Genomic DNA, 72089 nt, shown 5'->3' with positions numbered 1-72089 from the left:
AGTAAAAAAAATAAAATTAAAATAATATACTTGAGGAATTATTGCCAACATATGGTCAATTCCACGAGAATTGCTATCACGACTGAAAACACAAAAACCCTTGAAACTATTTTTCAAGATGATTTGAATAGAAGAAAATGATAAAATGTTACTATGTGGAAGTATTTAGATCATATTGCAACATTTTAAAGACAAAAAATAATAGTTTAAACTGATTATATTTAATTTTTTAATGTTTTAGGTATGTTTTAGGCTAAAATTGCGACATAAGCTAGGCTCCCAATTAGCTTGTAGTGTGAAATGAATTTGACTCTGATTGTTTTTTTGCTTTTGACAAATTGTTTACTGAAACTGAAAGTATATTTTCTATTCACTTTTTTAGTTTTTGTATACATATATTTACAGAATATATATTGTTTTATTATAAGATAAAAATCTGTCACGTACGGTATGTCACGTACGATATTTAATTTTATTTATTATAAAATCATCCAAAGATTATTTTTATTTAAATATGACGGATTGTAAAGGAAACATATTTCGTTTAGTGTAAGAAGTTAAAAGAAAACAACGCCTCTCACGATTCAAAAATTTCGTGTCCGTTTTATGTCACGTACGATATTCTCTTATTTCGCTCGATATTTTGGACAACAATGATTCGAAAGAACTTGTTATTATGTTAAATAATAGTACCGTCTGAATGGAACATAAAGACCAAATTATTTTTCAGATACTCTTATTTCTGCAAAATCTATTCCACTCTATAGGCGTACAAATGTCACATACGATGATATGGAATTGCCCATATGTAACTGTTTCATAAAACATAAAAACCATGATTTACATGCAAATGCGGGACATCACATATGTATGTGCCAACTTAACTGTTCGAAATTTTGAACTGGCTTTTCTGGGAAAACGAAAAATCGCATAATTAGCCTAAAAAGGTTTTTTTTTGTTAACCTTCGCTTTACCAATACCCACCACATCGATTTTATTGATTTAATTTTTTTTTTGATTTTGTTTCGATTTAAATGAAATTTGTAATCACTGAACAAATTCTAGAGTACTATAGAATTTAATAGAACCATTTTAAACTTTTTATAAGGTTTTTTAAATTTTTTAAAATTTCGTTCGTCGCATATATTTATAGAAGTGTAGTGTCACCCGGGTGGGTATTGGTAAACCATGTACATAAAAAACCTTTGGTAAAGCGAAGGTTAAAAAATAAATAAAAATTGTATCTAGGAGCGAAATGGGTTAAAAAAATACTTTGTAGCATATTTTCTAGTATTTGAGGTCAGATTGGTTCTATGAATTACAAATTTTGTTATTTTAAATTTCTAGAATTGTTCAAGAAATCAAAGACATAAAAATTAGCAATACATGACGTTTCTTTTGAACGCGGTTTTTGTTTTTAGTAAATTTTATGTAATTTTGAATTTATTTATTCTCACTCAGTTATTTATTATTAAAGTGTAAACAACCACTTTTTGTTCTGCTTCCAAAATGTCGAATTTTGTACACACAAAGCGTCATATGACGGAAGTTTTGCTTTACTTGTTTAATTTGAAAAAAGTGCTGCCGATTGCTCACCAAAGCTTATGGTGAATGTGTTCTATCAGTTTCAACTTGCGAGAGCTGGTTTGTGCGGCTCAAAAGTGGTCATTTTGACACGGAAGGCAATGATCGCCCAGGCCAGCCAAACAATTTTGAAGACTAAGAATTGGATACATTATTCCATGAAGATTGTTGTAAAATGCCACAAGAGCTTGTAAAATCATTCGGAGCTACGCAATCTGCAATTTCAAAACGTTTGCAAGTAGCAGTATTCATCCAAAAGGAGGCAAAATAGGCTACCATGCGAAAGTAAGCTGAGAGACCTGGAAATATGATTTTGTGTGTCTGAAATAAAATAATATATTACGATAACCCGAAGCGTATGAGCTTGTATGTGAAGACAAACTTTGTTTGCAAAAGCCAGTAGCTTAGTTGAATATCATCTGATTTTAAGTTTCTCAGCGGATTTAGAAACATGAAACTACAACTGACATCTGATTATAATGTCTTAGTGAAGTCCAAATAAACAATATACAATTAGGCCTCCATTTACGTGGTTTGTTGGGCCCAAAAAAATAGCGTGTAAATCAAATTCGCGTAAAACGAGGTTCGTTCTAATTTAGAACGAAATGCTTTTGTGGGGCCAATAATTTTTTATTTCGCGTAAAACAATACAGCAGTTACATAACAAAAAAGAAATTGGGACCTAAAAATCGCGTTAAATAGAAAACACAAATGTACATACAAACATATCGTCACCTTAAATGAAAGTGGACGTAACTACACAATAATGTGAAATCTGTTAGTCGCTTGTGTTTTTTTTTCATTTATTGCTGTTTGTTGCCGCATTATATAAAAATCGTGTAAAAAAAGTCTCGTATTTGAAAAAATGGTTGCTAATTTAAGTTCGTGTTATATCGAATTCGCTTAAATAAAGTACCGCGTAAATGGAGGCTTACCTGTATAATTTATTTAATAGTTATAGTCAAATAGAGTGCCAAAATGTATCTTAAACAAATTTTTGAAAATGAAAAATTTGGGATTTGAATTATGTAGGAAATTTTATGATTTTTTTGGTGTCATGTTGTAATGGCTTATCAAAGTTATAAAATTATTATATTTATACCCTACATCACCATACTAGGGAGGGTATAATGCGTTTGTGCCGATGTTTGTAACTCCCAAAAATATTAACACTTTCTGAGTCGATTAAGCGATGTCCGTCCGTCCGTATGGCTGGCTGTCCATATAAACTACAGGTCGCGATTTCGATGATATTTAGTATATAAATTTTCCCAAATACGAAGCCTATTGTTAATGGCCGAAATTGCTGCATTATTTCACCAATCCCCCATACAAATGTCCTCCCGAAATTTGACTTTGTGGGATTTTTGTTAAAATTTTCAGCATTTGATTTTTAGATGACGTAGAACAATGTTAGACCTTGGAAGCATTGAATAACGCAAAATTGTAAACTAAGAACCACTCTACTGCTCATCCTTCATATTTGCATTACAGTGTTTAAGGACACATTATTATTGCAGAAGTTCTAAATTTATCTTGTGTGTAATTGTGTGCATATAGATATTTATGAGATTTATTTATATGTATGAGATTGTGCACACAAGTTTATTTCAGAAAATGCTCTTGTATTTGCAAGACCCTACAGGCAGGAAGTAATTGTTGCAGTTGTTCCATGCAAAAAATATACATAAAAACAAAAGAAAACGGTTAAACTAAGAGCTTAAAGTTTATTAAAGTATAAAATATAAAAGATACTCTTCATCATATACATATGTACAGTAATACCAGCAAGAGCTAGGTTTTAAGGGATCGAATTTTAGAATGGTTAAAATTTAATTTAATTGTAGTACTTATAAACAATTTGGTAGGTGCTCTATTAAAAATTGTACACAAATATTTAGACGCTTCATCAAGAGTAGAAAGGATATATATGCGTTTGTCACTCCGTTTGTAATTTCATTTGTGACCCCATATATTCACGTTATAGTCGTTATAGATAACGGTGCCGATATAGTTCTGTCCAACTGCCTATTGAAATTAACTTTCCGAAGCCTCAAAATAACATACAAACACGATTGATACATCAATATATCGGGTATAGGTAGTCTTGGTTAGGTTTGCTATTTGATATCGAAAAAATCGTCAAATATCATAATTATAAATTTAAAAGTTGTTTTATGGCCACAAAATATACGAAGATGCAACATTTTCTCAATTTCCAAATTAAAAATCGATTACAAAACTTTTAGAGGCTTTTTAAACCACTACACAATTTTGATGTAGATAGTGTGGTTTCAGTAGTACAAATATGGTCCAAATTTTAAATTCTATGGAGAGGTTTTTTTAAAAAAAATCTAAGTAAAATTGTGAATTTTTTTTAGACGTTTCTCCACATAATTAATAATTGCTCAAAAACGGTTAGTCCCATATTATTAAAGTAAATTTATAAAAATTTAAATTTACATAGCCTTTAATCCTTTTATTTATTGTTCAGTAGTTTCAGTGTTATAATATCCAATTCAAGGCAAAAAATTTATTTTTAAGGTGAAAATAGGAAATTTTTTGTTTTATAAAACTCATGAAAAATAGAAAACGGCAGGAATTGCTCAGCTTTATTGCATTATAGCAACGCTATGTAATAGGAACAAAATGAGATATCGATCATAAAAATCGATGGATTATTTTCGAATTTATTCAAAATTAAGTGAATTCGCTTATTTTCATAAAATTTTAGTTTTTTTTTTTTGATATACATAAAATTGAGTAGTTAGTAAATTTTATTCTTTCGATTGATTGAAATTTGAAAACATTTTCCCCATGCTGTGTACAAGTTTTCATATACATATATATATTAAATTTCAACCGGCTCAGTAGTTTCGGAGTTATAATAACAAATTGAAGCAAAAAAATATATATTTTACGTGAAAATATATTTTTTTTTTCTTTTATAAAAATCACGAAAAATCGAAAACGGTAGAAATTGTTCAGATTTATTACTTTGTACAAAGTCACATGTAATAAGAACAAAATGAGATATCGTTCATAAAAATCGATGGATCTTTTTCGAATTTATTCACAACTAGCTGACCCGACAGTCGTTGTCCTGTCCAAGTTAAAAAAATGCTTGTGTTCTATTTGTGACTTTGTGAAAAGCGGTTTGAAAAGGGTAAAAATGGTTAAAAAGAACAAAAAAAACCTATTAATGAATGATAATTTTTATTCATATAGGCCATGGAATAAAATATACATAGAAGCGCTACTGAGAGACAAAGAACCTAAGTTTGTTGTCAAAAACCTAAGTCTTGCAACAACAGAATACATATAAATCAATGTACATATTTTGAGTCTTTATATAAGTAATCGAATTTTGGTCAGAAATATGAATGATCGCTTATTGGCCAAGTTATTAGCGAATTTAGATATTTTGAGTTTTTATATAAAAAATCGATTTTTGGTCAGAAATATGAGTGATCACAGATGGAGCTGCTTTTCTTGAATAAACGCTTATTGGCCAAGTTATTATCGATTTAAGCTATTGTGAGTTTTTATATAAGTAATCGAATTTTGGTCTGAAATATGATTGATCACAGACCGATGTATTTTGCATATGTATTTAATAAGTGGGCGTATTAGTGGAAGTGGACAATTTTTATTTATGTAAAAACTTTTGCGGACTATTGCGAATATTAAAAAAAATTAGTTAAATCGTTAGATATATCGAAAAAAAAAATTGGCGTTGTCAATTTTTCTTTCAGCAAAAACTTAAATTGTATTACTATGATCATGCAAACAAAAAATTTTCCAAATCGATGTAGCCGTTTTCCGATTTTAGATAAATCGAAAAATGTGGGCGTGGTATATTTTTCATTCCGTATAAACCTAACCTAAACCAACATTTAAAAAAAATTTGTCTAAATCGTTCCGGCCGTTCTCTACTGATGCAATTACCAACTAACGACATTTGATTTTTATTTAAATAGATAGATAGATTAAAGATTAATTGTATTCGCTCATTTTCATAAAATTGTATGTGCTTACAAGCGTGTACTTTGATTGTAAATATAAAAAAATTACTTCAAGCTAGGGTATCTGAAAAAAGTTGTTCATTGTTATTCTAATAACAGATCCTATTGTAAGAAAACGTGGCTATGGAAAACATACATTGCAAATATCATCAAATTCATAGCAGTAAATCTAAATATCTCTATAGAAATATGGATATAAATATGGATATATTTGAATTAAAATTTTGATTTAATTTTAATATTTCTCAAAATATGTTAATTTTTTCCCTTATTTCTTGTTCTAGTGTTCTGAGACATGTTTATTTATTCTGAAGAATTGATAAATAAAATAAAAAAAGTCCGGATTTATTATCCTGATGCACACTTAACTGTTAACGCAAATTTTATACAAAGTTTGCAGGGAGTCACTACTTACAACGTATTTTTGAATTTCTGCAACTTCAAAATCCATTTCAGAACTATGGTTTCTAGGGCAAAGTAGCTTCGAATTCTTTGTTGAATAATTTCAACCCCTAAGACTTTTTTTTGGCATCTATACAAATCGAATACCCTAATGAACATATTTTGGTCGACTTAAAAAAAATGTTGTTTGCAAAACACTTGCAGCCATGTGTTACACTACATGTTCTCTTGCATATTTTGCATGTATTCACGCAACATTCTTGTAATAAAAATACTTTACATGTGGAATGAATATTTTAAACTTTTGAACTACAAAAATTTCAACTTCTACTATTACTAGAGGAATTTTAAATAAAATGCATACGTTTTTTACACGACATAAAAACTAATTATTAGCTAGCAGTTATTTTTATAAATAAAAAGCCGCAATACAGTAAATTAGTAAATGAGAATGGTTGCTTGAGTTAATAAGGTATAATTATGTTATGGCTGTTTATTTTGAAATTCGTTCTTAAAAAAAATCTTTCAAATTTATAATTTGAAAATGTTTCCTTTCGAATCGATTACACAATCCCCCAGTTGTGTAATATGAAACTATAGCGGCCATTTAGCCTAAAATGTTTTTAGAAATGTGTACCCTCTTTATAGCTTACAACACCATAATGGGGGCCTAAATTATTAGCCTAGAGTCAGATTCGATTTAATTGGCTGGTTGTTCATATAAACTATAGTTGAGCATTTTTACCATAACCATTTCAACATGTTTTTTTTTAACAATATTATGGTCAATGTAATTATGTATATGATTACGGTAACTTGTTTAAATTATATGTTTAAGTTATGATTCACATTACTGTATCAATCATATATATGATTGAAGTAATTAAGTATGTGTTTGTGGCAACCATTTTTAAATTATAGTTGTATTAAGTTAAATAAAACTTAAACCGTTCAATACAAACATTCTCAAAAATACGTAAATTTATTAAAATTAAAATATTGGCATATTATTCGGTATTTATAAATTTATACACTTTTTCCGGATATCCTCCCTTTAAAGATTTTATAGTTGCTTAATGCTCTTACGCTTAAGAGCATTATTATTTGAATACCACTCAAGGGTCTTTTTTCCATAGTGGCATGATGCCAAACTTGTCCAGAAATATGAAGACGCTTTGTGCTTCTTTAAGAAATAAATATATATTTCTGCGCCTGATAATTCAACTAAGTGGCTTCTTTTGCCACAACTGTGAAATGGCTAGATAAACAAGAAACTTCTTGGGGATTTTTGTTTGTTATTTTGTCCGATATATATCTTGAGCATTACTAGAGCTACATACGAATCTTGACTGGCAAGTTGTGAAAAGTCTACCAGTACATAACACACTGGTCGATCCCATAGGCCAAAAATAAAAAAACAAAGTGAAAACTTTGTCACCAAATGTATCATCACTATTTCTTATAAAAACAAGGTTTTAATATTTATAGTTTTATTTGTTTTATTCCAACTATACTCTTCAAGAATAGCTTCAAAAGTGGAAAACTAAGCTCAACTTTAAATTAATTAAAAGCATATAAAAAAATGTTTTTTTGAAATAAATCAAAATGAATATTGAATTGGAAGGTATTAACTTAATTTTAAGATAATTACAATGTGTTTAGCTTCTTGTGTATTTTTTATAAAATTAATATTTGCCCAGTGTAATTTTTAGTATTCGTTCGTCCATATATTTCAATTTCAACTATAGTTTTAGTTGTGTTCCCCCCTGAAGTCTCCAATGGGATTTTTTCTGGTTTATTAGTTAATATTCCAAGATTCTAAAATTAGAAATTTCAGCTGCATCCTTTTGCATCTCTTTGATTTATCTCCCATACACCAAAGCGGCCTCGTTGTTTTTGATGTCCAACTTTGAATTTTTGTGAGGTGTTTTGTTAGTTTATGTTCGCGTTGCTTTGTTATTGTTATGCATGTAAAGAATTGTGTTTGTTTTTTTTTTCTTTTCCACGGACTTTTAATATTTTTACTTTATGAATTTGGTCCTTATTATAAATTGTTTTTGCAATAGTCACATCTTATAATTGCAAACTTTCGCGCTCACATATTTTTGATATTTGGTGCTTAGAATGCTAAAAAAGCTCAAAAAGTGAAGGATTTCGTGAAAAACTATATTAAAAATGAGGGCTACACATTTAAAGAAAGTCATTTAGAAACACGCTTAAATTATAATTGCAAAAAAATTTAAAAATTTTGGCAAAAATGCAATCGTATAAAAACAAAAGTTTAAAATACATATTCTGATTGGCTTGCCTAAAAGGAGTCGATTTTATTAAACTCACATGAGCGAGCGGACCACGCAAAGATTTAGTTTGCAATTTTTTTAGTAACAATTCTTATTGATTTTTAATTTTTTATCAATTTTAAAAAGTTTATAGTTTCACTTATATGGGGAGTGGGTGTGGCAGTCGTCCAATTACGCCCATTTTTGAAAAAAATGTGTGTAATATCCTTATTATATATTGTACCAAAAATTATAAATGTACTATTATTTATTACCGAGATATGGAATTTTGATTAACTAGAATGTCATAACCTCGCACTGCGCGTTGGGGTGAATTTGGTTGCTAAGGTATGGTAGGGGGAGGGTATGAGTCATCAACCACTCCCATTTTATCATTAAATAGTTCTGACATATTTATAAAGCCGTGACCGAAATTACAAGTTGATACCTACACTGGAAGTATTTTTAGCCGCCGACTCCATACAGCACCGACCACTGTACATAAGTTTCATCATCAATCACACAACAGGGGATCGATTCTGGTTCTGTGAAGTTCATAAGAACTTCTCATATTATCATTTCACAATTACACAAATTGCGATTCCCGTTCTTCAATTTGTTTTATTCAACTTTTTCTTTACATATGAAAATATGTACTTGAATATATTTATCATTTTTTCACTAAACGAGAATCAGAAACTCTATGAAAATATGAAAAAACTGTTCATTTCATTTTCCCAGGTGTAATTTTTTTAGCCGAAATAATATCTGACATATTTTCAAAAGCTAACGTTATTCAAAAAAAAATATTGTTGAACCAAGGATAAATTTTGGCTGTAATAGAGTTTATAAGTTTTATTAACTCACTCTATATGATATAACATGAACACGATTGCCACGGCCTAAATACAAAGCCTATTGAAATTAGTTATAATCGGTGCATTATTTAGTCTACCCCTCATAAAAATGTCCTCCCGAATTAGGATCCCACCTAAAAATAATTCTCATTCGGATGCAATAGAAATGAACGGAAGAAAGGAAATACAGCTACTCGCTGTAAAAACTTACAGAAATGTAAGAAGCAGTAATGTAAGGGAGACTTTTGCGTTTTTAATTTAAGATGCTAGATTTATTGCTTTTAAGCGGCTCATCTAGAACAAAAATTATGCCTTATAAATGCGCAGCAGAAATGATTTTATTCATTGCTACTGTTTCACTTTTATTGCTTCAAAAATAGAATTTCAAAAGGCTCCCTTAAATTACTGCTTCTTTGCTACATTTCTGTAAGCTTTTACTGTTAGTAGATATAATTTCGGCTATGGTTTTGCTTTCCTAGGATGCTCGATTTCATGCTGAGATTTAATTGGTCATAAATGTTTCATTTATATAAAAATTTCACACGAAGTAAATTTTATACTTATGAATGGATGTGATATGTCGTCCATAATTTGCGCACATAATTGGTTTGTTATTATTATCCACTTATCAAATAATTACACACAAAAGATACATTAAACATAAATTAGTTGTATAAATTTTCATAAAATTTTGCATACTAAAAATTGTAAATGATTCAACTCTACTGACATTCCATCAACAAATTTTCATAAGTTACATTTCATACAGAGTGATTTCATGTGTAAAAACCACCAACAAAGTGTCATTAGAATTTTAATTAAAAATTATATTTGCGAAATTCTTAGAAACAAATTTTAATTAAAGCAATTTCCTTTGTGCCTGATAAAGTTTTGTGTGAAATTTACACACTAAAATGCACAAATACATAAGCTGTTGGTCAATTAAGTTTTCAAAATTGATTTTGTAACGCTACATGAAATTCATAGTACAATGAAATAACTGAAATATATAGGAGGATTTAATAAGCAAAAATTAAGAAAAAGTTTTTAAGTAAAGTTGGCTATGTTATTCGCATAGTTTTGAAAATTCTCACATTAAAATAATTTCCTTTAAATTTTATGAAATTTTTACACATATTATATCTTAAATTTCAAAGGAATGTATAGAAGATGAAAATATCAATTGATGGTAATTAGATTTTTTATATAAAACTCAAAAACTAATAACTTGGTCAATAAGCGTTTAATCAAGAAAAGGACCTCGATCTATGATCACTCATATTTCTGACCAAAAATCGATTTTTTATATAAAAACTCACAATAAATAAATTCGATAATAACTTGGCCAATAAGCGTTTAATCATGAAAAGGAGCTCGATCTGTTTTGACTCATATTTCTGACCAAAAATCGATTTTTTATATAAAAACTCAAAATATCTAAATTCGCTAATAACTTGGCCAATAAGCGTTTAATCAAGAAAAAGAGCTCGAACTGTGATCACTAGGGTTTGGGGTTCGGGAATCCCGACCGGGAAATCCTGGAAATTCCCAAAAATTATTTTCGGGAATTCCCGGGAAATTTAAATTGTTTTCCCGGGAAAAACGGGAAATTTAAAATTAATTAAAAACAAACTATTATAGATTTAAACATACATCTTTGTTTGATGAAGGGCTTGTTCCAAATTTTTAAATATTAGTAGTAGTTTTAAACCTCATTAAGGATACAGTAGGCTTAATGCTGAAATGAAACCATTTTGCGGATAGGTGATGCTAAAATGAACACTGTTTATGAATCAAATAAAATGTAAAGTTAATAAACGATATAACAGCAGACTTATGTCATTGATAAATTTACCTAAAAACTTCATAACATAAATTATAGCATAAGAAGAACAATGTTAAAAATTTATGGAAAACGAATGCCTATTTGGCCATAATGTTCCCTCATCTGTTCAAAGCGATCATGATGATGTTTCCGTAATACAAATGAAGACAAATTTTAAAAACTAATTAGAATAATCAATCAATAATGAAAAAGAAGACCCTAAACATTTAAAATCAAATGCAGAAAGTCATTTTAAGTGGGAATTAGCTTCATTTGAAAGAAGTAGCACTTGGAGAAAAAAATTTAATTGTCTTTATACGCTGACTGAAAACTTTGCCATTAAAATAATAAATCGAATTTCAAATGTCATTAGTTATTTTGTAGTAACAAATTATATCCAAATATAACACTTTTTTTTTTTTGCTTTATGTTAGTACAATTAAATTGTAATGTATTGCTTTTCTTTGTTTTTTAATGAAATGACTCAATTTTATAAAATAATTTTCCTTTTTACGTATTTTTATAGTTGTAAAAAAATTCCCGGGATTCCCGCGAATTTTTCATTCCCGTTTCCCGGGAAACTCCAAACCCTAGTGATCACTAGTATTTATTAGTAATTAATATAATATTCTATTGTCAAACGTCCCTGCATCCTGCAAAAAACTTTTCCCTCTAAATGTTTTTTAGCTCATGAATTCTGGAATAAAGTACTACATGACACCTAAAAATAGGCTGAAACATGCTCTAAAATTAAAATAATTAATTGTTAAAATCAAAATTGACACAAAAATGTTCTTTATTGCTATACCAATTAAATATTAAATACCTTTAAATATTTTCAAAATTGTTAAAGAATTAGTTTAAATAATGTCCACAGTTTCCAATAAAAGCATTCTAAATATTTTTTAAACTCACTTCAAATGACCTTGTCCCCAACCTGTCTTTACAAACAAATTACAATTGACGTTAATTCAAATTGCCGCTCAATCCTTTTACGAAACTAAAGGGAACACGTGCATAACAGTAGAACGTTACACAATAAATAACGAAAAATATTGGGCAATGTAGAATTTTGCATATCCTACAAAGGTGGGAAAACGTGTAAAATAATAAGTACCTTTTGTTCTAAATTAATGTCTATCATTGGTTCTAAAGCGACAACATTTGCGTTGTAGTTAGCCTTTAAAAAAGTGAGTAAACACCAGTAAATTATTTGATTTTTATTTCGATCTATATTTCAGAATATCATCGTCAACGGCGAGCGCTACAGGTTGATGATTACTAACTTCTTTGTTCTGAATTGGACGATATGAGCACCGACGACATGTGGTTTCAACCGGACGGCGTTACGAACATCTCACATAGAGGTGATGTGAACTAGCCACTGTGATCATGCAATTTGACCCTGTTAGACTTTTTCTTGCGGGTCTTTCTTAAGTCGTGAATAAGCCACAAACCACAGCGGCTCACAAAGTCAACAAAAGCCATGCTATCAGTGAAATTCCCCTTAAGTCGTGATTAAGCCACACACCACAGCAACAGTCAAAGCCATTAAAACACATGCCATCAGTCAAATTCACCCTGATTTATGCGTCTAGACTCTAGAGTCATGGAAAATCTTAAATGTTGGATGCGTCCCACTCAGAGAAAAAAAAGTTTTAAAAATTTTAAGGTAAACAAAAATTAAAAAAAAAATTGTGTTTTTTTAAAAATTGTATTTTAATTTTAATTTTTTTTTTAATTTATTAGTGAAAAAAATAATGAAAAAAATTTTTTTTTGTTGAAAAAAAAATTTGGGTTAAAAATATTTTTCCTGATTTTGACCTAAAAATTTTTAAAATTTTTATTTTAAAGTAGAGTAACTTCGGGTAATGTGGACTACCGTTTGTTTTTTCTAAATTTTGGCCACAATATATATGGATATTAAAAAAGTTGTGAAGCAATAAATGAGCTAATGTATTCTCTAATTGTTTTTGCGGTTGAAAATTTTTTCCGTCAATGGATAAAAGCTTTATGTGAAAATATTGTAAGGAAACCAAAAACCAGCATTAAAAAATTAGAGGGTAATATGGACCACTATATGAGGGTAATGTGGACTAGTATTTAATACATAAAATTCATGAACCAGCTAATTATGAATGATTAAAAAATTTAATTTCAATATATTTTTATTAATACAAACTAAAAAGTCGTGTTCTTGGCTTAGATAGATTGCTTACAAAGTACATAGTTATTGTCGGGTAATATGGACCAGTAGTACATAATCAAGTAATTTAAGTGGTCCACATTACACGAACTTGGGTTACAGTGGTAAAAAGTTATTTTTACCTAATAATCTAAATGTGCTTAAATTCTTACCAAATATATGCAAAACTACGTGTCCACTTTCACTATATAAAACAACCAAACATTAAATTCTACCAAGTAACTGTACCAAATTTTGTTTCTTACTTGAGCCGAAAAAAATGTTGAGCACGCGCATTAATTTCAATACTAGAAAAAAAGCCAACATATCAATTACTCATGAAAGCAAATGTGCAATAGTCGTTTCAAACAAATTGTAAAATGTACGACAAATCAGTTTTATCATACCTTCAATAGTTTCTGAAAAAAGACTCTGGTCCACATTAGACGCATAGTCCACAATACCCGAAGTTACTCTATAATTTGGTGGAGCTCTCTTACTTGTTATATACATCGTTGCAATGAACTTTGAAATATCTATCATTAAATATCCATATTATATATATTAATGACATAGAAATCCAGATAAAGATCAAAAATATGCCAAACATCGAGGTTGTTCCGGTTTTTTCCTTTTATCTCAGCCATTTGTGGGTCGATTTTCTCGATAGCAACCGAGCCGGAAGAATTCTCGATTCATTGATGTATTAAACATTGTAAGCATTTGTAAGTTATTTGGGGCTACGGAAAGTTGATTTCAACATACAGACGGACATGGCTATATCGACTCCGCTATCTATAACGATCCAGAATATATATACTTTATGGGGTCGCAAATGAAAAATGTAGACATTACAAATGGAATGACAAACTTATATATACCCTTGCCACTCATGGTAAAGGGTTATAAAAATACCGTCATGTTTAAATCTCGTGCCGCACTCAACAATATCATCCAAGAACTCTTTTACCATGTTATCGCAATATTAAGCTTAAGTAACAGTCACTGATTGACCAGTCCTATTTTCGAAGAAATATAATCCAATATTGACGCCAGGCTAGACATGTTGTGGATGCATTTGTTTTTCTCAATCGTGAATTCTCTGCATCCCTAATGAGGAAATTACGGCGATTAACAAGCCACCAAGGTGAAAAAGTGATTCATTTAGCTCGAAAAGTCAGTCATTCAAAGAACTCTCTTCAATTAAACTTTGTAAGCATGCATGCATGGAGACGTAGTTCCAATCTCCCTGAATTAATAGTGAGATTCTGAAACTTTCCATTAGTTAGTCACTTTGATACAGTGGGTTTACAAATGGTTAGGACCTGGGTCCTTCCATACAAAGTAAATAGTTATGATCGAATAACTGAATAACTAAGGACTTCGAGAAAATTTAAATCGACTATTTCCTTAACACACCTTAGTTCTTTTTAGTGATGCAAATGAATATTGTGGATATTACAAACGTATTGACAAAGCAATACATACTACCCTCATCATCATGATGAAGGGTATTAAAAGAAACTGTGAAGTACACCACCAGCCCCGTTAACAACATTTAATTGACTTGGCAAACGCGCTTAATTGGCATCACAATCCAATTGTAATATTCTTTTAGTACGTAGTAGTAGTTCCTGTTACAACATCAAGTCAATGTTAAAATAGAAAATTCTACTCCATTGAATAGAGACTCAGTGAATGAATCAATGGTTGACAATTGTATACACTGACAGTGATTTTTATTTCTGTCATCGTCATCAGCATCAACATCAACCTTTTTTATACCCTTCTCCATGAACGGTACGGTATATACATATAAGTTTGTCATTGCATTTGTAATTTCTACATTTTTCATAAAGTATATGTATATATTCTGGATCGTTATAGAAAGCGGATTCTATATAGCCATTTCAATATGTCCGTCTATCCGTCTGTCTGTCTGTCTGTTGAAATCAATTTTCCCAAGCCCCAAATAATTTACAAACATGATAGATATTCGTACATCAATATATCCGCAATAGTCCAACTTATTTTGCTATTTCGAATCGGAAAAATTTTCAACATTTTTTTTTAACAAAAATTTTTTTTTACAAAAACTTGTTTTTAATATTTATCTTCAAATATACTTTGGTGAAGGGTATAAAAGATTCGGCACAGCCGCATATGCCACTCGTACTTGTTGTTATTTTAATTTATTTGAATTCAAACTGTTACAACAATGTGATTTTGTTTTTGTATGTATTTGCATGTCAGAGAGAGAAACTTTTATGAAAAATTTCTAGATCTACATATCGTCACCAAAAATGCAAAATAACGTAACATCACTTTGGTCATACATACCCAATCGTTGGAACGAATGCAATGTGACTTTCATCCCGAAGGGTGGAAAGGCTTCACATACCAAGGCAAGGGACTTCAGGCCTATCATCCTTTTTGCTTAAGACACTGGAAAGAATTAATGACACTCATATTAGAATGTTAGCTGACCAGAGATCTGCCACTCAACATGCCTATACAAAGGGAAAATCAGTTCAGACAGCACTTCACTCACTACACGCAGAGAAAATATATAATTGGGCATGGTTACTGTAACCATTTAAATATTGTTACAAGATTTTTAACAATAGTATAGTCACAGTAACTATTTACATGATTGTGGTAACCATAATATGGTTAATTTATGATTCACATGATTGTATCAACCATATATGTATATGGTTACAGTAAACAAATATATGTTTGTGGCAACCATATTTATGATGAATAATTTTATAATAATATGTTGTTCTCAGATTATGATAAGCCTTAAGCCGAGAGCAACATAATATGATAAGTCCTTCATCATATGAATGGTTGTCACAAACATATATTTGTTTACTGTAACCAAATATATGGTTGATACAATCATGTGAATCGTAAATTAACCATATTATGGTTACCACAATCATGTAAATGGTTACTGTGACTATAATATAGTTAAAAAACTTGTAACAATATTGAAATGGTTACAGTAACCATGCCCAACTATATTTTTTCTCTGCGTGTAGTAGGGTATATCGAAAAATCCATCGAATTCCGCAATTTAAAAAAATTTAAAGCGATGTGTCTTACGTTTTTTTTGAATTGTTGTTTTCTAAAACCAAAATAACGTATCATCAATATAAATTTGTATGAACAAATATTTTTTTTTATTTTTAATAAAAACAGTTTTTTTTAATTTTAATTACTAACAGCTACTTATTTAAACTAAAAAAGTTACTTCATTAAATTTTCATAAAGACTACAAAAAACATTCAATTGCAACAAATTTATAAAAAAACAAGTAAGAAAGTATGGTCGGTCAAGCCCGACCATATAATACCCTACTAAGTAAAAGAGCAAAAACAGTTTTCTTTTAACATTTCAATAATTTATATTTTTGAGCGATTTTCGGAAGTGGTTACGGAACCAGTTACGGAAAGATCACCATGAAATTAGGTCGCGTGATTTATGTCTATATGAAAGGTAACTATGTTGAATTTTGTGTGTATACCAACATTTTTAGGAGATTAATGCATGTTAAAGTGATTTTCGGAAGTGGGTTTTATATGGGAGCTATGACCAATTATGGACCGATCATAATAAAATTTTGTGACATGAATTCTATATATATAAAACTTATTTGGAGCAAAATTTGTGAAGATACCTATTTAAATTTAACATTTATGATCGATAAAGTTCAATTTCGGGAGGACATTTGTGGCCAGGTGAAATAATGGACCGATTACAGCCATTTTCAATAGGCTTGGTTATATGTACCAAATTTTATCGAAATATCTTCAAAATTGCGACGTGTACTTTGCGCACAAGGTTAACATGGACAGAACCAGCCAGTCAGCCGGACGGCCATCGTTTAATCGACTCAGTGTTTCTAAATCGATCGGTATACTTTAAGTGTTAGACTAATATTTATGGGCGTTTCAAACATCTGCACAAACGCATTATACCCTCCCCACTATGGTGGTGTAGGGTATAAATATTAGGAAACTACCTAAAATAAGGTAAAATACTATTATTTTAATTAATAACGCTGACCCGACAGAAGTTGTTCTGTCCAAGTTAAAAAAATGCTTATGTCGATTTGTGAATTTGTGAGAAACGGTTTGAAAAGGGTAAAAATAGTTAAAAAGGAAAAAAAAACGTATTATTGAGTGATAATTTTTATTCATATAGGGCATGGAATAAAATATAGATAGAAGCGCTACTGAGAGACAAAGAACCTAAGTTTGTTGTCAAAAACCTAAGTCTTGCAACAACAGAATACATGTAGTATTGGCCAAGTTCTTAGCGAATTTAGATATTTTGAGTTTTTATATAAAAAATCGGGAGCCGATAGTCTTTGTAGCTAGTGATCTATAATATATTTATAATTTATATTTATAATTTAAAATTATAATCTAATAAAGAATAATAATAATAATAATAAATATAAAAAATCGAATTTTGGTCAGAAATATGAGTGATCACAGATCGAGCTCCTTTTCTTGATTGAACGCTTATTGGCCAAGTTATTAGCGAATGTAGATATTTTGAGTTTTTATATAGAAAATCAAATTTTGGTCAGAAATATGAGTGATCACAGATCGAGGTCCTTTTCTTGATTCAACGCTTATTGAATTTTGAGTTTTTATATAAAAAAAACGATTTTTGGACAGAAGTATGAGTGATCACAGATCGAGGTCCTTTTCTTGATTCAACGCTTATTGGCCAAGTTATTAGCGAATTTAGATATTTTGAGTTTTTATATAAAAAATCGAATTTTGGTTTGAAATATGATTGATCACAGATCGAGGTCCTTTTCTTGATTAAACGCTTATTGGCCAAGTATTTATCGAAAAAAAATTGGAGTGGACAATTTTTCTTTCAGTAAAAACTTAAATAGTATTAATATGATCATTTACTGCCAGTTCCACGATGTAGAAAGAAAAATGAGTCGAAAAAATTGATATGAAAAACACTCAGTTTTTAAAATTCTAAATAGTTTTCATACAAATGTGTTCGATTCATTTTTCTTTCGACATCGTGAAACATGCCTTTAAACAAAAAAATAGCCAAATCGATTTAGATAAATTTTAGATAAATCGAAAAAAGTGGGCGTAAAAGTGGGCATGGTCAATTTTTCATTCCGTAAAAACCTAAGTATGGCTATTTGTCTAAATTGGTCCGGCCGTTCTCTACTGATGCAATTACCAACGAACGACATTTGATTTTTATTTATATAGATTACTCAAAACGTATACGTTATTTTGTTAAAAAAAAACGTGCACTTGATGATACGTTGTTTTAAATTTTGGTTATAATTTGGTTATTTTTGATAGTAATAGTTTAAAATTTTGTACATATATATAATAATATCAATTACGTTGTTTTGCATTTTAGGTGACGATATGTTGAAATGGTTGTATGTTTTTGCACATCTATAACAGATTTTGATTGATTTTATTGCTTGAACGTGAGTACAAGGCATTTGTTTTATTAGTTACGTTCGTCCTGATGATGGTACTACTCCTTTAACACTTTTTAATGCAACAAATTAAATTGTTATGTTTACAGTGTAGAGTTTTGATTTCCGACCTTTGCATGGACAAATTTGTGAAAATATGTAAATTTAATCAACTTTGTTCTACATATTTGTACCCCCTACCATTATAAAGGGGGTATATTGAGTTGTTAATTATGATAAAGCACGTATAAAATAAATTTGAGTTAATTTTTGCCTAAATATTCTTGTAGTATTGATTATTATTCTACGAAAACTTAAATTTTCTAACACATATTTAGTTTTTTTATTTAAATTGTTACTATAAAACCGTCAGTTAGGGTTACATTTAGTTCAGTACATAACAAGCCAACTTGTTTAATTTTAACATGTTTTCTCTATTGTTTGGCTATTCCTTTTTCGTATTTTGCCAGTTGGTTGGTAATTCTGTTTTACATTTGTTTAAACAAAGTTTTATGAAAAAATCACAAACAAAGTATGTTATGGAATGTGTAGACTTCAGTTAATTGTAAACGAAGAAATATTTAAATTTTATTTGGAAGGATGATGAGTGCATGTTGCATTTAATTAAATTTTTTTGGTATTTTTTTAATTGTAAACTCTTTGATTTTTTTTTTTTTTAAATTGGAATGATTTGAATTGTATTTAAATTTTTTATTTATTAAAGGTTTATGAAACAGATTTTGTATGGAAATTTTGTTTTATAAACCTTTGATAAATTTATAAACTGTTTATGCATATCGGGGAAAGATTACAGAAATTCAGTAGAAATTTTTTTTTCTAAATATCGAATTTACCAAAAAATTTAAAAATAAAATAGTTTTTTTTTAATCTTATTTCATTGTTGTCTATATTCTAGCAAATTGTTTTCCTTAGAATGCTTAAGAGTATCGTTGACACTACAACAGATAATAAGCTGAAACTAACTTAATATAACCTGTCGATAGCAATGGCGATCTATTGATACTGATCTACAGACAGTTCGACAACATATTGAGAAGTTATCGCTAACTTTATCGATATATTAAGTTATCAATTTCTAACCTCTTAAAGTTGAATCATTTAAAAAAACAAGCTTTTTACTCACAGTTTTTAACATACAGATTCCATTCAAAATAAATTAAAGCCGCTTTATTTGACAGGAAAAAGTAAGATCGGTCATCCATATCTAAGAAGTGCTGGGGGTTTATTATGTAATTCGATTCCAAACTAAAAATAATGTAAAAAAATGTATAAAGATTACAAATTCGAACGAATTTCTTTTCGAAATGAGTTACATAATAAGCCTCCTGCATAGGTATTTGTGGTACAATGAGAACCTCTTCGACAATGACAATTCCAGGCACCCTTTCAATACCACTGAGTTATTTAAGGTTTTGCAGCTGACAATTTAGGGTTAGTAAAAATGAAGCATTACATGCTAGAACAAAGCAAATTGAATGGAATGGAAAAAATGGATGCCGATTTTACGAGCAACATCATATTGAGCGATGAAGCACATTTTCACCTAGAGTGCCCCGATAGACTAGACGATAATGTGCAGGACTTGTAAACTAAGGGTTGCGGGTTCGATTCCCACAGAAACTCTGGGAGTATCTGCAGACAAGCCAAAACACTTTGCAGTTTGTATTGGTATTGATGTGAAAGATATGTAGTTTCAACAGGACATGAAGTTTCACATGCAACACAGCACATAAAACAATTCAATTAATGGCCGTGTACTCCAGAGAAATTCTGGCATATTTATGCAAGTATCGACAATTTTTCCATTTTCCATTTTTCTTTAATTTAGCTTTGACAATAGCCCAATATTTTTCAATTGGCCGAAGTTGGGGACAATTGGATGATTCATATGTTTTGGTATTACATCGACTTTGCTGCTTCGATACTAATCCTTGGCAGGAGGCCAAATCGGTCCAAAACTTTACTGAAGAATGGTTTTGTCTAATAAAAGGTAACAAATGTTTTTGAAGATATTCTTTGTAAATATTCGAAGTCATAGTTGTAGAGGTTACAAATGGAGCAATCTTAAGACTGCAATTGCAAATAGCTTGCCACAACATTACCTTATTACCAAATTTATCCATTTTTGTTTATTTATATTTTTGATGGACATTCCCGCGGCTCTCTGCAACATAAAATTTACATCCTGGTAGCTGTTGAAGGTCCATTTTCACATACGTTTCAACGTCCATGACATGGCAGTTATCCATTAGTTTTTTGTAAAAAGCTTCTACAGTGCGACCGGATTTGATGTGAACAATGCTTTATCTTAATTATAAACATATTAAAACCAAATCAGCACAAATTAGTTTTATATAAGCTGAACTCGTACTACCAAATTTAGTAGCGATCGGTACACAATGTTCCATAGCTTCCATATAAGCACCATTCTCGAAAATTTCATTAATGTGCATAAATCTCTGAAATATGTTAGTATCGAAATACAATTCAACACAATATATGTTTCATATATACGCAAATCATTCCACCAAATATTGTGATGATCGGTCTATAATTAGTCATAGCTCCCACTTCCGAAAATCTTTTTATCGATCATAAATACATACAGTGACCGACAAAAGTCTACATACGACCATTATTTTCGTAACTCGCGGACTTCTAAAACATAATAAGTAAAAGTAATGATGCAGTTTTATTTCAAATGCATTTTTAATAATATAACAAAAAAATATCGCTAAATTTATAATTAATTTAACTTTTATTCACAAAAAATTAAAAAAAAATGTTGACAAAAGTCTGCGATCTGTACACTAAATAAACATTTTTCAGGGAATACAAATTTTCATTAAATTCAATATCAACGGATGCTCTCAAATGTTGTTCCAAAATGGATTTATACTGATAACGATCCAGATTATCCTCAATATACACTAACTTTCCCACTCCAGAAGCAGCGACAGTACCCGAAACCATCACACTACCAACACCATGCTTAACTGTAGCGAGTACGTTTTTCAGATCCATTGCTGTATTTGTTTTGCGCCATACTTTATCTCTCCCATCACTTCCAAATATGTTATACTTCAACTCATCAGTGTACAAAACTCGCTTCCAGAATTCCATGTCCTTTTCAAAGTGCTTTTGGGCGAATTCCAAACGATCCGTTTGCTAATTTACGAGGAGTTCTGTTTTAATTACCATTATTATTTAAGGTTCTTTGAATTGTTCGTGGATGAACAATAACTTCTGATCTTGTTGCGAGTTCTTTGGCCAATTTTGTAGTATTTACTTTTGAGTTTTTTTTTTGACTTCTTTTAAAATGAAGATAACATCTTTACGATGTAGTTTCTTTGGGCGACCACTTCGCTGCTTGTTTTTAACTCTACCAGTGTTTTCAAAGTTACTGAATATTGTTTGAACTGTAGACTTAATAAATTGCATGCTTATCTGTTAGTATTCAAAAAAAACAGGACATGCTGTGGTCGTATGTAGACTTTTGTCAATGTTTTTTTTTATTGTTTTTTATGAATAATTTTGTAAGTTTACATTGCAACAAAATTTTTTTGGTGCATAGCATTAAAAATAGATTTCAAACAAAACTGCATTATTTTTTTTTTTTTATTTACCGGGTTTTCTCTAATAAAGTGGCAAAAATTGTGGTCATACGCAGACTTATGTCGACAAGATTTAATACAAATAAGTTTTATTGCGAATATTGTCCTGTTTATTATCCACAATTTAAATGATTTCATATTCATTTTGTTTTCTTATTTTTTTCATTTTTGAAATTTTTTAATTTAAATTATTTTACAGTTTGAAGTTTTTTTCAGATGTTTGTCGTTTTTTTATTTATTTTATTGGAAACAAAATATTTTAAAACGATATTTTGATAACATAGTTTGCAATAATAAAATTTGATATGAAAATCTTCCCATTAAAATACCGTTTTTACTATTATATCGTTTTCTGATTAATTTTGGACGTCTAACTGTTCGAATAATTTAAAATTGCCGATTTTCAAATAACAAATAAACCGATTAATTTGTGTCGATTAACCGAAATTCCTTTTTTTTGCACTTTAACATATTTTTTGTATATATTTTTCCGTTTCAATTCAAATACAAATTAAAATTACATATTTTTTCGAACATCCAAGAATCATGTTTAGTGAGTATAACAACTGACATCTTTAATTTACATGCTTTGAAACTTTGTTTGTATTTACATGTACAGACGAAACTTTTTTTGAAATGAGTCTTTTATCAGAACTTAACGAAATTATTAAAAGTAAAAGGACTCCAATGGTATACAAAGGATATTATATGCTTAGAAAAAACTCGTTTAAAAGAAAAACATTTAAATTATATTCTTTTTTAAAAGACTATATCAGAAGATCTCAAGAACACCCTAAAACAACTCAGATGTGTATACAAAAAGGATCTCAAATACCATATTTGCTATTATATTTTGGTTGAATTGTTATGTTTTGTTTATTTTTTATGTTTTTGTACACGTGGTTGTATTTTCAATTTAAAATTAAAATAGAAATTATTTGGTTAATCGAATTCTAAATTAACCGAATAAATCTAAACGCCGATTAATTATTTGCTCGATTAACCGATTAAACCAGAAACCCGATTAATTGAATACTCTATTAAATACCCACTACTCATACCTAACCTGTTCTATTACCACTTAATCACACTAATGCATCTCTCATCTATTCATGCAACATTCTGAGAAATTTTTGTCAAACGAAATTCTGAAACAAAACCAAATCATTATCGTTGGCACTCTTTCACTTTTAAGATCTCAAAGAAAATTCCAATATAGTATCTCTAAAAAAGAAATTCTCTTTAATAGTGTGCATTCTGTTCAAACAAAATTTTTTTGTAAAATTTTACACAATTGTTAGTTCATTGCAAATAATGAAAGTGTACGGCTAAAACAAAAAAATAAGCTAAAAATTAAAAAATGTGTAAAGTTTTAACCAAACGGCAAAAAAATAAATTGTAGAAATAAAAATAAATATTGAACAAAAAGAAAATTGAATAAAAAATCTATTATTTTCGTTTGAAAAACATAACAATATACATAAGTAATATAGCAGCAACATGAAAATAAATAAATTTAACAATTTGCAAATATTTTTTATATCTCTATGGTTTATATTTGCAAATCTGATTAAACACATTCAGGCAGAACGAACAAATATTGGTATGTTGGCAATTATTTACGGTAGAAAGGAAAAAATATATGTACTATATTTGGAATAAAATAAAAATATGCAAAGTACTACACACTACAAATTAAATAAATCTATTTATTTGCAAAATCAAGTGAAGATTTATTTAAAATGTACAATTTTATTTCTATTTGCATAGCATTTTAAATGGTTACGTAAAATATGAATTTGCATTTTTAGTTCTCGTATGCAGCTACATTTAACTCTGCTGACTTACTATGCACCTGTTTGTTGTATCAACTACTTTTTTATGGCATTTTTTTATCTAAATAATAGATAGTATGTGTGTGCAGTAAGTGTGGCATATAAAGTTTTTCATCCATAAATTTGTTTTAAATTCATATTTCATTCTTATAAAATGTACGATTGTATAGATAGATATTCATACATACTAGTATGTATGGATATATTTAAGTGTATGTACAATATGTTTATGCATTCATATGATTCAGTGCATCTACATATACATCTGTTTATGCAGTTGAGGACATAATACTAGGGTTGCTTCTATATTTGTGTTTATTCTATGACTTCGTATGGGATACCAAAGCCAGTAGCCATTAAAGCATTTACGAGCCTACAGCCTGCCTCTCGAAAAAGTCTGCTCTGGTTTGTATTGACAGAGTAATGAATTTGTTGGACTGCCTAAGATCAAATAAGTTCCCCATTTTTGGGCAATTTCTCATTCTCCAATAACTCATTTCTTCTAGGGTTCCTAATTTCCCGGACTTTTTTCTTTCCAGGGAGGAAATTAAAAAATCTTTTCTTTTCTATATCATACCATACACCACCATAGTGTATGCGATTGTGCAAATGTTTGCAACGCCCAAAAATATTGGTCTAACACCCACTTTAAAGTATACCGATCGACTTAGAATCACTTTCTGAGTCGATTAAACTATGTCCGTCCCTCCGTCTGGCTGGTTGGCTGCAGAGTACAGGTCGCAATTTTTAAGATATATCAAATTTGGTACATATAATTTTTTCGGCCCAAGGATCAAGCCTATTGAAACTGGCTGAAATCGGTCCATTATTTCACCTAGCCCCCATACAAATGTCCTCCCGAAATTGAAATTTATCGGTCATAAATGCTTAATTTATATATGTATCTCCACAAATTTTGCTCCAAATAAGTTTTATATATACGTGTCACCAAATTTTGTTACGATCGGTCCATAATTAGTCATAGCTCCCATATAGACCCGCTTCCAAAAATCACTTTAATGTACATAAATCTCTTAAAAATGTTGGTATACACAAAAAATTCAACATATTTAACATTCATATAGACATAAATCACATGACATAATTTCATGATGATCGGTCCATAATTGGTCATAGCTCCCATATAAGGCCCACTTCCGAAAATCAGTCACGGATATTATTTATTGATATTTTAAAAGAAAAATGGTCGGGCTTGACCGACAATACAATCTTACTTGTTTAATACTAAATTAAACCAAAAACCGATCGAATAATTTGTCTTATAATTATATAATGTTGATCCAGCATTATATAATTTGGCATTTGATCGATATTGTCGTAGTTTTAATCAGTATAAAATCAATAAATTCTTTGTTTAATTAAAAAACTTAAGAATTTTGACTATGTTAAATCTACAAAACGTACGAAGTTAGTTTCGAAAGAGAAAATTTTCAAATCAGATTGTAGATAAACTAATTTAAACCACTATTATTGTTATTATTTTCTGTAAATATGAATATTCCTAAAAGTTTTAACGTTAGACACCTTAGCAATTCCTTTATGAACATAAACTTTAAATTTGATTCTCTCTTAATAACCGAATTTTTCTACTTTAGCTTGAGTTAAGCGACATAATTCTGTTATTTCAACCATAAGCTTCTTTGCCAACTGAATATCTGTTGTTAGAACCGAAAAAAATCTATGGATGTAATACAATAATTCAATTAGTAAAAAATTTGGCCAGCGAAACGAATCTGAATATTGTAACTTTTAGAAGAAAAATATTCCCGAAAATTTTCAAAAAAATATTCCCGGGAAATTTTTCCCGCGTAGGAACTCTAATTTCTTCCCTAGTATCGCAAAAATTGTATGTAATTTTTAAAACTAGAATTTTATTGATATATTTACATTTTAAACATTTTTAAAGAAACTGAAGATTTTGCGTTGCTTGTTTGGCAAATTATTTTTTAAAATAACAGCTGAATCACGTAGTTCATATAGTGCTGTTGTCGGCTTATCATTTTCCAAAGCCCATTGTATGCATATGTTTATCGATGTTATACAATCGTCCAATCGTATTAATCCTCCGATTCCGTATCTGATAACTCCATTTACTCCTCATTACTTTCCAAATGAAATTCTTCTTGAATCCAGTTGTTTATGTCAGTATTCGTGGAAAGATGTTCCATACCAATTTCAGTTACAAGTGTACCAATAGTTGAAAGATCTTCGCTTTCTTCCTGAATTATATTTTGTAAAATATTTAAGGGCATGTTATGCTCCTCACTTCATTCAGTACCGAATTCGAGCAAGGCGTTCCAGGGTTTTCGGATATTGGACATTTATATTTTATACCAGGACGTAGCTAGAATCTGAACTGCATTTTTGAGATTAAAGTTTTTTAGTTTGAGCTCCTAATTTGTTCCCTTCTCGTCAAGTAAGTGGGTGAGCAGTTGTTTTTTATAATTTAATTTTGTCCAAGTTGATAACGTTTTGATATAACGGTCGAATAAACAACTGTCATCACTTTTTAGTTCTTCAACTGGGTGACACTGGGCGTTATCTAAAAGCAAAACTGCTTTCTGCGGCTGACCTTTTGAGCCAAACATTCTCGGACCTAAAAAATGTTTACTTATGAACAACTTAGTTTTATTAATTGGTGAAAATTAACTTACGTGGGCTACAAATTTGTGATGAATCCAGTCCTTGAATATGAATGATGTCATCAAGGCGTTAATACTGGAGTTTTATATTACAGGATCATTGAAAAAGCATTTAAAGGCGCGTGGGTTTTTCGATTTTCCAACAAGCAACAATTTCAATTTTTCGCATTTGAACCGGGCTAAAATTTTATTCGCTCCTTACATATGTATTTTTCTTCTCATTACATGTGACAATATTGTGATTTGGAAGCATTCTATATTACAAACCGGATTCGTTTGGTGAATAGTCAACCCATGCTCACCAACGTAATCCTTAAACTCTTTCACAAATGGATCAATAAGATGATGTTTCGAAGACGGTTAAATTTATTCATCCATCCTTCACTGGCATTGAAACCTGAATTTGTTTGAGAAATTTTGGAATACGAATGATTGGCTTTTGATTGTAAAATCGCTGCTGATATTGAAAAATGTTTTCGCTTTGTTTTACAAACCATTATATAGAATTTTTTCCATTCTTGGGTATTCAGCTTTCTTTAAGATGCAACGTTTGCCATGGCCACTTTCTGTTGTACGTACGAACTTTTTTAATGAATTTTCTTGCTTTATAATGAGGTACAACTTGTAATTCAAGCAAATTGTATATTCTTTTTCTACTTTTAACCCTTAAATATATGATTTTTACATTTATTTTTCTATAAAGTATCAAATATTTATTGTATTTCCTATAGCTTTAGTTTGATTTAGAATTTCTTTAGCTGAAACTTATCATATTCCATTTGATTTACCTGAAGGAGAATCTGAATTAGTATCAAGCTTATGTTCGTCTATAATTAAGTGAAACTGGAGTGTAGACAATTGGCAACAATATGCATTTAAGGGTTAAATTTGTTTTTGAGAAATCGTTGGCTTTAAAATATGAATAAACTGACAAAATTCAAGATCCAAATCATCCAAGCAGGTTAATATACCAAAAGACGGGGATTTTCCTTTTTTGGCTATAGACATTGTTATCAAATTTGCAGATGAGAGAAGAGGAGATAAGAAAGAATTTCTTCAATTTCTTTCTCACCCTTCTATAAATTCAAGACTTGCTCAAGTAAACTTGACGTGTGTGAGCCAGCACTATTAGTTTGAATATTATTACTACTCCGTGGTAGGTCCATAAGACAGACTTGAGAATTATCTTGTTATCAAATATTTGAGTTATCATGGACTTTTCTGAAAATTACTGTCATAAATTCGAATCACAAAAATAATTTGTGTTCTGGAATGGACAATGGCTATTTTTGTACCCTACACCACCATAGTGCGGAGGGTGTAATGCGTTTGTGCAGATGTTTGTAACGCCCAAAAATATTAGTCCAACACCCACCTTAAAGTATACCATTCGACTCAGAATCACTTTCTGAGTCGATTAAGCAATGTCCGTCCGTCAATTACAATCCGTCAACATACAATTTTTTTTCACCCAAGGACAGTTTCAATAGGCTTCCTATTGAAACTGGCTGAAATCGGTCCATTATATCACCTAGGCCCCATACAAATGTCCTCCCGAAATTGGACTTTATCGGTCATAAATGTTTAATTTATATAGGTATCTACACAAATTTCGCTCCAAATAAGTTTTATATATACAGAATTCGTGTCACATAATTTTCCTATAATACCCGATTCCGAAAAGCACTTTAACGTGCATAAATTTCCTAAAAATGTTGGTATACACATAAAATTCAAAATAAATAACTTATATGAAAGTGAAAGACATAAACTACACGACCTAATTTCATGGAGATCGGTCCATAATTGGTCATAGCTTCCATATAAGGCCACTTCCAAAAATCACTCATGAATATAAATTATTGAAATTTTAAAAGAAAATTTAATTGTGAAAGATCATTCGAAGAGACTGATATCAATTTACTACTGACCAGTGGTCAACGATTGCAGGAATAATTCACTACTAAGAATATCCCACTAAGTCAAATATAACCTGAAAATATTTTACCTAATTCGAGGAATCAATCGATTAGTCATTCAAAGGCGTCTTGATGTGTTTTAGAACTCTACGACATAGAAATGGCACATTGAATACCATTACTGAAAAACTCAAAAAACCGCTAGTGAAATAATCCAAATTGCGTAACCGTTACCATTCCAAATCTTTAAAATCTAAGGAGGCGTGTTCGCCAAAGTACGTTTTTTATATGGTTTCTATAAAGTGTCTAGTAGTTTGTTTGCAACTGTAAACACATGCATCTGCGGGAGTATTTGTTGTTGTCGTATAATTTATATAAACCAGCAGTTCTGTGTGACTGTCCCGAACTAGTTATTTTTTTATCTATCATTTGGGGTCACCTCTAGTTACATAAATACCAACGTGACTAGTTATTTTAAGATGTACATATCTTAATTCCACATAAATTGCAAACAGACTGTCTGATTGCTGGTTCAAAGTAGTCAACGCATGGCATTATCATACGGATTAGTGGTTACTTGATTAGCTACAAGTACTTAACTAGCTATTTCAACATGATAGGCTAAGCGACAATTAACTCTCCAATAGATTACTTCTGTTAGGTGAAATAACTATTTTCTTAAGAGCAGTACAACAAAAAAAACGTTTAAAGTGGCTACACTCTGGATTACTTAGAGACACTAAAGTGACAATTGACTTCACACTATATTACCTGGGATGTATAAATTAACCAATTGACTTTTCTATTTTCTACATAAATACATAAATTGAAGTCAGAAATTGATACTAAGTGATACTTTGTCTAATTGTAAAACTGCTAGGTTATATGTGTTTATATATGTTCATATGTATCTAATAAATCGTACAAGTGCAAGTTTATGTTGCTTTAAAAAATAGGTCAATTTAAATTAAACAGTGTTTGTGTACTTGCATATATTGCACCCTGAAATCAGAGAAAATAAAGACTGAATTGTTTAAATTTTACTAATTACTTCACATTTCTTTATTACAAGATTAGAATTGGAATTTTACAGTGAAACATGCATATTTGAAACTGAATTTGCTGCCGATTTAGTTTTACCCATACACATTTGTACCTAAACTTACGTATTCAATTACTATTATTCAGTATTATAAATTTCCATCATATTCAAATGAATTTTCAGAATTATTTCCACTACACTCAAGCAGTCTCGTAGTTTAAATATTTAGTCTTTCTTGAGCCGTGTGTCCACTACCAAGTTTTCTTGCGGAAGTTGCTTCCAGAAGTGACTTTCAGAAGTTTTTGACGTGTAAACACATATTAAAAGTCGACTTCCAGAAGTCACAGCTTGCAGAAATTACTTGCAGCAATTATGGGGAAACACGTGTTGGTTACTTGCTGGAAGTAACTTGAACGAATTGCTGTGAACTGCAAGTGTCGGTTAAACGGTTTGTGGTATTATCTTCTGTTTTCAGTTTAGTTTTGTGTTTTTTTGAGTTATTTTCCAAATTTATAAAAATGGACAAAAATAAATTTGTTTTGAGTAGTGAAAATCACAATTGGTAATGGAAAAACAATCCAAATGAAACACATACCCAAAATACTGAGCATAAAATTAAAAAACAAAACGTTTTATAATGACATGAAATCTTTTATTTATTTTTTTTTTATTTATAAAAATAAAAATAAAAAAATAATGACATGAAATCATCATTAGACATTCTCAGGAAATGTATCAGCTGCATTGAATCTTCGATTCAAAAAAAAAAGTTTCCACACAATGCGAGCATTGTGTGGAAACTTTTTTTTCTGCAATTTCTTGCAGCAAGTTCATCGTAATAACTTCTACAAACTACTTCTGGAAGCAGACCTCCGAAAGTTTTGATTTGAATGGAAGTTCTTCCGCAGATGACTTGCTAGTAGACATACGGCTTTATACTGTGGTTCTAAATTCATATTTAGGAGTAACAAATTATTTGCTGGCTTATGTATATTGGTTTAAAATCTCTGTATTTCATATTTTTCGAGTTACAGTTGGTTCGAAATATAAAAAAATTCAAATTTAAAAAATATATTTTTTTCAGACAAGATTTTTAAAATTAAATTCAAAATTGAGTGTTTTTCAAAGAAAATTTTAAAAATATTTTGTCTTCAGCATTTTTGAATCAGGTGGAAAACATATACATAACTTTATTATTATTTTATATCTTTTTTTAAAAACAGTTTATCCTTGGAAATTTTTCTGACCCGATCACAAAAACTTCAATTTTTTCCTTTGTTGACTAAAATGTATTTAGTTTAAAAAAAAAAACAGACAGTAAAGACAGGAGCGGAATTCCCGCATTTGTGATCCAAAAATGATTTCGATATCGAAATTATAATAAAACTTACTTTTAAATGAGAAAATTACAATAAATTTTACTTGATATCGAATGCGATAATTTGGCTCCTGTTCATTGCATTATTTTGCATATGCTTACAATCAGTGTTGCCGTTTGGGTTATTTATAACCAAAATTGGTTATTTTTTTTTTCATTTTGGTTACTTTTTTCAAAACATTTAGTTGTAGACAGATTTTTCAATATTTAATGGTGGTGTACTATCAAAAAATTGTTTCGACATCAGTTTGTGTTAATCCTTGCTGTAGGTTTATAATTTTACATGAGAGTTTTCATAAACAAATTATATCTATCGTGATTGGCAATTGATTCCAAAACATAAATAGTAATTGTTTTAAAAGATATTTTTGTGATTTAGGGATATAAATGCGTTCCCAATATTGGTTTAATTACACCAGTGGTGCCGGAAATTTCAATTACATTTTGTACGAGTTGATGAACTCTCAGTACTACGTTAAATTTGTTTTTTTCAGTCAGCGAGTATAATAGTTCTGGTGGATGTTTCTTTTAGCATTATTGAGGATAAATAAAATGTTGTATTCCGAAAATTCAGTTTATTTTTATACCCTACACCACCATAGTCTAACATCCACCTTAAAGTATACCGATCGACTTAGAATTACTTTCTGAGTCGATTAAACGATGTCCGTCCGGCTGGTCTGCTGGCTGGCTGTCCATGTAAACCTTGTGCGCAGAGTACAGGTCGCAATTTTTAAGATATTTTGATACATATTATTGGTACTTGGCTCAAGGACCAAGCCTATTGAAACTGGCTGAAATCGGTCCATTATTTCACCTAGCCCCCATACAAATGTACTTCCGAAATTGGACTTTATCGGTCATAAATGTTTAATTTATGTATGTATCTCCACAAATTCCGTTCCAAATAAGTTTTATATATAAAAAATTCATGTCACCAAATTTTGTTAGGATCGGTCCATAATTAGTCATAGTTCCCATATAGACCCGCTTCCGAAAATCACTTTAACGTGCATAAATCGCTTAAAAATGTTGGTATACACACAAAATTCAACATATTTAACTTTCATATAAACATAAATTACACAACCCAATTTCATGATAATCGGTCCACAATTGGTCAAAGCTCCCATAAGGCCCTCTTCCGAAAATCACTCAAAAATATAAATTATTGAAATTTTAAAAGAAAAATGTTTTTGCTATTTTACTTAGTGTAGGGTATTATATGGTCGGGCTTGACCGATCATTCTTTCTTACTTGTTAATATTTAGCTCAACCTTTGCTATTGGTTTAGATTTTATTAAAAATACTCTAATAAAAACTACCAATGCCGTATACGACAATGATATTTCAATTCAAATATTAAAAATTTTATTAATAATTTATTTTATAAAAATTATAAAATAGTTTTCTTGCTGTAGCCAGTAACGCAAATAAGATAATATGAAAAATGTTCAGCCAAACCACAGCAAAAGTGTAATATTTGAAAATCTATGCCACTATTTGAAAGATATTTCATGTAGAGGTTAAATAAAATGAAGTACATTTTAAAAAAATTAAAAGATTTACATTCAGTAAAAATAATTGTGTAAAATAAAAAAATATCAAAAAAGGCATGTAACCGGAAAAAAAATGTTTACATATTTAAAAAAAAACAAGTAAGAGTGCTATATTCGGCTATGCCGAATCTTATATACCCTTCACCTTTGTTGTGGATGCATTATTATTTTTTATAATTATTATATATGTATGTACATTGCCCACTTTCAGCTTACAGCATCCTAAATTTATCAAGAACACAAAAAACAACAACAACGCCAAACGAAACAGAACACCAAAAGAAAAAACAAAAACAAAATACGCAAGGCAATGAAACCAACACACATCCAAACATACGTTTAATTGTATAAAAAACAACAACAATGCCAAAAGAAACAAAACACAAAAGAAAAACAAAACACGCAAAGCATGCACATTCAAACATACGATTTGTTGATTTTTTGTCAAAAAAACCAACACACAACCAAACAAAAGTTTAGTTGTATAAAAAACAACAACAACGCCAAAAGAAACAAAACACAAAAAAAAAACAAAATACGCAAAGCTTGCACATCCAACAATACGTTTTGTTGCTTTTTTGTCAAAGCATGCAATACATTGTGTTTTTTGATGAAATTTTCAGAGGTTGTCTCGGATTTTTGCTCATATCTCCGTTATTTATGGACGGATTTTGCTGATTTTAAATAGCAAAATTCTCGGGCCTTCAGACGGACATGGCTTAATCGACTCCGCTATCTATAAGGATCCAGAATATATATACTTTATAGGGTCGGAAATGAAAAATGTAGAAATTACAAACGGAATGACAAACTTATATATACCCTTCTCACGAAGCTGAAGGGTATAAAAATTAAAAATTATTTCTGTCGATTTTTTAGAATATTTTGCTATTAAGAATTTATTTTCATAACATTTTAAATGTTGAAATCTTGACATAAAATTTTACTTGAAGTATAAAAACCTGTGTAAAATGTATTAAAAAAAATTAAATTTCATACTTCTGTTCATATTTTTTTTTTTAAAAAGTTAAAAAAAAGTTTTTAACATTTTGGTTATTTTTTTAATCAAACTTGGTTACAAATATTATGAGGTTGTGGCAACACTGCTTAAAATGCACAAGTTTATTCTTCTATATAATAAAATGTATCTTATGTTCTACATACCTACATTCATATACATACACATGTCGTCTTCAACTACAGATTTTCCTCTTTTTTTTTTGTCTATTTGTCTTTTTTTTTCATCTTTCATTCTCTCACTATTAAATGTGCAAACATTAGCATGTTTTTTGTTTATATTTTCGTTGTTGTTGTTTTTGATTCATAATGAGCATCTCAGTGCACCCATATGAGCAATTCCATGTCATCGTACGTGACATTTGTAAGCCTATAGAGAGAAATATATTTTGCAAAAATAAGAGTATCTGAAAATTAATTTGTTCCATTCAGAGGGTACTATATTTAAAAAAAAAAATAATAAGTTCTTTCGAAATATTGTTGTCCAAAATGTCGATCGAAATATGTTTATATCGTACGTGACTTAAAACATAATAAGCTCTAAATACTTTCACATAGTAACATTTTAGTGTTTTATCCGTCCTTCTCAGTCGTGGTTGTCATTCTCGTGGAATTGCCCATATGTATGTGCAGCTAAATACAAAAATAAAAACAAAAACATTCTCTGGGTTTTAAACGTAAACAAAATGACAAATAAGTTTATCAACGAATGACAATTTTATTGTTGTTCCTCTAATTACGATCATATTAAATGTGCTTTTTGAGGTTTTTGTGGAATTTCGTAATGCTAATGGGAATTTCCCTGATAAGTATTTATTTTATCGTATTAATATTAATCATACGCCTCCTAAAGCCCGTTATTTCAACAAATAGATAACTATCAGTGTATAGTAGGGTATTCAATTAATCGGGTTTCTTGTTTAATCGGTTAATCGAGCAAATAATTAATCGGGGTTTAGATTTATTCGGTTAATTTAAAATTATTCGATTAACCGCATAATGTCTATTTTAATTTTAAATTGAAAATAAAACCACGAATTTTGTGTACAAAAACATAAAAAACAGCAAATAAGTATTTGAGATCACTGTTGTAAACATATCGCCTATTTGCTGCAATAACGTCATAACTCAAAATCCGTGTTTTATGAACTGAGTAATACAAAATATGTTCTATAATCTTTCATATAGTTTCATCAGTTTTCAAAAAAGTCATTTATTTTTTGTGTGTGAAAATTCAATAAGTGAGTGAAAATTCAAGGGGATACTTCATGATACTTTTTCATTAATCTAATGGTACTTTTTTGAAATTTCTATAACAATGGACTTAGAAACATGAAATTAAGCATACATGGTCCTAAGTGAGTTAGGATTCTAGGGGTAGACTTTTTGGTACTATTTATGCGAATGGTACTTTTAGTAATTTCTTCAAAAGAATATTCTTTTTTGGATTGTTTTAGATTTTGATTAATTTAATAGTTTCGTTTAGTTATGATAAAAGACTCATTTCAAAAAAAAGTTTCGTCTATATTTGTAAATACAAACAATGTTTCAAATACATGTAAATTAAATATGTCAGTTGTTATACATACTCACTAATCATGTTTATTGGATGTTCAAAAAATATCTAATTTTAATTTGAAATTTGTATTTGAAACGAAAAAATAAATAATAAAAAAAAAATTTTAAAGTGCAAAAAAAAGTAATTTCGGTTAATCGGTTAATCGACACAAATTAATCGGTTTATTTGTTATTTGAAAATCGGCAATTTAAAATTATTCGAACAGTCTAAAATTAATCGGTTAATCGATTGAATACCCTATCGTATAGTCACAGAGGTAAAAATTTTGACGTTTCAAAAAAGCCAAAATCAGTTTCCTAGGGCAGCCCATATGGAAAGAGAAAGGCAGTTTAACACAAATATATAAAAAAGGCAGTTCTGAAAGGACGAGAGAATTACAATATATTTTTTAATTTTTTTATGACCGAGTTATAAAGTAGAATTTTAGAATCTAAACTAAGCATTAAGATTCTGCTAACGAGCGGATTAATTTGAATTGATTTCAATTTCATTTGAGTCAACTTTGCATCTATATGACTTTTCCATGTAAGGCGACGATCGATATGTACTTCGAGGTATTTAACATCCGATTGTTGAATTATTGTTTTGTTATTGATATGAATAGGAGAGCATGATTTTCTAGGCAATTTAAATGTTATATGTGTACATTTTTGCTCGTTGATTTTAATTTTATATTGTTTCAATTTCTTCAGGGTTTTCATGAATGCTTAGAATAGCATATATGACCCTGGATCCCTGGATATTGCCTTGGGAGATTCCAGCTTCAAACTCAATTTGTATATTAAACCATCATGTCATACTTTATCAAATGCTTGAGAATTGTCGATGAAGAGAGCAGAACAATATTGTTGTTTCCTCAAACGCTTTTTAAAAAACATTTGCAAGTCTATTGGTTTTTTCTATAGTACAGTATTTTCTTCTAAATCCAAATTGATGATTTGGAATACAATTGCCAATTAGCATCGACTACAATTTGTTCATGAGTATATTTTCAAATAGCTTTGATAAATTAGACAATATCAGACCAATCGGGGTCTAATAATTTCTCAGGGGGTCAATAAAGTAACAACAGTGGATGAGTGATCTGAAGATAGTTTCAGCTAGGATTCAACTTGAATTACATCACCTTTTGAAATACTTTACAGTATAATTTCAGAGCACTTAGAACCAATTTGTACAAAAATTTTATAAGGATAATCAACATATTTATAGCTACTCAACATTATTCCGGGGAAACGTTTGTATGGGCGCTAGTTGAAAATGGAAAATATCGTTCCATCCAAATAAACTTTATCACACCAAATAAACTTTATCAACATAGAGTATTTAAAGCCTCTTAGAATCTTATCAGAACCCATGTTACAAACGGAATGACAAAACCAATATACCCCCCAATCTTTTTTGATGGTGGGTATAAATAAATGCAACTACTTGCAACAAAGTGCAGTTTGAACTTTAAACATAAAACCAATATTTATCCTTTTAAAAAGTATGTAAACATAATTAATCGTTTAATGTTTTATCTTCATTCTATTTACAGCGCTTTTGTACGAAAACGATAATGCCGACATGGAGAAAATCTTTCAACTTGCCATTGCTAAGGCAAATGAAGAGAATGGCGACTTACGTTTGAATGGTATAACCATTGACATTGAACCGAATAATGCATTTGAGACCTCCAAGAAGTTGTGCAGAATATTAAGGGTAAATAAAATTGTGCAAGTGTTTCGAAGCATCTATGCACTTTTAAGTTTGCAAACGATGCAACAAAGAAAACTCAAAAGATAATCAGAATATTAACAGTGTCGATCAAAACACATTGAACAAATTATTGCTGCTATACTATTTCTATAGGTAAAAAAATTTGCCTTCGTCAAGTAAAATTTTTAAACACGTGCCAGTTTTTTTGTTTCCCATCCGATTTCAAAGATTTGTTTCTTGTAAAAATATGGTGTGCTATTTATCTTTTATAACCATTTCAAACTTGAAATTTTAAAATTTTGCCATACCTTTATAATAAAATCTTTATTTATTAACAAAACTCCATGAAATTTTCAACGTTTTTTAAAATTGTTATTCTAAATAACATTCTAAAATAAATTCCTGAAAATTGGAGCAAAAATACCAAAAATGGTATTTTTTACAATTTTGCCCATGGGGTCTACATTTCCCTGTGGGCTGGGAAAATACTTTGGCGATAATTAGGGAACACATCGTTTTTTGATCCCATCTTTGAGATTTTAGAACATGTGGACCAAAGTTGAAATTTAAAAAAAAAAAAAAATATGTCACATTCCGAAGGGCGAAGGGGCGACATATTTGAAAAAGAAGACATGTTTTTTATACCAAAATATTCTCCGTAAAGATACTTTACAGGAAAATATAAAATTGTTGTATGTTCTTAAAGAAAGTTTATTTTTAATAAAAAAAAAGTTAATTCACCTTTTCGCCCAAAAAATAGCAAAAATCAACTATTTTTTGAATATTTAAATTGAAAATCGTTTATTTTTGGATCAATAATTGATATTGCTCTGAAATCTTTTGTATGTTATTCGTAAAATTGAGTCCATTCGATCTAAAATTACGCCCTATATTTTTAACAAAGCGGACCAAAGTATACCAAAATTTTAAAATTTCAATTTTGAAATGCCTATAACTCGGATATTATGTTTTTTTAAGACCTAGCCCAGCGCTTTCCAAAAATATAAAAATCTTTGAAATCGGATGGGAAACAAAAAAATTGCACGTGCTTAAAAATTTTACATGTAGAAGATAAACTATATTGATCATAGCGCCGCCCCTGGATCATTTGTAGATCCCATTTTAATAACTTAAACTCGAATACTCCTTGGCTACGAACGCGTCAAATTTTATCCCGATCGCACAAGCCGTTTATGAATGCCAGATTTATTTCAAAAAAATTTTGATTCTGCCCCACTGTGCAATGGATATTTCAATATGACAATGACCATGAACACACATCCAAATTGGTGAAGCGGTTTTTAGAAAAGTTTTAATGTTATGCAGTGGCCAACGCAGTCATCCGACCTTAACCCTAATTATGGCAAATAGTAAATAGAAAGATAAATCGGGAATTGGCACATCAAGATACAAACAAACTGTATCAAGCTATAAATGCTGCATGGTCATCTATTCCAATGAAGACAATAGAGAATCTTATTAGTCTTATGCAACAAAATATTACGAGTAGAATGGTCATATGTATTTTTATTTTAATGTGCATTTATTGCTTCTACAATTTTTATTTTCTTTGGAATTGGAAAAAATAACGCGAATTTTGTGCAATATGTTTTCACCGTTACTGTAGACAGATAATTCCTTTTTTCTGTTGTTTCTGCAAAATGAAATAGAAACTTTACAATTTCTTTTTTTTAACTGATTTCTTTTGTTGGTGCTTTTAGCAAAATCTAGTTGCTGTGTTTGGTCCCACAACCAGCATGGCTGCTAAACATGCCATGAGTCTGTGTGATGCCAAAGAGTTGCCCTTCATTGATACGCGATGGGATTTTGGTGCACAATTGCCAACCATTAATCTGCATCCTCATCCTTCACAGTTAGCGGTGGTCTTAAAAGATTTAGTTACAACTTTGGGTTGGGATGGTTGTTTTACCATTATTTATGAATCAGGTGGGTTAAACCAACGCAAACACACACACCCACTAAATACTAATTTAAAACGTTTTATTTTCTTTGTATTGGTATTAACAGGAGAATATCTTTCCACGGTTACTGAACTGTTGCAAATGTATGGCACTTCTGGCCCCGCCATTGTGGTGCGTCGTTACGAGCTTGATTTGAATGGCAACTACCGTAATGTGTTGCGTCGCATTAAAAATTCTGGTGATACATCGTTTGTGGTTGTTGGCTCATTGGCCACTTTGCCAGAGCTCTTTAAGCAGGTGATTAAATAGAATTTTTTGTATAAATGTTTACATGTAGTATATGTTTACTTACATACATATTGTTTTGGTTGTGTAGGCCCAACAGGTGGGCTTAATGACTGGAGCTTATCGCTATATTATTGGTAATTTGGATTTTCAAACTATGGATCTGGAACCTTATCAACATGGTGATACAAATATAACTGGCATACGTCTGGTCTCACCAGAAGCTGAAAATGTTCAAGAAGTTGCCAAAGTTTTATATGAATCGGAGGAACCGTTTCAAAATGGTAAGTTCTAAGAAGAAGGGATGATTATAATTTCATTAGAGTTTTTTAAATATTTGTTATTAAAAGCTCTAAAGAATGATTGAACAAATAAAATAACAAAAAATTAATTAAAAAAACTCTTCACACACTCACTCAATCATTTTAACATAAAATACATATTTATTCCACACTCTATATAACAAACATAAAGTATAATCAAAGAAATATATGTATTTTTTATTTTTATTATTTATTTTCCGTTTCATTTTTCCTTATTTTTTATATTTGATGCTACAACAATTCAGTCTCGTGTCCTTTGACCGTCAACATGGCTCTGGTTTACGATGGCGTACAACTTTTGGCAGAAACATTTAAACATGTCATGTTTAAAGGAGTTCCTTTAAATTGTAACGATGTCAGCTCTTGGGATAAAGGATATACTCTAGTCAATTATATGAAGTCGGTAAGACAATGAAAAATAAAGTTTAAACAAAACGGAAAGGAAAGGAAAATAAAAACGAAATAAGAGTAAATGTTAAACTGTTCCCCAAGTAGTTGGTTGTTAAGATTGTATTTTTTTTATAATCTTTGTCATTCCGTTTTTACATAGTTTCCTTTTATAAAATATGAAATAACAATAAGGGTTCTCATGTAAACGCTTAAATGCCTCAAACTTGAATTTATTGTGCATTTGTTGAATCAGCTGCTTTTGTTTACTTTTCTATATAAATAAAAATCAAATATCGTTCGTTGGTAATTGCATCAGTAGAGAAAGGCCGTACCGATTTAGACAATTTTTTTTTAAAATGTTGGTCATAGCCCAACTTAGGTTTTTACGGAATGAAAAATTGACCACGCCCACTTTTTTCGATTTATCTTAAATTGGAAAACGGCTACATCGATTTGGTTAATTTTTTTACCAAGTCGCAGGACGCCTGGACCGTATTAATTAATTTTTATTTAATGTTCGCAATACATAGTCTGCAAAAGTTTTTACATAAATAAAAATTGTCCACGTCCACTAATACGCCCACTAATTAAATACATCTGCAAAATACATCGCTCTGTGATCAATCATATTTCAGACCAAAATTCGATTACTTATATAAAAACTATTGTGAGTTTTAATTGATAATAACTTGGCCAATAAACGTTTAATCAAGAAAAGGAGCTCGATCTCTGATCACTCATATTTTTTTACAAAAAATCGATTTTTTTATATAAAACCTCAAAATATCTAAATTCGCTAATAACTCGGCCAATAAGCGCTTAATCAAGAAAAGGAGCTCGGTCTGTGATCACGCATTTTTCTTGCAAATTCTGATATAAAATACCAAAATATCAAAATTCTGTAATAACTTGGCCAATAAGCGTTTAATCAAGAAAAGGATCTCGATCTGTGATCACTCATATTTCTGACAAAAAAATCGATTTTTTATATAAAATCTCAAAAAATATCTAAATTCGCTAATAACTTGCCCAATAAGCGTTTAATCAAGAAAAGTGTCTCGGTCTGTGATCACGCATATTTCTGACAAAAAATCGATACTTTTATATAGAAACTCAAAATATCTAAATTCGCTAATAACTTGGCCAATAAGCGTTTAATCAAGAAAAGGAGCTCCATCTTGATCGCTAATATTTCAGACCAAAATTCGATTACTTAAGTACATATGTAAAAACTCAAAACATGTACATACATTGATTTACATATATGTATTCTGTTGTTGCAAGACTTAAGTTTTTGACAACAGACTTATGTTCTTCATCTCTCAGTAACGCATCTACGTATATTTTATTCTATGACCATAAGATTCATTGTACATATTTTAAAATCAAATGTAAATCAAACATAACCCAGGACATGACAACGTCTGTCGGGTCAGCTAGTAAAATATAAATATTTTGTGCATGTGAAAATTGTGTATCTGCGAAAGAGAATGATTGGATTGACATTGTGTATGGAAACATTAACCAACACCTAGAACATAAACAAAATCTTCCAAACTATGTATACCATCATTGTATCAAAGATTTAGTTTTCATTCAACATTTCTAGAATTTAAATTTATACAATTTGAAAAACTTTTTTTTAAAGCTTCTGTTGAATTTATTTTTATTTGACATTTTTATCAAATATATAGAAATTTAATGTATAAACTTGCACAAAATTTAAAAGGTGGGTTCATGAAACAGGTCGCGCAAATTTTGCACAATTGAACAAATAGGAAACTTAAGAGTTTAATATATTGAAAAAAAAAATACATTTTCAACTGAAACAAAATCCTTTCTAAATGGGCAAAATATGAATTTATGTTTTACAAAATACAATACCTAGAACCATCAGATCACTTTAGGATATATATGGTACAAATCTGGAAGATCCTGAAAAACATACGAAGATGCGAAAAACCCCAGCTTATAAATGCGTTTTTTTTAATATGGCACCTTTATAATTTCTAAAATTTGTATTGCCAGGCCTTAAAGAATCCTTGTCGCTATAGCTATGTCCGTCTGTCTGTTCAAATCAACTCGAAGGCCCTAAATAACAGACAAATATGAATATGTTTGGTTCACCAGGAAAGAACGCGAGTTAGAATCTATATATACTTAAAATACTGGAGGAAAATCAGCGAGAAATACCTGAATTTTTTGATCAAAATTAAAAAAGTTTAAATACTGTTTTTTCCCATAATTAAATCAACGATTTTTAAAATCGGTCTTTCAGCATAAACCCATTTTTTACAGCCTACACCACCATAGTGGGGAGTTTAAATATATACCCATCGACTTGGAATCACCTTTCTGAGTTGTGTGCAAAGTACATGTTGAAATTTTGAATATATTTCGACACCAAGGACAAAGCCTATTGAAATTCGTTGATATCTGTTCATTATTTCACAGATTTCACATACAAATATCCTTCCGAAATATACGTATCTTCACAAATCTCAATTCAAATAAGTTTTATATATTCGGAAGTCATTTTACCTAATGTTACGATGATTTTTCCATAATTAGTCATTGCTCCCATATAAGTCCCAATTCCAAAATCACTTCAACGAGCATAAATGTTGATAGCAAAATAAATTTCAACACATCTAACTTAAATACATACTAAATTTTATGACGATCCGTACTTAATTAGTCATAGCTCCCATACAAGGCCCACTTCCGAAAATCACGTTAACATGCACATTTATTTTACAGGTACACAGAAAAACCAGATTTGTAGTAGCAACGGAAATGGTTGCCAATCGAATGATTCGGAATTTTTCGGTTCTATCAACACAAAATCCATATAAATATGGGGGATTTCACGTCAATTGAACAAACTTTTAAAATCGATGTCTTCCGATCGGGATGCTTTCTTTTGAACAAAAAAAAATTTAAAAAAAGGGCCCCTTTTGAAAAAAAAGTTCGATTTTGCCAAAAAAAAAAATCAAAAATTGTATATCTTGAGTTACAAAACATTTATTTTGCTATTCACACTCGCATCCCACTAAGCGACTAAATAGATCTTAAAAGACTAGACCCAGGCTTTCTTTTGAGCAAAAAAAAAAAAAAATTAAAAAAAAGGGCCCATTTTGAAAAAAAAAAAAAGTTCGCTTTTGAAAAAAAAAAAAGTGAAAAATTGCATGTTTTGAGTTACAAAACATTTATTTTGAAAGATATCCCACTCGCATCCCACTAAGCCACCAAATAGGTCTGAAAGGCAAATATCCAAGCTTTCTTTTGAGCAAAAAAAAAAATTAAAAAAGGCTCCATTTTGAAAAAAAAGTCAACAAAGTTTTTGATTTTGCAAAAAAAGTGAAAAATTGCATGTTTTGAGTTACAAAACATTTTTTTTTGATAGATATCAAACTCGCATCCCACTAAGCGACCAAATAGGTCTTCAAGGAAAATATCTAAGCTTTATTTTAAGGAAAAAAAGAGCCCATTTTGAAAAAAAAAGTTAAAAAAGTTTTTGATTTCGGAAAAAAATATTAAAATTTTTTTATTTGTTTTTAAATATTTTTTTTCGAAAGATTGAAGAAATCTATCTAAACTATTTGGAACACATTTAGCTAAGAAGTTACATGGATGAGAAAAATCACATGTTTGGCCAAAATGTAAAATTTTGACATTTTGGTCCAGATCTTGTTGAAAAATTGTGTCTGAATTACTATCCAATAGGTCTAACCTTGGTGTAAATATCATCCCGATCGGAAGACATCGATTTTAAAAGTTGGTTCACTTGACGTGAAATCCCCCATATATATGTAAATGTCTTTGTAAGTTTGTTTGTTTGTTGGTTTATTTGAGCATCACGCCTAAAGGGCTGAACCGATTTTATTGAAATTTGGAACATAGATAGTTTCTTATTTGGAAGCGTCACTATTCTATCTCTTTTTTTAATACTTGGACCAGAAAACCGGTAAACCGGTACATTTAATTCTTAAACAATCAACAGTAAACGGCTGCACCGATTTGATTGAAATTTGGAACATAGATATTCCTTTACTTGGAAACAATAATAGACTATATATTTTTTCTTAACTTGGACCATAAAGGGACAAAATAGGGCAAAATTTGTACCACCCATACAGAGAAAATAGTTATTTTCGAATATCTGCAGAACTAAAATTGTGACTATATTCAAACATTATACGAATCAATTTCGTATCACTGTTTGAAGTTTAACTAAAAATGGGACGAATCGGAATAGGGGGTGTGACACCTCCCATACAAAGTATATAGTTATTTTCAAATATATGGTGAACTATAATAGTGGAAGTCTTGAAATTTAGTCCGAATAGCACCCTTATCATTTTACATGGTTTGGCTGAAAATGGGCGGTATTAAATTAGTGGGCGTGGCACCTACCATACAAAGTAAAGAGTTATTTTCGAATATCTAGAGAACTGTAAATGTGAAAACTTCATATGAGTGCCCCGATAGACTAGACGATAGTGTGCTGGACGATCAATCAAAGGGTTGCGGGTTCGATTCCTGCCAGAGACTCTGGGTGTTTCTGCAGATAAGCAAAACGCTTCGCAGTTTGTGTTTGTTTTTTAAAAAAAAAAAAATCTTATCAGTGCAAGAAGTTAATAAAAAAATGGGACGGATCGGAACTCGGGGTGAGTCACCTCCCATACAAAGTAATTAGTTATTTCTAAATATCTTGATATCTATAATTACAAGATTCTTCCAACTTTGTCCGAATAGCTTTCATATCATTGTAAGGAGTCTGACTAAAAAGAAGCTTCAAGATTTTTTAAAATCACAGGATATTTTTTATACCTTCAACGGCATAGTATGCAATTAATCACAAACAGAAATTCCGGTATTAATTATATTCATTTATTTGCTTATAAAATATTTTCATATTTTTTTTATATTTTACTTCGACAGGGGTAACGAAGCGCACCGGGTCAAGCTAGTCAGTTGATAATGAAGAATTTCGGTTGAAGCAACTAAACTTTTGTTAACCCTTCTCAAAATTTTGTAGCCACAAATGTAAAATTCCCTCACTAAGGCATAATCATTCGATTGGCAACAAATTTGGTTGCTACTACGAATCTGTTTTCTCTGTGTTCTAATATTGAAATAAGTTTTAATCCAAATATGTTTTATGTGCACAGATATCATGCTACACATTTTTTTGGTGATAGCTCCATAATTTGCTTATATATTCGTTGTGGTTTCGTACTTGTTTATTTTGACATACTGAGCAAAAATTTATTTTATTACAATTTATGCTGAAAGGTATATAAGTCTTAGTATCACGCTAATATCTTTACTTTTACAGTTAAATATGGCTGGTCTTACGGGCGAAATAAAATTTGATTATGAAGGCCTGAGAACGGAATTTTTGCTGGAAATTGTTGAGTTGACTGTTTCGGGAATGCAAAGAATTGGCACTTGGAAAAGCGACGAAGGCATAACTATAGATCGTCCAGCAACGGTTGTATCCATGGATCTCGATCAGCGTTCGTTGGTCAACAAGAGCTTTGTGGTGATAACAGCTATAGTAAGTATACGTTTCAATTATAATATTTGGAATCGCATAACAACTTATCAAAAAAAAAATTGAAAATTATAAAAAAATGTCACAAGTCAAACCAGTTATTTTAATTTGTTATCAAGCGCAATTCTCGAAGGTTTCTCAAACCTGATTTGCATATCCATTATTTGGACTTTAAAAGGCCCTGTTATTTGTCTTTTTGATTAACAATATATTTTCACATATATTTACTGAAATCACATATGTATGTAAATCTCTAAGCTTTTTATAAATATAATTCAGATAAGTTTTTTAAAAAAAAAACACATACGCCATTAGACATTAAAGTTATTTCTAAAATTTGAGAATTATTTTCATATGTTATTTAAATCGTTTGAATTTTATTTGCAATACGCATTTGAAATGCATTTGCGAATAAGGTTTTGAGAAATGTTCTAGAATTAAGCTGTTCTAAAATTGAGAATAAACTTCCATTTTTGGTATTCCCAAGTGTTTATCAAATAATTTTCAAACATTTGAGAAACGGTTTGATTTCAAATCATACTCAATTTGAGATCAAATATAAATTTTTGCTGTGCACTAATTTTATTTGCAGTACACATTTGAAATGAATTTGCGAATATGAGTTTGAGAAATGTTAGAGAATTAACCTATTCTAAAATTGAGAATAAACATCCATTTTTATATACCCAAGTGTTTATCAAATAATTTTCAAACATTTGAGAAAATGTTTGATTACAAATCCTTCTCAATTTGAGATTATTACTAAATGTTTGCTATGTTCTTGATTTAAACGAATAGAGACCGACCAAATATCAGATTTCGGATTAGGCCGATATTGAATCGATTACGGAATTTTAGAAGAGAAACCAGTTTTGAGTATGATTGATTTGAGAATAAAATTTAATGTAAAATTTTCGTTTTTTCAAAAATCTAAACTTCAAATTAGTATCAAATAGAAATGTTAAATTTCAACATTTGTTTATTGTACGTTTGAGAAAACTTTGATAATTATGTTTGAAATTTTTTTAATAAATATATTTTTAGCCATTAAAAAGGTTTTAAATATTCTCCATAAGTTATAAACATAAAGCAATGGGATTTTTTTTTATTCCAAAAAAACATCAAATTGATTACAAATATGAAGTTTTAATTTTTGATTAGGCTTGATTAACCTTTGAGAATTATATTTGTTATGTTATGTTTTTCAAACGTTAGATTTTGTATTTGTTTACCGTCACTAAAGTAATCTGATGCAGTACAAAATATTAATATTAAATAACTTATCCTTGCAGAGCGAACCCTACGGCATGCTGAAAGATGTACCCAACAAACTCGAAGGCAATGATCAATTTGAAGGATTTGGCATAGAACTTATTGAAGAGTTGGGCAAAAAATTAGGTTTCTCTTACACCTTTCGTTTGCAAGAGGATGGCAAATATGGCAATTTAGATTCAAAAACTAACTCATGGAATGGCATGATTCTGGAAATTATGGAGGGGGTAAGTATTTTGTACTACACACATATTTTAGCTCTTAAATTATTTTATATTCAACAGTCCCTCTTAAATGTTCACTAAGCCCTTTTTTTATCCCCCAAATTAATGCAAAAGTTATGTCCATATTATTTGTATACTCCACCACAAATTTTAATTGGATTTGGTTGCATTAACTTGCGGATTTCGTTCTTTTGCTCTACCACTTAACGTTCATGTTTCTTTTCATAATTTCGTTGGATATTTGCAAGTTTATTTGTTCTTTATATGGGGGTGTGTTTGTGGAAAAACTGTAACGATAATGATGTATGGTTTTAATGCGATTCTATTTTAGTTGTTGTATTATTTTTCTCATTTATTTTCATTTTTATTTAAAATTTCTTTGTTAGAATTCTGTGAATTTATTATGCAAATGATTTTGTATTCATAATACTCGTATTACTAGTTTTTTATTGTAATCGTATGTACTCCTCTATTTTCTTTAGACATGCTAAATATTGAAGAGGGTTTTAAACATGGTCATATTAATGTTGCAGGAACGTTTTTATATATAAAAATATATACATATGGGGAGCATTTCATGTCAAGTGAACCAACTTTTGAAATCTATGTCTTCGGATCGGGATGAAATTTGTACGAAGGTTAGTTCTATTGGATAGTAACCCAGACACAATTTTTCAACAAGATCGGTCGAGAAGTCTCTGAATTTGACATTTTGGCCAAGAAGGGTTTTATTCTTATCCATGTAACTTATCTATTGTTCTTGGCTATGTCCCAAATAGTTTAGATAGCTCTTTCTTCAATCTTTCGAAAAATAAAATTTTAATATTTTTTTCCGAAATCAAATACTTTTTTGACTTTTTTTTCAAAATGGGCCCTTTTTTTCTTCAAATTAAGCTTAGATATTTTCCTATGAGACCTAATTGGTCGCTTAGTGGGATGCGAGTGGGATATCTATCAAAATAAATATTTTGTAACTCAAGAAATACAATTTTTGAATTTTTTTTAAAAATAGAAATGTTTTTCCAATATGGGCCCTTTTTTAAAAATTTTTTTTGCTCCAATGAAAGTTTAGGTCCATTCCATTAAGATATTTTCGCTTAGTGTGATTCGAGTGGGATATCTATCAAAATAAATATTTGTAACTCAAGAAATATAATTTTTGAATTTTTTTAAAAATTTTTTTTGCTCAAAAGTAATCTTACGTCTTTTCCTTTAATACCTATTTTGTCGCTTAGTGGGATGTGAGTGGGATATCTATCAAAATAAATATTTTATAACTCAAGACATACATACAAGGAAAATATCTAATCTTTATTTTAAGAAAAAAAGGGCCCATTTTGAAAAAAAGTCAAACAAGTTTTTGATTTTTAAATATTTTTTTTCGAAAGATTGAAGAAAGACCTATCTAAACACATTTAGTTAAGAACAATAGGTAATAAGATACATGAATAAGAAAAAAAACCTTCTTGGCCAAAAAGTCTAACTCAGAGAGTTCTCGACCGATCTTGTTGAAAAATTGTGTCTGAGTTACTATCCAATAGAACTAACCTTGGTGCAAATTTCATACCGATTGGAAGATATCGATTTCAAAAGTTGGTTCACTTGACATGAAATGCCCCATATATATAGAATATTTATAAATGCATTATTTTTACCCTACTTTAGGTCATAGTACATACATACATACATATAAATTGGAAATTATTTTCATTTCAATACTAATCTAATTTCTCCAAATAGTACAAGTACTCCAAATAACTGCCTAGAAGTCAAATTAAAATATTTAAAATTAAACACATTGGGTTCAAAGTGGTGCTTAATTGAAATTTGTGAATTACAGATAAAATTCTACATCGCTATGTGAAATTTCAACCATCTTAGTAGTTTCAAATTAAATAAAAATAGGGCCCAGTTGGCTCAAATTTTCCGTAAATACTCTCCGTTGAAATGTTTTTTGGTATTGAAAATGTTCAATATCGGTACATGATTTCACCTAGCCCGCTGTGCGCAGCAATACTGTTTGAGCAGACATGTTGATAATGCAGCAATCCTGATAAAATTTTGCGCAAAGTACTCTAAAAATATTTTTCCTATCCCCCCCATACAAGGCCACTCAGAAAATTACTTGAATTTTCATAATTGTCTTCAAATTAATTGTATAACTTAAAAATCTTAATAACTAATATGTAATTCCATATCATCGTACGTGACATTTGAACACCTATAGAGTAGATTTTGCAAATATAAGAGTATCTGATATATAATTTTGTCTTCATGTTCCATTCAGAGGGTACTATATTAAAAAAATAAAATAATAAGTTATTTCAAATATTGAGCGAAATAAGGGTATATCGTACGTGACATAAAAAGGAAGTAATTTTGAGGTACATGCAGAAATATGCGAAAATTTGCGAATCGTCAGAGGCGTTATGTTTTCTTTTAACTTCTTACACTAAACCAAATATTTTTCGTCATATTTAAATAAAAATAATCTTTTGATGATTTTATAATAAATACAATTAAACTAATTTGTCTAGTTATATATAGTTTATACAATTTTAATAATATTAATACAAAATACAATTTCATTTTTAAATTTTTTAAATAACACCTGATATCGAGCCCTTAGCGCCAAATTATCGTAAGCGACAAAACTCAAATTTTACAGGAGAAGGCATTTTTTGATTATTTTGAAATTTATACATTGAATTAAAAAAGTTATGATGCGATATAATATAATTTCGTTCAAGCTATTTGTCTACTTTTCAAAAATATTTATAACTTTTGACAATTCAAAAATTCATGGAATACTTTATGGAAAAATATGACAAAAAATGTTTTTTATTGAATTTTTGCATAGATACAAATTTTTCGAATTGAAATTAAATTTTTATTTATAAATAGTTTTTAATGAAATTTCACAGTTATGTAGATTTTTCTATTTAAAATGGAAAAATAAAAACGAATTTTGAAATTTATTATCAGCAATCCCGCAATTCTCAAAAAAGTGTTGAAAAATTCCAAAAATGGTAATTTTTAGTTTTTTGGCTATAATATCCATACCAGGGTCGGGGTTATCGAGACCCTTTACAAAATAATTAGAAACATATTGAGGCACCTATAATCGGTTACTATACTTTGATATATTGAATATGCGATTTGAGAATTTTTGCCCTAAAGATTAATTTTACATAAAAAATAGGTGTTTTTTGAAAGGACCTGGTCCCCTCGGTAACAACAATTTTGAAATTGGTTTTCCTTTAAAATATTTTATGAAAACTAAGCTTTCAGAAAGTAGAAATTCCTTATACATTCTCTTAGAAATTTTTTGCGATAACTTAAAAAGAAAAAAAGTTATTTTTTCAAAAAAAAATAGCGAAAAATCGCCTTTTAAAATTTTTTTAAATTCAAATGCATATAACTTTGGACTTAGTCATTATTTTTAAACACATACATGTGTTTTTAGTCCAATAAAAGAAAACTGGAGAAAATCGGGAAGTATTTGGATACGCTGTTATCAAAAAACTGGAGTAAGGTGGGTAAAAATGTTGAAAATTTAATTTTCAAATGCGAATATCTCCTAAGCTATAATAGATAATTGATAGCTACGACTAGGTTTTTTGTAGTGCTCGATGAGAAGACTCTATATGTGTAAATGAAATCAGAACTCAAACCAAGAAATAATATCGTTTTAAAAATGTAACATACCCGAGGGTTCCTACTTTGAGGGATCTTGGTCGCGCTCCTGGTGGGCCCATGAGGTCCACGTTCAAAACTTAAACTCGACAACACTTCTTCTTTGCGCATGTGAAATTTCATTCAAACCAATCTAACCATTTAGAAGTTACAGATTTATTTCCCTCTTTTTTTTCTATACCACTGTGTGTCGCTTACGATAAAATTTGTTTACTGTAAAATGTAAACATTGACTTACGATAAAATCTTACCCCCTATAATTTTGAAGTTATTAACAATTTTGATATTCTGAGAACGCTAAAACATCAGTCGGTCCATAAAATTTTAATTTTAGCAATAAAAAAAATTTAGAAAATTTCGCTTACGATAATTTGGCGCTAAGGGCTCGATATAAAGAAAGCTAAAATATCAGTCGGTCCATAAAATTTTAATTTCTGCAATAAAACAAACATTTTAAAAATGTCGCTTACGATAAAAAAAGGGCTCGATATATGCTCTGATTTGCTATTTAATTTATTGATTTGTCTCTTTTCGTTTTTGTGAATAAAGTACATTCCCAGCAAAAACTTTGTAATAACTTACAATTACTCAATAACTTGCTTTTCAAATACTTTTATATAACGTATGTATTACATAGAAGTGGTTGTATAATGACTTATTTATCAACTGTTATATAACTGCTTACTTTCTCATTTTCATAAGCATATTCTGTTTTTACTGATAACGGCTTGTGAGATCTAACTACCAATAAATTATTTTAGTCATTACTTTTAACTAGTTTTAGTGATATTAAAGTAATAACATATGGGCATTTCCAAAGAATTCGATTGCATTTTGGTAGCTCTATGTTTAGTGCAAAAGATGGATTCCATGGACTTTAAGTTTTTATTTCGATAGTTATAAATATGTGGTCAACTTTAGCTGACAGTAGTGAAATGTAAAAATCTGCATAATGGAACGGAATATTTAAAAGCGGTTAATTTATTTTAAAAGTGTATTAATATGGGTCTCTATCCGGTATTTCCACAATAAAATATCTCTATTGGTTTTAGTTTAATTGGCCTTAAGTACCGGTATCGAAAGTACGGGTCGCGAACGTACGATTTTTCCATATGATTTTTTATTATTATCACCATGCTTTTTCCTACTTGGCAATGAAAATTCTTGCTGCAATTTTTCCTTAAAATAAAAATCCACTAAAAGGCAAAATACTTTATTTCTCAAGCTTTTTTATTCAAATAGTACGGTTTCTCTGAATTAATCGCTACTTTGGACACTGTGCATTAAAATTGTATTCGGTAATGTATTTTAAATGCATATTGTACACTTTTTTTTAATTTAGATAGTTTTAACTTATCTTAACTCATTTAATATTCGTTGCAAACCAATACATCACTATTAAATACCAAGTTCATATAAAATCTTTTTTTTGTATTATCTTTATTTTTTTATGATTAATTTCAAACAAAACATCCAAAGTGCAAGAAGAGAAAGAGAAAAATAGTATAATGTCTTTTGCTTTTATAACGTTTTAGTACATAAATTTTAATGCAACATACTCATAACTACATGCAACAGAAACTTTTTACTGTGCTTTGATTTATTGTATTTTGAGTGGAATACGAACGAGCACAATAAAAACACCAGTGTTGAAGTTTTTTGTTTTTTTTTGTTTTTGTATTAAAAATTTTCTTATTTTGCATTTAAGACTTATTACATTATGTATAATAAACTATTTAAAAAGCATTCACAAGAGTAGTTCTTGGTTTGGAAATATTAAAATGAAATGTAAATGGTTTCAGCATTTAAAGAGATTTGCATAAACAAATATAAGTACTTTATTAATGAAAATGGAAACTTTTATGGAAAAATATAGCGTAACAATTCGACTGAATTAAATTCTGTGAAGAAAATGTCGTTAGTGAAACTGTAATATGATTCACTATTGACTTTGTCACCAGTACCACTGTCTAATTATACCCCAGACAACGTTTTGTGCTGTAGACATTTAACATGTATGTACTACTGACTTCGGAACTATAGACTGTGTAAGTAGTTCATTGGAACCAGATATTCACCTGTACATTTTATTAATACCAGTCCACAGTTTTGAAACATTCTACTAGATTTCAACATTAATAAAATTGGGAAAAAACTCTAGAAACCAAACAGAAGAAGCATAATTTTTCAGCTGTCAAACATCTTTCTATCCATAAACGGCAAAGTAAAAAGTGTAGACTCTTTGTCGACAATGTCACCAATTTATTCGACAAAAGAGAATATTATACTTTAGGGTTAGTATAAATAGATGAACATTAATTGTGTGGTTCCAGAATTATGGAGATTTACGTGAAAAAAGTTACACAAATCTCTTAAGCCAAATAAAATGATACTCATATATACATGTACATTAGAGTGACAGCCGATTTTTTTTATATTTCAAAGAGTGCCGGGTGGAATATTGTGACACTAGGCCTAAATGTTAAGTGCTGAAAATTTGAGCCAAATCGGGCAACGATTTCTGGACGCGCATCGAGGTCAAAGTTCAGATTCATAATATTATAGTCCTTGTAATTTTAAATATGTTCTGAAAGTTTTACTAAAATCGGAAAACGATAACCTTTGAATCGTGAAGGTCAAATGTAAAATTTTTATATATTTGGAATTTCTAATGAAAATATAGCGAAATGTTATATATTTTTGGGCCGATTTTCATGAAGCTTGAGGAAAATATATATTGGGGTCTAGCATTTACAACAACGGTGCAAAAATGGATTTTAACCTTTAAGAGGACTTGGGGTCAAAATGGTTGTGTTTAACGGTATCCTACGGAGATAAAACCTCATATACAAGTAAATATGGACATATTTTAAGTAAAAATGAGCTTTTATTTCAATTTTTCTCGTAATATCTTAATTTTTTTCCTAAATTTTTTGTTCAAGTGGCCTGAAACACGTTAATGGTCTGGCGAATTTGTAATAACTTTAAAATTTTGTCAGTTATATCTCATTACAACGATAATTACGTACATATTTCGGTTATTTTGCATTCAATTGCAAAAGTATTTATTTAGCAGCAAAATTTTTTCAAAAACTGAAAAATTTGCATTTTTCTCTAATTTTGGCGATAATACAGTTTTTGGGTCATTTTGAACCAAAGGAGATACAGGGTTAATTTCCAAAATTTTGTTTTTTAATGTAATATTCATTAATATAAATAAATCTACATATTTCTAGAAAACAATGCAGAAAGTTAACGAGTTTCACCTATTTATTCCATATTAATAGTAAAATTTTGCATATATCTGAACTTTGACCTCGATGCGCGTCCAGAAATCATTGCCCGATTTGGCTCAAATTTTCAGAACTTAACATTTAGGCCTAGTGTCACAATATTCCACCCGACACTCTTCAAAATTCTAACAAAAATTTTTTTCCATACAACTGATTGTCACTCTAATGTACATATTTATAATTTCTGATGATCTGGCCTAAGCAACCAGTGAAAAGTGCATAGGAACTAGCTTATCCCCTAATACTAAACATCAGAGAATTTATCAGTAATTAAATTGGGAATTTAGAACATAAGAACTAAATCTTATTAAAAAATTAAGTTTTTATTTACTTATTTTCTAGCGTGCTGATTTGGGTATAACCGATTTAACCATGACATCGGATCGTGAAAGTGCTGTAGATTTTACTATACCATTTATGAATCTTGGTAAGTTATTGTACAACAAAGCAAAAGTACATCTGCTTATGCTACTTTTGAATGGTTTAAGTACACGCATAGAAAAAACATGGTTTTGGTAAACATAATCTAAGAACAACATATTATGATAAGATTTATGATTGTGGTCCAAACATATTATGATCGTTATTATTATCATAAAATATTATAATATGTTCTGAAATAATCATATTATGATAAAAAACAATCATAATATGAACCAAAGTAATCATATTTATTACCCAATTAAATCATATTATGAGTTTATTGAATAAACTGAAAAAATATAAAGTTATTTCAAAAATGGAGGAGGTTGCACAACATATATTCGAGTAACTAAAAAACAGTTCACTTTATTGAATACGCTTAAAAAATTCCGCTATAAAATTATCTTTAAGTAAAGCTTAACATGTTTTTAATCTTCGCAGTTTTTTGGGTCCCGATTCCCGGGAATCAAAAAAGGTAGGGAAATTAAAAACCCTACTTGTAATTCATTGTGAATATGTAGTGAGCAAGAAAAATGGACGATAATAGGAAGACAATTTACAGGACCATTATTGTGATTGTTTGCATTGTTACTAAAAATAGAACAGTAAAAAGTACTAACAAAATAACAAAGCTTTTCCAAGTGTAAATATTTCAACTGAGAAGCCAAGGAAAATGAACCTATACATATGCAACTGCATTTGTGTCAGCCTATAAGTAACATTGCCTTATTATGAAAAAATGATAATGACAGTGACAGACGATGATTATGATGATGGTAATAATGCATAAGTTATGTACAACATTCTACATATTCTGCTCATTATTTAGGAAGGTGATGTTAACAACAGTGTCACTAGTACAGCTACATGTTGACAGCAGCTGCATATGGTTTGCATATTAAATTATCATGTTTATAAACCTTTATGATGTGCATACATTTATATTTCTCTGTGTAATCTTTCATTTTAGGCATTGCAATCTTATTTCGCAAACCCATGAAAGAACCACCCAAACTCTTCTCCTTCATGTCACCATTTTCGGGTGAAGTATGGCTGTGGTTGGGTCTAGCTTATGTGGCCGTATCTTTGAGTATGTTTATATTGGGCCGTATATCACCACCCGAATGGGATAATCCCTACCCCTGCATAGAAGAGCCAACTGAACTTGAGAACCAATTTACTTTTATTAATTGCTTTTGGTATGCCATTGGTACGCTTTTGCAACAAGGTTCGGAATTAGCACCAAAGTAAGTAGAGATCAGGTGGTGTCTGGTTTTTAAAGTGTTTGTTTTTAGCATGTCAGTGTATGTGATGGTATTAAGCTGGAAATGCTGCCGGCATTAAAGGTGTTTTAAGAATTTTTTCAAATATATGCATGTATTTGTGTGCTTGTGTATTTTAAGAGGTTTTTCAACACGTGCTGCAGCCTCATTTTGGTCGTTCTTTACATTGATTCTGGTGTCTTCGTACACAGCCAACTTGGCTGCATTTTTAACGGTCGAATCATTAAGCACACCCATAGAAAATGTCGAGGATTTGGCTGCTAACAAGGGTGGTGTTAACTATGGCGCTAAAAATGGCGGCAGTACATTTACATTTTTCAAGGTAACTAAATGCATGTGCAAATAATAAAATAGTTTTGTATCTGAATTGCTATCTAATTGGGAAGGATAGCTGGATATTTTTATACCCTTCACCATGAGTGGCAAGGGTATATATAAGTTTGTAATTTCCAAGGTTATATTCTGGATCGTTATAGATAGCGGAATCGATATAGCCATGTCCGTCTGTCCGTCTGTGTGCTGAAATCAACTATTTGAAGCCCCCAAATAACTTACATACACGATTCATACATCAATATCTCCGAAATTCTTCCGAAATCGAGAAAATCGGTCCACAAATGGCTGAGATATAAGGAAAAAACTAGGACAACCTGGACCTATTTTTGACCTATATCTGGATTACTAAGTCATTAATATAGACAATATGGATATCTAATGATAGATATTTCAAAGACCTTTGCAACGACGTGTATAAGACCATAGTAAGTTGGACCTATAATGGGTCAAAATCGGAAAAAAATATTTTTTAACCCGAATTTTTTTTTCATGAAAAATTTTTTTTTTGTCATAAATTCTTTTTCCAAAAAAAATAATTAAAGAAATTTAAAAAAAAAAATTTGAAAAAACATTTTTTAAAAAAAATTAAAAAACAATTTGGAAAAAAAAAATTTATTTTGTTTAAATAAAAATATTTAAAAACAAAAATATTTTTAAGTATAGTTTGGTGAAGGGTATATAAGATTCGCAGCACAGCCGAATATAGCTCTCTTACTTGTTGTAATTGAGTCTATTAAATGTTTTTCGTAATGAAAATAATAATCGGGGAACCATCTGGAAATCTTTATAAATTCTGTTTTTTTTTTTAATAAAATTGTATTGGATGTATTAATTGTATTGAGCGTTTTGTTTTGGGGGTTTATGTTAGATGTTTCGATGGCAAATATTGTCATGCAATTATGATGTTTTCCTTTCTGACCGTTGCCTTTTTTCGCCAATTGCTTTTATGTAAAGTACTGATCGTTGAACCTTGATATGTAAAGCATCAAACTTAAAACGTTTTAAAAAAAATTTTAGAATTTTAGTTTGAAAATATAAATTAAATTTATAAATATGTCAAGTGAACCATTGTTTGAAATCAATGTCTTCCGATCGGAAGGAAATTTGCACCAAGGTTAGTCAATCTAGAGAAAAAAATGCTTTTTTTGAACAATTTTTTTCCTCAAAAGAAAGCTTAGGTCTTTTTCTTGGAGAGGTTTTTAGTCGCTTAGTGGGTTATATATAGGGTTATATATCCCGGGAATTCCCGGTACAAATTTCCCGGGAATTTGGTCAAATTTTCACTACCCGATTCCCGGGAATTTTAGTCGGGAATCCCGGGTATTAAAAACTGACGAAAATACATAGAAAACAAGTTAAAACTCTATTTTTTTCATCAAAAAACAGTAAAGGCAAAATACACCGCTTATTATTATTACTTATTTGGGGTTTTTCGTATGAAAATTTAAAAAGTGAATTCATTATTTATAGAATTTATTTCTTATTGAATCATTCTAATTTCTTTAAATTTCTTCTTCAAATCTATGACAAAATAGCTTAAAAAATTTATTAAATGATTAAATTGTTCTTCAATTCAGATTAATTGTAAATTGTAATGATTTGATTTAACAAAAATTGAATCATTAAAAGTTTGAATAAATTCTGTTATTAATTAACTTTAAAATTAATTCAGTTTAAACAAAGTCTGAAATGAAAGGAATGAATCTAAAGAATTAAATATTAGGAATGGATTTATGGAATGAAAGGCTGATATTCTTTAATTAAGATTATAGTGAATTAAGCACAAATTTTATTAATTAATTCGAAGCTCTGATATTTAATAATTACAACACTAAGTTTTTATATGAAATTTGGCTATAATATTCATAATTTATATTATCATTATATATTTCGGGAATAGCCGGGTACCCGGGAATGTAGAAAAAAATTTCCCGATTCCCGGGAATCAAAATACGTGTTTCGTTTGCAAAATCAAAAATTTGGTTACATTTTTTTTTTTTAAAAAACTTAGGTCTTTTCCTTTATTTTTCTAACAAAATAAATGTTTTGTAACTGAAGACATACAAATTTCGACTTTTTTTTCCAAAATGGACCCTTTTTTTGTTCAAAAGAAAGCTCAGGTATTTTCCTTTAAGACCTTTTTGTTCAATTAGTGGGATGCGAGTGGGATATATATAAAAATGCGTGTTGTGTAACTCAAGATATATAATTTTTGATTTTGGAACAAAATTTAATTTTTTTTTTATTTTAAAATTTTTTTTTGTCGAAAGTTTGTCGAATTAATAAAGTAAAATTTATTTTACATTTCTCTTTTTTTTCTTTTTTTATATTAAAACTTTTCGGTTTTGGGGGTTGAATTTCCTTTCTTCACCCCCTTGAATAGGCGTCTAGTATTGAGTATTAAATATTTTCCCGAATATAAAATCCCTCTACCTTTTAATATGATCTTTCAATTCATCACACAAAAATGTTTGAACAAAATTTGTCATAAATGTATCAGTCCCTGACCTTTGACATTTTTGACACATACGTATTTTGTATTCTGCTCTTGCCGATGCGAGTATTTCAGTTGATGTAGTTTACAAACCGCTTGGAAATTTTACAGTTGGATGTTGTTTTGTGGGGTACTATGCTAGGTTAGAGAATAACGTTGACATTTAGGTACTTATTAATCTATACAGTTATTAGCTTACCTTCTCCCTACCCAATTCATTTGATATTTTAATTAAAAGAAATGCCTAGACTTAACCTATATACTATCTTATATTTCATTATCTAACTATTTATCTTAATTCTACGTTGGCAGGATGCTAAATTTCCAACTTATCAAAAAATGTACGAGTTTATGTCAAGCCATCCGGAGTATATGACATCTTCGAATGCAGAAGGTGTTCAACGTGTTGAAAATGAAAACTATGCTTTTTTAATGGAATCCACAACCATTGAATATATAACCGAGCGACGTTGCAGTCTAACACAAGTTGGTTCGTTATTGGATGAAAAAGGCTACGGTATTGCGATGCGTAAAAGTAAGTTGCAATACAAGCCCACTCCCACTCATATTTACAAACACGCATATATAGTTTTCAATTTGAATAATTTTGCAACGTGAAAAAACCCACGAATTTGCCACAAAGATTGACCCACCATGTACATGAGGGTGTTGGTATATGAATGTTATACAATTCAATTTTATAACACTATACAACACCAAAAAAAATTACGAGGTCCGATCAATAAATTTTGATAAAGGAGACAAAAAAAGAAGACACGTGTATCGTCGTTTTGAAAGTTTACATCTGAGTTTCATTTGAGAGCGGGTTAAAGTTTCCCAACTCTGTCACATTCTTATTGTTAATCGTCATAAGAAACCATGCGATCCTTACATTTTAGGTATAAAATGTGTTCAGCAAAGTTAAGTAAAATATTACGGAGAATATTTTTGAAGAATATGTTAACCCTCTAACTCCTCAAGGCATTGGTCTTTTTTGTCCTTCTTTTAAAAAAGAACAACAAACTCCATTGAAACAGGGATTTAAGGGGTTAAAATGTTCCGCAAAAATATTGTCCGTGAAATTTTACTATAAGTCCCTAAATATACCAAAACGGAAAATTCAACCAGAAAGTCAGAAATAAGACATAACAAATGAGAGCCGAGGGTTAATTTCGCCGTAACATTTTACATAACTTTGCGGAACACATTTTATACCTAAAATGTAAGGATCATATTGTTTCTTATGAAGATTAACAATAAGAATGTGCCAGAGTTGGGAACCTTTAACCCGCCCTCAAGTGAAATTCAGATGTAAACTTTCAAAACTCCGATACACGTGTCTTCTTTTTTTCTCCTCTATCAACATTTATTGGTCGGACCTTGTAATTTTGGAAAAAATTTGATTTTGTTGTATAGTGTAATTGTCGCAACCGTGTGTTACAGACAGCCATCATTATTTATGATCAACATTTGCATACATAAATATTTATAGAGATGATGATGGCACTCATATACGGGCTTATTGTGAGCACAATAATTGTGAAAATATTTTCCTGAAAATTCAATATAGTCCTTTAAATTATGATTTGTCATTCCATTAATTAAACAGTGATATAAAACTGAACGAGTGACATATTCATGAGTTCTCTAAAAGCAATTCTGTGTTGTTAGAGTCCATAGAGTTCGGAAATACTTAAATATTTTCTTTTTTAACTACTTTTAAAATTTTTGGTTTTACCTTTTACACTGATGAATATTTGTAAAAATCGGTTAGAAAATGGCAAAGTTATGGTAGTTTAAGTGAGACAAATTTTACTTTATACGTTAATAAGTTCTCCTTTCAGATCATATACAAATTTTATATAGTCCCGACGAAAATTTTTTTTCTATAAATGAAAAAATATGGGGACTTTTTTGGGAAAAAACTTAAAAAAATACATGCATACAAAGTTGATATATAACAAAGATGCATCAACTTTTGATACGTGTAACTTTTTACAGGGATGAGATAATTATTATCAGGTTTGTTTTATTTTCTTTAGAATTTTATCGCAAATATACGTCATATTTAAAAAATTATACTTAAATATCTCTTGAACTAATAGAGATAACCTACAGATATAAGCATACTTTTGTAGACCTTCTCAAGGACTGTCTATATTTTATATCAGCTCATTCGGATAATAATTGGATTTTTGGCTATTTTTTTTTTAAATGTGAGACTTTGAGGGTCCACCCACTGATCTCTATTCCACCTACGATGCTGAACAACTGTAAATCAACTCGAAGTATGGACTTGGTCATACTATTTTAACAAAAAATCTTTGTTTTAGCGTCAAAAAATAGTAAAAACGAAAATTGTTAAGATACAAAGTGATCTTTATGTGCAATTTAGAGTGCCTAAACACGTTCAAAATGCATTTTGAAAAAATATAGGAAGAAAATATTTTTTTTTTTTACTTTTTTAGAATAACTTCCAGGAACTCCTAAGTTTTCACTAACAATATTTAGCAAAATTGTAGCTACGGTAAAGCTGAACAACTCTTGTGAATATATCAATGAACAGTGGGGCAGAATCGAAATTTTTTGGAAATAAATCTGGCATTTCTAAACGGCTGGTCCGATCGGGATAAAATTTGAATTGGACTTAGCCAAGGAGTATTCGAGTTTATCACAAATCATTGGTTCTGACACAGTCACATTAAGAAAATTTATACAAATTCTTTAGTATGAAAAAGTGCAATATTTTTGAAGGACTGAGTTTTAAAGTGGCATATTTTTGAATCTAATTGAGATATTGACTTGAAGTTTTATTAACTTATCTAAACAAAAAAATATAGTTCGGAAAAAATGTGGATCAAATTGTTCCTAATATTTGCAATCCTATTAAAATTTTGATATAAATTTTAGTTTTAGAAACTCAATGAATAAGTAATAAAATCATTATTTATTAAGGAAACTCAATGAATTTTTCAGCGTTTTTTAAGTTTCTCATTCTAAATAACAAGGTGTAAAAAAACTTGTCAAAACGTCAAAGGGAATCCCGCAATTCCTAAAAATTGGAGCGAAAATCCCAAAAATGGTATTTTTTACAATTTTGTCTATAGGGTCCACATTTCGTTCGGGGCTGGGAAAATACTTTAGGGATAAATAGGGTACACATCAGGGTTTCCAAAACTGCTTTCCGTTTTCTGATCCCAGCTTTGGGATTTTAGAACATGTGGCCCAAAGTTGAAATTTTGATAAAAAAATAGGTCAATTTCCAAAGGGCGTAGGGCCGACATGTTGGAAAAATAGGACATGTTTTTTATACCAAAATGTTTTCCGTAAAGAAACTTTATAGAAAAACATAAAATTGTTATATGTTCTTAAAGAAAGTTGTTTTTTAATAAAAAAAGAGTTATGTCACATTTTTGTCCAAAAAACAGCAAAAATATACTATTTTTTGAATTTTTAAATTGAAAATCTGTTATTTTTGGATTCGTAATTGATATTGCTCTGAAATCTTTTGTATGTTGTTGGTAATTTAGTTGTCTAACTAACAAAAAAAAATTCGAGTCCATTCGGTCCAAAAGTTCGCCCTATATTTTTAAAAAAGCAGAACAAGGTATGGCAAAATTTTAAAATTTAAATTTTGAAATGCCTATAACTAGGAAATTATAAGTTATAGGCATCTAGCCGAGCGCTTTCCAAAAATATAAAACTCTTTGAAATGGGATGGGAAACAAAAAAATGGCACGTGTAAAAAAATTTTACATGTCGAAGGTACCCTACTTTGAGCCCCCATAGCGCCGCCCCTGGATTATTTGTAGGGCCCATTTTAATAACTTTAATTCGAATACTCCTTGGCTACACCCAACTCAAATTTTATCCTGAGCGGACCAGCCGTTTAGAAATACCAGATTTATTTCCAAAAAATTTCAATTCTGCCCCACTGTGCATTGATATATTCATAAGAGTTGTTCAGCTTTACCGTAGCTACAATTTTGCTAAATATTGTTAGTGAAAAAGAAAAAAAAAAAATATTTTCTTCCTATATTTTTTCAAAAAAGTGCACGAAAAAGCTATTTTTTTGGAAAAAAAAATGTTAACAAAATTTGTTTGGCGGACTTTTAGTTATATTATTTCCATAAAAAGTTAAGCGGTATCACCAAGTCTGAATTAGCTATTGGCCAAAAACTGATGACACCATTTTTTGAAGGGCCTCTAGTATTCAGATTCTTTGGGGTTTTATAAACCTATACTGGCATGGTCGTGTGTTTTTGCACTGTTGCACTGTGTTATTGTCACACAGCCAATGAAATGATCATTATATTGCAAACCAAATTTCCCGATCGCAAAATTTCACAAAAATCAGCTGTTAAGTGGCCAGTGATTTAACACCACTGAATTATTTTTTGTGGGACTATGTTAAGGAGTCCTTAACATACCAAGAGTCCTTAACATACCAAATTTCCCGATCGCAAAATTTCACAAAAATCAGCTGTTAAGTGGATCGTGTGATTTAACACCACTGGATTATTTTTTGTGGGGCTATGTTAAGGACAGAGTCTATAATAGACCCGCCATTTTACCAAAAAGTGATTAAATATGTTGATGAATAAATCGACATCTGTCAGCGCGGTCGTGGTGGATATTTGCCAGATATAATTTTTCATTCATAATTGCCGAACTTTTCTCTTCGTAATACAATAATAATTTTAATCATCTCCATCTAACTTTGTTGTTTTATTTTGTTTTAGAAAACAAAGTTCATGTTGAACATCCCTTTCTTTAAGTGTTTTGGAAAGCTCCTTTAGTATGCTTGCTTTGTCACTAAAATAGGAGACAAATATTTTACTATCTCACGATCATGAACAGTTTTAGCATGTGTAACAACTACAAAATGGCGTTTGTGTCATAAGGAGAAAATTTTTTTAAAATATTTTTAGTCAAATTCTCAAAAAAATTTAGGATCGTTTTAAACTCACCGAAGCCCCTAAATAATTTATAATCAATATATCCTATATAGTTCTGTTTCGGTTGCTATTTAAAATTGGAATAATCGGTCCACAAATCTCTGAAATATAAGCAAAAAAAACCATGACTACCACGAGTTTTGAATTATTTTTGACGTATATCTAGATTACTAAGTCATTAATATATATATCAAATGAAAGACATTTCAAAGACCTTCCCAACTATTTCATTTTGGACCGAAAATAAGTCAAAATTCTCAAAAATGTTACTTTTAACCTGACCTTTTTTACAAAAAATATTTTCCACCAAACATTTTTTCAATCTTTATCTCAAAATAAACGGCACAACCGAATATAGCATTCTACCTTGTTTATAATACCTTTGAATCATACCAACAAATACTTACAATAACATTTGTTTACTATTTTTCCAAACATATTTAATTAGAAGTGAGTAATTGCTACTCTAATGACTGTTTAACACGAATTGTATTAGATAATTTTCTATTTGAACCAGCACGAAATATTGGCTGCACCCAAATACGTACTAAAATATAATCAGGGAACAATAATCGAAATATAAAAATACACATTAACACTATTCGTAAGCTAAACTGATATTTTTAGGGCAATTAAGAGAAATAAATTGCGTGTGAAAACAATTTGGCGCTCATTTAGAAAATGTACTAAAATAATCCGGCAATTTTAATTACTTTAGTTTCATTATCAACATATTCGCTCAAGTATCAGTTAAAAACTATTACATAATTAATTATTTACAACACATTTTCATAACTGTTGGCCGCAAATATTATTAAATTCATAACTTTAGCAAATAATTTATACACTGCAGATACATATATGTATGTGTACAAGTATTATATTTAAATCCTTATTCGTATTTAATAACATTATTTAATTCTACTTAAGTTTTTCTTTAACAAAAAAAGAAAATATTTAATTAAAGTTTTATGATGTAAAAACATGCAATAAATCACAAGAACTTTCACGTGCACAACTACTTAATACACAATTTTTCAGTATTAAAAAAAACTTTAATATCAGAGTATTAAAATAAGTTTTTATTTTTTGTTATTCCTGCTTTTGCACCAACGACAATGCCAACATGAAACAACAGATTGGCCTTATCGTGACACACTCAGTCAGGCTGTATTGGAATTGCAGGAACAAGGTGTTTTAACAAAAATGAAAACAAAATGGTGGCAAGAGAAACGAGGTGGTGGAGCTTGTGCGGTAAGTTTTTTTATATTTATTTTCTTTACATTTTTTTCTGTTACGAAACACTTGACACTCGAAATGAAATTAGCAAAAAAAAATTGATGTAAAATTTATTAATAAGAATATTAATAAATTTTATTTAGATTTAGATTTTTTCCACTTATAATGTTCCCCATTAAGGATTGCAGGATATTCTGGAAGAGAATAGCGTGGTTGGCGGTGTTGAAGGACTTGAATTTTAAGCCTTGTGAAATCTGGTTGGCAATGGTGGTTAAACATCGTTGTCAGGTACTCAACCCTCCGATGCATCTCGATGGCCAAAGTGTTAGAAGGTTTGGTTATATTGATGGCTTCTGAAACTTCAGTTGACGTAAAAAGATGTGGTATGTCCGAGACTAGATGGTTATGCAATTTGCTAACAAGTCAACAAATCGCACGCGAGCCATCCTTCCTTCTTCGTCGGGTTAGAGAGAGACCGAACTGTATACCATAACTTAGAGAGAGACCGAACTGTAGACCATAACTTACCAACACCTGAACTCACAAGTTTCAGTTCTTTAAATGATTTAACCATTTTTATCCGCTTATCCTATTTTACCAACCAGCTGATACGAGATTCAGCTGCGCGATCCTTGGGTCGGATATCATCATGCTCATCTGCGAGCCTGGTGCTTCAGCTGGGAAGTGCGCCGGCACTACGGATAATTGACCAGCTGAAATGAAGCGATCGGTTGCTGATTTGACGGTTTATCTGCTTGGTGTACGTTATTGGGTGTTGGAAGATCATTGAAGGCGCGAACGGTGAAGTCACAAAAGCCATGCTGCTTTCAGCTTTCTTTTGTTTGATATAAATACGGCGTTCAGATACTATGAAATCGAGTCTATTCACACAAATGATTATGGGTATGTGGTCTTGAGAAGCTACTGCTCGCCATATTGTGTAGTTGATCAGACCCGAACTCATTATTGTGATGCCTGGAGAACTAGCGCAGTTACCCATAATACGTTGTTAAATATTGTTGGGATTTTTGCTGGGATTAAACCGGCTGCGACTGCAATTTATTTTAATTCTCCTCCATTGAGTACGAGGTATCGATTCGAATTAAGATAAGTTCGGTTAAATATTGTGATAGTTGAGAATGATTTTCTTTATTTTCGTATTTGTTTTACAACAAAGTATAATTCTGTCCCTTTGTCTGATCATCCTTTAATGTAAAGATTTATGTCAAGATAATACACGGAAATTTCCCACACAGTTCTCAATTTATACCAATGTCAAAAATATTGGTTTAGTTCTTACCCCATTAAACGTTCCCCGATATTCATACACCAAAACAAGTGAATACATATTTCGTACTTAAAGCAATTTCTTAAATCTATTGTTTAAAGTTCTAAAATATTATTAATTTAAACATCGTTAAAAAAGTGTCAAGTGTTTCATAATTTCATATTAGTTTATTTCTTTAAACTTTTAATAAAACGTACGTCAACATGTTGAATATGCTGCTAACTTGAAAATTTATTATTAACATAAAAAAAAGTAACACAAAAATTATTAACAATTTTGAAAAAGAAAAAGTTGTTATTCACTTTGTATTAACCATACCAACCAAATTTTTTAAATCTAAGGCAACTAGTTCTGAAGGTGGAGCATTGGCCTTAGAAATTAGCAATTTGGGTGGTGTATTCTTGGTACTAATTGGGGGTTGCATATTTGGTATGTTCGTTTCAATTTCGGAAATGTTGCTGGGCGTCAAGGAACGTTGTGATGAGAACAAGGTACTACAACAATATAAAAATTTATTTTCAACTGCCTGGCTGAAAAACCAAAAATAAACATTGACAACTTCCTAAAACATTTCCAAGAGCTTGATTTATTGTTAGATTTGATTATTATAAGTTTTTTCTTATTTTGTTTCCTCTTTTTTATTAAAATTGTTTTATTTTTTTAATATGAACAACAGAAATTTACATTTGTAATGTATTCAATCATGCATTCTTCTTTTTTTTCCATTATTTCTCTTATATAAATATGACCAACCATAAACAAAATATATATATATCCTGACCAACAATACATCAACCATGTCATATTACCTGAATGTCATGCTGTTTGGGGGGAAACAAATCGTTCAATCTCTGCACACACCTGAAGCACTTTAATTTTTTTGTACACAATTGTGTTTCTCCCTCCTCTACAATCAAAAATAAAATGCGTACAAAACGTTTTTTTCATTCGTTACACTATTCGATGTCTACACCACTTTTTACCTTCAACATTCTCCTTCCAAACACATTTGATCTGTATCTATCGCCATATAAATACAAATGCTTACCCAAAACCCTTGTGAAAATCAACAACGAAACTGTAACAAAAAATTTAAAACATCCAAGAACAGGATAAAAAATCTGATGGTGCCGCCGAACTTGGTATGGCCAATGTAGGTGGCATATATGTGGTATTGCTTATGGGATGTATTACTGCCACTTGTTTTGGCATATTGGAGTGGATTTCACATATTTATGCTACCGCACGACACTATAAGGTACCAAAAACGTAAAAAACAACATCTAAAAATCTAAGCAAACAAAAAAAAAACTGTTATCAACACATCATATTGTATCTTGTCTGTTTTCGTCTTACTCATTTTTGTATCTATGCAATGTGCCAGCATAACTTAACACCACAGAAATCTTTCTTTCCCTTCTCTCTTTACTTACAATGTTTTTTAGCTTGCAAATCTCTTGTAAATAATCCATAAAGCATTTTTTGAGTTCTTTATCATATACATTGCGATTTTGTTACGTTTTATTGTAAATCCCTGAGAGTATACTTTAAGTTTTGTTTTGAATTTTACCCTAAATATAGGCCAATTTATTTAACACTTTTTGTTTATGATTGTTATGCACGAAATGTTGTGTTTTCATATGCATCGTTTTGGTAACATGTCATGTTTTTTTTTCAATCAGTGTTCTCTTGTTTATGTGAGAAAAAGGGAAATTTATTTAAAAAGCTTATTGCAAAAGATATTTAAATAAGTAAATAATAAAAATAAGTGTAAATATGCATAAATATAATTTTTTGTTTCAAACTACGCACTATAGGTCAAATGACCACGTTTTCTGTGCTAAATTAATAACGACTTCAAAATCATGTTATTCAAACCAAAACCTCTAAGAATTTCATAAGTAAGAATAATTCTATTAAAGAAAATGGAATTTAACCCATTAACGACCAAAAATTAACCCATTTACAATCATTAATGCAAACTTAATACATTAATTTATTTGAATTATACTAAAACTTTTAGTAATTGCTTAAATCTAATTCATTTTGTAAATTTATATCAAAAAGGTCCTCTTCGCTTTCATTAATTTCATTGTCTGGGTGACTAAAGTGAAATTCATCCATGGGTTCACTGCAACATAACAGTTGAATTACTTCTGGTAGAAGTGTAGAACGTTTCCGGTTTTGAAGACGCCTATCTAAAAATGATGTGGAAATTAATGGATCTGTGGTACTGCTTAATATTAATATTAATTCGGAGCTTAAAAAAATATGTCTTCTCCGCTATTCTATTTGCGTCTATTTGCATCTCAAAAATTTTTCAGCAATATGAAGTAAAATAGATTGCAAAGAAACTTTGGCAAGAGTCTCATTTGCTTTTAAAATTTCAATACTTTATATTCGTGAGTGATTTTCGTAGGTGGGTTATATGGGAGCTATGACCAATTATGGACCGATCGTCATGAAATTAGGTCGTGTGATTATTTTCTTTATGAGAGTTGAATTTTCTGTTGAATTTTATGTGTATACCTAAATTTTTAAGAGATTTATGCACAAGCTATGACTAATTAAGGACCGATCATCATAAAATTAGCTGACATGAATTCCGTATATATAAAATTTATTTGGAACAAAATTTGTGGAGATACCTATATAAATTAAACATTTGTGACCTATACATTCCAATTACGGGAGGGAATTTGTATGGGGGCTAGGTGGTATAATGGACCGATTTCACCCAATTTAAATAGACTTCGTCCTTGGGCCGAAAACATTATATGTACCATATTAAGGCGGGTGTTAAACTAATATTCTTGGACATTACATACATCTGCACAAACGAATTATACCCTCCCCACTATGGTGGTGTAGGGTATAACAAATTTATTGTTTTCGTTATATGCTTCTCCACGTCATCTGAAAATATGTTTACTTCAATTTTGTCCACTAAATGTTTGAAAACGGCATAAAATTTTTCTTTTTTTGAATTTTCGTTAAGCCAAATTTCAAACAATAACCTAGAAAAGATAGTATTATTCGAAAACGGCTAAAAATGGCTATTATATGTAAATGAAAATTGGTTTATAACATTTCAATATATTCATTTCTGATTTCATTTAATCTGCCGAACTTTGCCGAAATTTTAAAAGCTTCCACGAAGTTACATTTTGAAAACAATGGCAGTATTTTTAAGGTTATGTTAAAAAAGTGGATTTATTTCAAGCATGTTAAACAATTTTATCACATTTTTTTAACAAAAAACATTACTTACTTAGTTTATTGTTCTACATTTTCACTTTCTTGTTTATAACTCGCGAAATTATTTAAACATGCAATTGAAAATTTGAAAGCAATACAGGCTTTTCAACAAAATTTATTAAGTAATCACGATGCAATGTCTTTGACTGCGTGTTGTCAAATGGAATTTAATATTTTCCAAAAACAAAAAGCTGACTTAGTTAATTTGGAGTATTGGTTACAAAATGGCATTAACAAAACGCAATATTTGCATTCGAAAAATTGGACTTTAGCACAGTTTTGGTAGCCGTTTAACCTATAGTGCAACGTAAGAAAAATCGTCTTTTACAATTAACTGATTCAAAATTTCCCAATTGAAGTCTAAATGGCAAATAAAAGAAATTTCAAAAATGTATTATAGAATATTCAAAAATTTGGACTACCATATTTATTAACAGATAAATGCAAAACATTTTATTGGGTGTATTGGACTTAACCCCTTATGACGTCACTCACAAAACAGCTGACAGAACAAAAACTGAAAGTCAGTATGCATTTCGACCTTCGAGAGAAATGTTAACAAATCTTTAACTAAATTCACCGTTAAATTTAAAAAAAAAGTATAATTACTTTTTGAGATCATTGATGTTTTGTAATGCTTGCCTTGAGGCACTCTTGCGGGTTAGGGGGTTAAAAATGCGGGATTACAATAGAAGGCATATCAGTCATTGATTTCCACATAGTTATTGAACATTATAGTGAAAGTGTTGAATTCTGTACCAACGGATCGTTATATGCGGAAAGTTTTGCTTTACTTCTTTAATTTAGAAGAAATGCCTGAAGTACACCGATTGCTCACCGATGCTCATGGTAAATGTGTTCCATCGCTTTCAATGTGCGAAAGATGGTCTGTGCGGTTCAGAAGTGGTGATCGCCCAGGTCACCCAAAAAAATTTGAAGATCAAGAAGAAGAAGACTTAACAAGAGCTTGCAAAATCATTCAATCAGCATTTTCAAGACATTTGCGAACAGCAGGATTCATCCGAAATCAGTGAAATTGGATACCATACGATTTGAAGTCGAGAGACCTTGAAAGATTATTTTGCAGTCCGAAATGATACTACAAACAACCGGATGCGTTAGAGATAGTATTTGAAGCTCGGACAACCAACCGAATCGACACCAAAGCCAAATATCTATGGCACTAAGGTAATGATATTTATGAGCTGCTGCAATCTGATCAGGCCATCGCAGGGAACCTGTACCGTACGCAACTGATTTGTTTGGAGCGAGCATTGGCCTGAAAACGCCCAGAATAGGCGGCCAGACATGAAACCATAAATTCCATCATAACAACGCTCGACCTGTTAAAAAGTATTTAGAATGAAGGGGTTGGGAAGTTTTGCCTCACCCGCTTTCTACACCATTTCTAATTGTATTGTATTTCAGAAATTTCTAATTATATTTCAGAAAATTCCAATTGAATTTCAGAATTTTCCATTTGTATTTCAGAATTTTTAATTTATACTTAAAAAGTTTGTAATTGTATTTCAGAAATTTTCAATTGTATTTCAGAAATTTCCATTTGTATTTCAGAAAATTCTAATAGCAATAGAAATGAAAATTTCTGAAATACAAATAGAAATTTCTTAAATACAATTGTAAAATTCTGAAATACAATTAGAAATTTCTGAAATATTAATAGAAAATTCTGAAATTCAATTAGAAAATTCTGAAATATTATTAGAAATTTCTGAAATATAAATGGAAAATTCTGAAATATACTTTGAATATTCTGAAATTGAATTAGAATATTCTGAAATTTCTGAAATATAATTGGAAAATTCCGAAATATAAATGGAAAGTTCTGAAATATAATTGGAAATTTCTGAAATTCAATTGGAATTTTCTGAAATATAATTAGAAATTTTTGAAATACAATTTGAAATTTCTGAAATACCATTGGAAATGGTGTAGTCCAGTCCGTGCCCCGTCTGACTACTATTTGTGTCGATCGATGCAGAAAATATCGCAATTTTAAATCAAATTGAGTATGATTAAAAGACAATAAGCATTGGACTAAAAATCTTACATCATTTTGAAATTATAAAATAAAAAAAAATACATGAATAAATGCTGTTCGATATAAAGAACTTTTCAGCTTAACAAAAAAGCCTGACATTATATCATTCGTTATAACGAGCTTTGCCTTTACATACCAATATTACAATCACAAATATTATAGCATGTTGAATGTTCCCTAACTATCCAGCATTAATCTTTTAATTAACGTCTTTCTTCACTTGTGTGCTGCTAAGCTCATTGCACTTCTAACATTTGCTTAAATTTGTGGCTGTGCTTTCAATATAAATTCATTTATTTACTTAAAATTAATAATTCTTTGTTAATTTTCCATAAAAGGTTCCATTTAAAGCTGAATTAATGGACGAGCTACGTTTCGTTATGAAATTTTCCGACACTACTAAGCCTGTTAAATACCCCAAACGCTCGAGCTCCAAATCTACAGCATCTTCGAAAGCTGGTTCGACTTCTTCATTGTCTGTAGAATCTTTAACCAATGATGATCAACACTTGCAGAAACGCAAATCGATGAAATAGCTAAATAAATTGTAATATTTTCAATTAATTATTCAATTAAATTATAAGAAAATTAATAGTAAATTTTTTTTAAACTTAGATACGTATTAGGAATTAATTTAATAAAATAATTAAATAAACATGCATAAAAAATATTTTTTGGAAAATGTGGTTGGGATATTGAATATGTGTAGTGTGTTCACAAACCATTTAGTTTGAGAGTCATTGCTAAATAATTGTATGTGAATCAAAATCAGTGTTGCCAGGGCTTATGAAAATTATCTAAATAATTATTATTTAC

General features: G+C 30.0%; 1 protein-coding gene across 3 annotated transcripts; it reads left to right on the top strand.

Moving 5' to 3' along the window:
- Positions 1-23595: 23595 nt before the first annotated feature.
- Grik (glutamate ionotropic receptor kainate) lies at positions 23596-71886 on the top strand. Of its 3 annotated transcripts, XM_065508266.1 has the most exons (16): positions 23596-23877; positions 36807-36970; positions 38689-38914; positions 38996-39186; positions 39266-39458; positions 39743-39900; positions 45229-45450; positions 46740-46946; positions 54275-54359; positions 55326-55602; positions 55759-55960; positions 58781-59003; positions 64565-64680; positions 66295-66444; positions 67065-67211; positions 71612-71886. In XM_065508266.1, the coding sequence occupies exons 1-16, from the start codon at positions 23775-23777 to the stop codon at positions 71807-71809; spliced, it is 2862 nt and encodes a 953-aa protein (XP_065364338.1). In that variant the 5' UTR covers positions 23596-23774; the 3' UTR covers positions 71810-71886. The 3 variants fall into 3 exon arrangements, with proteins under 3 accessions (XP_065364338.1, XP_065364329.1, XP_065364319.1); XM_065508257.1 differs by lacking the exon at positions 66295-66444; XM_065508247.1 differs by lacking the exon at positions 67065-67211.
- The last annotated feature ends 203 nt before the right edge of the window (positions 71887-72089 follow it).

Source organism: Calliphora vicina, chromosome 1 (assembly GCF_958450345.1).
Source record: "Calliphora vicina chromosome 1, idCalVici1.1, whole genome shotgun sequence".
Classification (NCBI taxonomy): domain Eukaryota; kingdom Metazoa; phylum Arthropoda; class Insecta; order Diptera; family Calliphoridae; genus Calliphora; species Calliphora vicina.
This window is presented reverse-complemented; position numbering and strand designations above follow the sequence as displayed.

Excerpts from the sequence above, each read along its gene's own strand:
- Grik (XM_065508266.1), top strand. The coding sequence starts at position 23,775 with ATGAAAATAAATAAATTTAACAATTTGCAAATATTTTTTATATCTCTA. Across the intron at positions 38,915-38,995 it reads TACCATTATTTATGAATCAG|GAGAATATCTTTCCACGGTT; the intron begins GTGGGTTAAACC and ends TGGTATTAACAG. Across the intron at positions 39,459-39,742 it reads GGAGGAACCGTTTCAAAATG|TCTCGTGTCCTTTGACCGTC; the intron begins GTAAGTTCTAAG and ends ACAACAATTCAG.